Here is a 72,089-nt window from a genome sequence, read left to right on the forward strand (position 1 = left end):
AAATGAAGTACTACTAATCCAAGAAAAAAACAGTAACATATGAATTGCTACTAGTCCATGACATCTTTAAAATTTAGATATGGACAAGTCAATAGAGAATCCCATGATGCAGGAATGGGAGCCCTTTATAATGTTGTCACTATACATTCAGGGGGAAAAATAGATTCTTCTAGAAGTGTTGGCATAAGGGCTTATGAGGTCACTGAGGGACCGCCTCCAGGTGTAGAGGACAGCAGTAACAAGTCTCATTGACCAGGGATTATTAGATTCTATGTTTTTCAGGACTTAAATTTTCAGGTCTTAGCATTTGAATTTTTAGGGGTGGGAAATAAGATAGAGAATTTCAGTCTCTGAGATACCAGATGTTTACTAATTGTTCTGGAGCCGGCTGTTTCCTTAGAAGTTTGGTTGTTGGTGGTGGTCTTGAGGAAGGAAAATGTGGAGACATATGTAATATAAAAGAGATAAACACTTAAAAGTTGTATTTAAGGCCGAAACCGGTTTGGCTCAATGGTAAAGCGTCGGTCTGTGGACTGAAAGGTCCCAGGTTCGATTGCAGTCAAGGGCATGTACCTGGGTTGCTGGCACATCCCCAGTAGGGGGTGTGCAAGAGGCAGCTGATCCATGTTTCTCTCTCATCGATGTTTCTAACTCTCTATCCCTCTCCCTTCCTCTCTGTAAAAAATCAATAAAATATATATATTTTTAAAAAGTTGTATTTAAGGAATCCCAGCATGAAACACCTTTGTTTGAATTTAATCTTGAGAAAGAGAGATAAAGAGAGAGGAAGGAAGAAGCAGCAGCCATGTGAGCAGCCCGCCCTTGTCTGAGGAGCAGCAGTTCCACGAACAGCTGCCCCCATTCAAGAAGCAGCAGCTGTCCAAGCAACCCACCAGGTCTGAGGAGCAGTGGCACACGCAGCCCACACCCATTCGTCGAGCGGCAGCTGGGTGAGTGGCCCACCCCCGTCCGAGGACCAGCAGCCACAGATGCAGCTCACTCTCCCTCCAAGAAGCAGCAGCTCCAGGAGCAGCCTACCCCCATGTGAGGATCAGCAGCTGCCTGAACAGCCCACTCTGGTCCGAGGAGCAGCAGCCGCATGAGAATCCTGCCCCAATCTAAGGAGCAGCAGCTGTGTCAGCAGCCTTCCCCCACCAGTCAAAGGAGCCACCATTGCTGTGAACAGCATCAACCAGAGGAGCTGCTGCCAACTGAAGAGCAGCCACGACTGCCCAGGATAAGGTGACCAGATCGTCCTGCTTTTGGTGGAGTTTATCACTACCTTAGCCTTTTTTTATTTTTTATTTTTTTTCTGGTCTCTGGAGCTTGTGATTTCCCCTTCAATTTTGAATGATAGCCTTGCTGGATAGAGTATTCTTTGATTCTATCCCTTGCTTTGCATCACTTTGTAAATTTCCTTCCCTTCTTTTTCTGCCTGATGTGTTTCTGTTGAGAAATCACAAGGTGAACCCGAAAAGACCCACACCAAGACACATCATAATTATGATGGCAAATATTCAGGACAAAGAGAGAATCTTAAAGGCTCTCTTTAAGAGAGAGACAGAAAGTTATGTACAAGGGATCGCCCATTAAATTATCAAATGATTTCTCAACAGAAACACATCAGGCAGGAAAAGAATGGAAGGAAATTTACAAAGTGATGCAAAGCAAGGGACAGAATCCAAGAATACTCTGTCCAGCAAGGCTATCATTCAAAATTGAAGGAAAAATCACAAGCTCCAGAGACCAAAAAAAAAAAAAAAGGCTAAGGGAGTTTATCGCTACCAAGCCAACAATGCAAGAAATGCTAAAGGGAATGCTGTAAAAAGAAGAAATAAAAAAGGTCAGAAGGAACACAGGCACACAAAAATAAAAATGATTAAAACAAGTGCCTTTCAATAATAACTTTAAATGTAAATGAACTAAATGCTCTAATCAGAAGACATCGAGTGGCCAAATAGATAAAAAAGCATGACCCATATATATGCTGTCTACAAGAGACCCACCTCAGAACAAGGGACTCACACAGACTGAAAGTGAAGGGATGGATAAATATCTTTCAGGCAAATGGAAATGAAAAAAAAAAAAGCTGGGGTAGCAATACTTCTATTTGACAAAATAGACCTCAAAGTGAAGGCCATAACAAGAGATAAGGAAGGCCACTTCATAATAGTAAAGGGATCAATACAAGAGGATATAATCCTGGTAAACATATATCCACCCAAATACATTAAAACACACACACACACACACACACACACACACACACACAAAAAAAAAACCTCCTGGAAGATATGAAGGAGAGATCAACAACAATATAATCATAATCATAGTAGGAAACTTAAATACACCACTGATATCACTGGATAAATCTTCTAGACAAAAAAAAAAAAATAACAAAGAAACAGCAATCCTATCAGTTGGACTTAATTGATATCTTCAGAACATTTCACCCCAAAGCCTCAGAATATGTATTCTTCTCAAGTGCACATGGAACATTAAAAAAAAAAAAAAAAAAAAAAAAAAAAAAAAAAAAAAAAGGCCATATATTGGACCACTGGCAAAGTCTCCCCAAATTCAAGTAGATTGAAATCATATCAAGCACATTCTCAGACCACAATGACATAATATTAGAAACAAACTACAATAAAAACAATCCAAAATATTCAAACACTTGGAAGCTGAATAGCATGCTATTAAACAGTGATTGGGTTACCAAAGAGATCACAGAAGAAATTAAAAACATCCTGGAAACATGCTCAAAGTCACTAATCATCCCAGAGATGCAAATCAAAACGACAATGTAGTATCATCTCACACCTGTCAGAATGGCTATCATCAACAAATCAACAAATGAAAAGTGCTGGTGAGGATGTGGAGAAAAAGGAGCCCTTGTGCACTGCTGGTGGGAATGCAGACTGGTACAGCCACTGTGGAGAACAGTATGGAATTTCCTCAAAAAACTGAAAATGGAACTCCCATTTGACCCCAGTGATCCCATTTCTAGGAATATATCCCAAGAAACTAGAAACACCAATCAGAAAGGATATGTGCACCCCTATGTTCATAGCAGTACAATTTACAATAGTTAAGATTTGGAAACATCTTAATTGCTCTTCAGCATATGAGTATATTAAAAAACTGTGGTACATCTACATAATGGAATACTACACTGTGGTATAAAAAATAAAAAATAAAAAGAAGGAATTCTTACCATTTGCAACAGCATGGAACAGGTTGGAACTGGCAAGCATTGTGCTAAATGAAATAAGCCAGTAAGAGAAAGATAAATATCACATAACCTCACTCGTTTATGGACTATAGTGAACAACATAAACTGATGAACAAAAACATATTCAGAGACAGAGAAGCATCAATCAGATTGTCAAACCTCAGAAGGAAGGTAGGGGAGGGTAAGGGGGACAGATCAACCAAAGGACTTGTATACATGCCTATAAGCCTGACCAATGGACACAGACAAGAGGGAGGTGAGGGCATGAGTGGGGGCGGGGGGCAATGGGAGGATAAGGACACATATATAATACCTTCATAGATAAAGAAAATTGAAAACAATAATTCAATGCTATGTTTTCAGAACTTGGAAAGATAGTAAGCTATTATTAAATACTAATTGTATAATGAATAAAAGATCTCTTTATTATAGTATTTTCAGTTTCACTAATATTAATTAAATATGTCATTTAAAAGAACAGAGAAAAATACAAATAGGTTGGTTTTGTTTACATATGTGAGATAATTATATATTTTAAATTTATCTAGGTCTAACTAGGAAAATAAAACACAATTCAGTTAAATTTATTTAAGCATTTATTGTATGTCTATATTGTACCAGAAACTGTGCTAGAATTTAATTGAAAGAGCAAGGTTCTGTTCTTAAGCATCTAGTGAAGAGATGTTACAATGGACTTTAACAGTGGTATATGGGCAATATCTTCAAAGACTGAAGCAGTTAATCTAATGCAAACTAGAATGAGGAGCTTTAGACAGGCTCTATGAAAGTGGTGACTGAGCTGACCTAGCTAATGTGTTAGGAGGCCTAGAAGTAGTTTAATGTGGCAAAAGGAAACAGTTCTAGGAAGGGTGTATCATTCAGAAGCAGAACCACTAGGAGTTAGAGGATGATGATAATAGATAAAAGATAGATAGATAGATAGATAGATAGATAGATAGATAGATAGATAGAATACTTATTACAGTAGCTTGACCTTATGCCAGTGTGGGAAATAATTAAAAAGTTTCTGTAGTTCTATCATCATTTCCTCCCACTTACGCTGTGGAGTCCTACTGTTCCATCACACTTGCTGGCCTAGCTCCGCAACTGAGTTCTGCCTCCTTCAGCCACAGCCCCTCTTTCTTCTTCCTTTGTTGCTCATGTCATTTATCTCAGCTCTATTCTCCCAGCCCCTCCTCCTGCTTGTCTACTTTTCCAGCCTGGGATGCCTCTTCTTTGAGTTTGCTGCTATTAAGGAGGATTCTCATCAGTCACAGTTCTTTATTAACAGTCACAATGGCTCCTAAAGAATTGGGAATAGATTCTGCATAGGATAAAATTTGATGGAAGATGTTTGAGTGACTAAAAGCCTTTATTCCCACTACTGATATACTAGTAGTCGGAAGTGTTTCTGGTTTGTCATGCAGTAGGGAGAACTGCATTCTTTGCTAGGGCCCTTGTCTCCCCATCTAACACCCTGTCTCCGCCCCACTCCTGCCATCTCTGCTGACCCTGGAGTGGCCACCTGTCCCTTTGCTTGAGGGTCCTAGTTCCAGTACCAAAGGTCTGTGATTTCCCCCGAAATCCCTTACTTCCATTCAGGGGGTCCTTCTGTGAGTCCTTGGTTCCTAAGGCAAGTGGGTAGCAGATTAATTCAGGTCTCATACCACTCACCACTTAACATCACTAGACATTTAATGTACCTGTATTTCCATTATCCCCTAAACTTTGCTCCTCTAACCAGACCCCAATATTAAAATAAAAACTACTCTTTTGTATATAACCACTAAATGCCAAAACTTTTGTGCTTTTAGAATTCCCTTTCAGAATTTAGTAAAATAACTGTTTACTCTCCTTCTCTATCTAGTTTGTTTATCTTCAAATGCCAACCATTCCAGAATAGAAAAACAAGTTGATTTCCCTATTATCACATATTGAATTTTACTGCTGTGGATTTTCATTAGTATTATGTTATATTGTGTTATTGTAACAAATACTATTTTTCAGTATTTTGTGTGTGTGTGTGTGTGTGTGTGTGTGTGTGTGTGTGTGTGTAAAATGTAATTTAGCCAGAAAACATAATCAGGTAGAGGAAATCTTTTGGAAATGTTTCAATATCTAGAAAACTCTAACAAGCTGTATTGATAATTTTCTTGTAATGTGACTATTTACTAAAGCCTTTTCAAAAATTTTGTGAACTAACCATTGAAAATTTTTAAAAATATTAATACACACTGAAATTCTTATTATCAGATCTTTTAAATGATGGTATTTTGAGGGGAGAGGCAAGGTTTGGGGACAAATTAGAACAAACAGAGAGAGACAGTTTTACAAAAGAGACTAATATCATGGAACTTTGGAATTGAAGAAAATTCAGTCTAGTTTTTTCTCTATGTGAAAAATTCTGTCTTTAGCATATTAAATATTCAATTGATGTTTTGAATGAAAGAACTATGTTGAAGATGACCTCAATTAATTGATTTCTATTTATTAATCTCAGTTATTTTGCCCAAATTTTATTTTATAGCCTGAACAACTTTTCTAGTTATTATAATATGCCTAAGTACATGCATACACACACATACATGCTTATGCACACACACAACTAAACGTATGTGTAATAGGGGGGAAAATGCCTCTTTTTCAATCCAATGAGTAATCGGTTTAAAGATATAATTCTAAAATCTCCCTGACTAAAGTCAAATAAATCCTAGACAGATTTTTATAAAGGTAAATATAACCTCTGACTATAAAAATATTTTAGATTATAGGAATAATTTTTTTGAAGAACTAGAGCCTTTTAATTTCTTTGAACCCAGAATTCCAACTAGATCAAATGCAGGGTTTTAACCACCAAGAAAAGGTATCCAATGTATAACACAAATAATTTTTATATATTCATAGTCATTTTAACAATTTTCTTTTCAACTTTTCAATATACCATTTTTCTGGAATGTACAATCAGAAACTCATTTTGACATAGATCTAGGAGGTATTATATATTCTAGATTAAAATGGAGTTAAAAAGCCTTTGATACATCATCAAAGCATTTCAGAATCTTACACCTCTTCTGTGAACATTTATTTCAAACTTAAAGTAGTATGAAAATAGCTTTATGTGTCTCACTATAACCTCAAAGTCACTGCTAACAGAAAACATGTTAAAGAAAAATTGGGAAATCAGTTTAGTTTTTGTATTTGGACTTGTACCCTTTCTTTTTCACCTTTCTAGGGGTAGTTCTTATATCCCAGCCAGACATCAGTTTCAGCAGATTGCTATATAAGAACTGTGAGAAACTTGAGGAATTAACTACAACTACTTGTTCTCAATAATTAATGGGATCTTGGGTATGGTATGCCAGTTTCTCAGAAAGATCTGAAATTATAGGCTTAATTTACTTTTTGTTTTTTGACAGCTCAAGTCAAATATTGGGGGGTGATTTTCTTCAGTTGCTTTGCAAGGGGCACAAGTAGAAAAATAAAATACAAGGGAGGCTTAATCCCCTAAATAGTTACTGTTTCAACTTGCTCCTTAAAATTCATTTAGTGTATCTATGCATAGAGGTCACACCACTTGGTCTTCAAAATTGTGTAATTTATTTTATGAGTGCTGGCTTACTTTTGGACATTTTAACTTGTGATCCTGGTGGGACATTCCATGCCAACTGTGTTCAAAAGTACATTTGGATCCGAGTATGTTACCAGACAACATTTTAGAAAACTTTCGTTCATTTTTTTTTTTTTCCTTTGGAAAAGCTCTTTGGGACAAATATTGTCACAGGGAGAACTTAGGTGAATTTTGATTTTGGGATATAATATGGTGTAAATCTAATCTTTCCTTAATTTTGCTCACATATATGAAGGTAGGTAAAGGTAACAATATATTCTTTAGTGTTTCAATTTTATACAATAATTCCATTTCTGATAATTCAGCTTAAGGAAAAGAATATAAATAGGGATTTTTCAAGTTATGTTTATCATAACATTGTTAATTATAGAAAACATTTTTAGTAATCTAAATATCCAGTAAAAGAAACCTAGTTACATAGTTTAGATTCATTCTATAAAATAAATTAGAATGCAACCATTAGGAAATTATGTTTTGAAACATATTTTGTGACATTAAAATTATATAAAATTTAACTGAAATCACCAGGCTATGAATATGTGATATGCAGTTTGATCCCCGAAAGATACCTGGAATTTTATTAATAAAGATTTGAATAATTTAAATATTTTATATTAAAGAACTCCTCTCCTACACATCCTTTGGGGACACAAACTCAGAATCAGAGTTTAAGGATTTCTGAAGTGGGTGGTTTTTTTTATTTGAGAACAGGTGATTTTACCTAAGGTGCCTGCATTTCTCTTCTCCTGTCGATGTCCAATGAGAAGTCAAACTTTCAGTCACAAAAGGAGAAAAAGACTTTGAGCTCAACTTGTAGCAACCCTAACTTCCAGAATAAAAAATGATTTACTTGATGTGGTAGAATTGGCTAAAATATCAACTACTTAATAGAATTATGGAAGGAAGGAATTCTGCATTATTTTGTGTTTGTATTTAGGCATGAGCTGTTGTCATTAAAGATGATTTGAAGCATAGCCAGTGTAGCTCAGTGGTTGAGCATCAATCTATGAACCAAGTGGTCATGGTTTGATTCCTAGTCAGGGCACATGCCTGGGTTGTGGACTCAATCCCCAGTAAGAGGCATGCAGGAGGCAGCCGATCAATGATTCTCTCTCATCAGTGATGTTTCTGTCTCTTTCCTCCTCTGCCTTCCTCTATGAAATCAATAAAAAATGTATTTTTTAAAAAAAGATCAATTGAAGACACTTTAGATTTTAAAACATAGCTGATATTAGTACTATGTTCAGTAGTAGACATAGTACTACTGGACCATTTGTGAACGCTAAGCATCTGTTTTGACTGGTCGCTGTTTAAGCCATTGAATGTTATCATTGTATATAAATCAAATCCAAATCATGTTTGAGGATGCAGTTTAGCTAAGTTCTTTACAGGATTTCTCTGAAGCAATATTATGTGATTTTTTTTTTGGTCCCAAAATATTGCTACTTAAATTTATTACATAAATATTTGGCTAGCTATGTTGCAACTTGATAGTTTAAAGCTATGTGGCTTGGTGCAACACAGTTTAGAAACAGCCCTACTCAGAAACTGTTATTTAATTGAATATTATTTGACAGAGTGGAAAAAATGAGTTTAATTACCATTTCACCTTTACTCCATTTTGCTTTTCTAAAAGACATTTAAGTTTACTTGTCCCATTATGAAATCAATAGCAATCATTACTTATTTTGAGAAGCATCTCAATCGATTTGGCTTCTTACCTCACTGTACTTCAGTTGCTATGAAAATATAAATTTGATGCATAAACTAAACTTTAAATTGCTTTTATAAATTATAGTATAAACTGTTCATGTTGTAAAACAATCTTACACACAAATACACACACACAATAGTACTTCATTGTATAAAGAAAGCAAAATCCCCCATTTTTTAATTCATAATATATTCACCAGAGGAAGCCACTGAAGGAAAAATTCTATTATATTATGCTTATAAAAGAAAATGCTCAATTAAGATGTGGGTAGATACTGATTTTCCTGTATTTGCAAGGGCACATAGATGACTTTACACACATCCACAGGGACACACAAGCCTTGGCAGGATCCCCTGGGATTCCTCTAGAGCACAAGAAGATAGGAGGCTTGCAAGGAGCCACAAGGAGGCCATCTCCCACTCACTCCTCTCCCCTAGGAGATAGTTAGGAAAGTTTCTCATCACCTCCCACGTCCGGAAGTAGGAACTGTTTTCCCCACTCCCACCCCCTCAAAAGTATAGCTGCAGACTATCAAACTGGTTAGCAGCAGTCCAGAATTGAATCCTCCACAATTAGGTTCAGATGAGGTCATGAGAGAGGAGCCCATAATGGTATTAGTACCCTTATAAGTCCTGGAAAAGAGACCAGAGCTCTCGCTCTCCCTCTGTGCAAGCACACTAGTAAAAGAGATGTTACATAAGTGCTCAGTGAGATGGTGACTGTCTCCAAGCCAGGAAGAGGGCTCTGACCAAGAAACAACTCTGCTCGCACTTTGATCTTGGGCTTCCCAGCCTCCAGAACTGGGAGAAATAAATGTCTGTTGTTTAAGACACCCAGTCTATGGTATTTTGCTATAAAAGCCTGAGCAGCCAAAGGTAATGAAATGTAGAGGCAAGTAGTAGAATCCCAGTTTAAAACAAGATGGTCTTGCAGTAGGGACTGCATTCTTAACCACTGCACTAAGCTGACTTTTAATAGTTATCCAAAACTGTATATTTTTTAAAAAATTAATCAACTAGGATGGCTATAATCAAAGACACAGGTGATAATAAACATTGACAGTCTGGCCGAAACCGGTTTGGCTCAGTGGTAGAGCGTCGGTCTGCGGACTGAATGGTCCCGGGTTCAATTCCGGTCAGAGGCATGTACGTTGGTTGCGGGCACATCCCCAGCAGGGGGTGTGCAGGAGGCAGCTGGTTGATGTTTCTCTCTCATCGACGTTTCTAGCTCTCTATCTCTCTCCCTTCCTCTCTGTAAAAAAATCAATAAAATATATATTAAAAAAACACACACATTGACAGTCTGTAGAGAAACTGCAACCCTCACACACTGCTTGCTGATAGTTTAATATGGTGCAGCCACTTTGTAAAAACAGTCAGCTATCTCTCAAAAGGATCCAGAAATTCCACTCGCAGGTATATGCCCAAGAAAAATGAAAACATATGACCACACAAAAATTTATACATAAATATTCATGGCAGCCTTATTCATAATAGCCTAAAATGTGGAACATAATCCAAATACTCATCAAATGATGGATGGATAAAATGTGTCATATCCATACAATAGAATATTATCTTATATAATAAAGAGGTAATATGCAAATTGACCATCATGAGATGGCTGCCTATGACCAGGCTGGCAGGGGGGTTAGTGAGGGACGACCAAAGGACTGAACAGCAGGTTGTGTGGGGCAACCAGGCCAGCAGGGGGTGGAGGGGCCATGAGGGGTGACTAGACTGTCAGGAGGGGCAGTTGGGGGCAACCAGGCCAACAAGGGGGTCAGTTGTTCCTGTATTGGAGAGGGTGCAGAATGAGCTGAGGGGATTCCCCCATGCACAAATTTCGTGCACTAGGCCTCTAGTCCTATATAATAAAGAGGTAATATGCAAATTGATCCTCACACCCTTACAAGATGGCTGCCTATAACCAGGCCAGCAGGGAGGTGAGTGAGGGACAACCAAACAACTGAACAAGCAGGCTGAGTGGGTGACCAGGCCAGCAGGGAGGCCATGTAGGGCAACCAGGCCATCAGGGGGCAGTTGGGGGTGACCAGGCCAGCATGGGGGTATTTAGGGGCCACCAGGCTGGTGGGGGGCAAGTTAGGGGCAATCAGGCTGGCAGAGGGGGGAAGTTGGGGTGACCAGGCCAGCAGGGGGGCTAGTTAGGGGCAACCAGGCTGGCAGGCAGGTGACTGATTAGGAGCCAGCAGTCCAGGATTGTGAGAGGGATGTCCAACTGCCATTTTCAGCCCTATCACCTTATTTTTTTTTCTTCACCTCCCTCCGACCTGCTTTGCTCCCTGCCCCATTTTTTCCTTCTTCCCATTCTCCTTTTAAGCACTACTGGCTCCCCTTTAAAGCTTTTCTTTCCTCCCTCTTTCTCTCTTATCCTACCTTATTCATACATTCTTCTCTACTTACTTCCACTGTTTTAATATCTATCTGTCTACCAATTATTCACTATCATTTATCTTTTTTCTTTTCTGACTCCTACTTCTAAAATCTCTCCCCAGTACACAACTATACTTGATTTTCATATAGCTTCTACAGTTCACTCATACATTCTTTTTCCTCTGCTCTCTACTGTCTCCTTTATAAAGTTCTTCCCTCCCTCCTTCCCTTCTTAAAGCTTCTGTTGGGGGGTGGGGGGCATTAACCTCCAGCCCAGGACTCAGCCCCAGCTAGGTGTTTGCCATACCCCCTTACCCGGCCTCCTTTCTACTGTCCTTCTCCCATTCCCTGCCTTGGACCCCAGCCCGTGAGGGTGGCCAAGGCTCATGTGGCCCAGGTGCTGCTGCCGTGAAACAGGAGCACCTCCGCCCAGAAGGCCTCAGACATCTTCCACTACATCCTGTACCCATGGGCACCTCCCCACCAACAGCCACCACCACCCTCCTCCCACGTCTGGATGGGGCTCCCCACTCCGTGCAGCCTGCACCCTGCCCCTTGCTGGGTGTACCTGCTCTACCCCACCATGGTTGCCATCCCCTTCTGTGCGCAGCCCCACGTTTCCTTCCCTTTTCCATTCCTGGGTCTTTTTCTTGTTCCCTTTCTGTATTTCTGTTTTTCCTCTTGGCCTGTCTAAATGCAGGTCTGCCTTTCTCTCCCTCTCCTTTCTTATCCCCTCCTATTGTATTCTATCCTAATCCGGGCCTACTAGCTGCCTGAGCAGAGGGCGGGGAGGCAGTCTGCTGATGTGATGCTGTAATGGACAATATGCATATTCCTCTATTATATATGTATATATATAGATATAGAGAGATAGATAGATGATAGATAGTGTCATCAGCTATAGTCACATGACACATCAGTTCTTCAGACCTTATTCACCCTACAACTGAAAGTTTATACCCTTTTACCATCCTCTTCTTATTTCCCCTATCCCTCAGCCGCTGAAAACCACTCTAATACTCTCTGTTTCTCTGACTTTGACTTTTCTTTTGGCCTACCTTAGTGTACAATAATGTTTTCTGCTTTAAAATATTATAATTACCTGTGGATGGTTCTTCTATTCCAGACATACTGTGGTATGTGTGAGGGGTTAAGAGTTGAGTGCGGGGTTAGGCTACAACTTCTAACAACCAAGTACTCAAAAGGTGGTGGCTGCAGAGAGACAGGAAAGGCAGGGACCCTGGATTTCTAATACCTGCACACCTTCCTTCTAAGTGTTTATGAACAATAAAACAGCATGAGAGATTCTACTTTTATCTTGCTTTCAGTGTGTTGCTTCTTATTTTAAAAATTAAAACTCTTGCTTTGGCTGGTGTGGCTCAGTTGGTTGGAATGATATCTCATGTCCCATGCACTGAAAGGTCACTGGTTCGATTCCCGGTCAGGGCACATACCAGATTCTGGTCATGCTCCGTACAGGAAGTAACTGATTGATGTTTCTTTTTCCCATTGATGTCTCTTTCCCTCTCCCTTTCGTTCTTAAATAAATTTTTAAAAAATATTTGTTTTTAAAAAATAAAACTCTTTAACATTAACTAGGGGAGGATGAGTTAAGTACTCTAAGTCATTTTGGTTATGGTTATGTTCATACCACTATGTTTTCCAAATAATATGTTACAAGGAAGCAAATGACAGCAATTTATGCTATAGGAAATCTTCTACATACAACCCATTATTGACCCTTAGAGAAATGCTTTCCACTTTGTAATGATGTCAGTCAATATTAAGAATTTGAGGTCTTATTAAAAGATTTTCTAAAAATAAAAGCTTTTAGAGATAAATCTACATCCACATATTGAAGCAAATAATGTGATGTGACAACCACATAATGGGAAATTTACTATAAATTATCCACATGACACAGTAGAACTAGGAGAAGGCATTATCTTTTACCATAAAAAAAAATATGCTTGTTCAGAATTGCCACGTAGAGTATCTTATTAGCAGAAAAATAAAGACTCTTGGGTTCTTCCCAGCTGTGTACTTAACAAAGCCCCACAGCTGCCTGTTTAGATCCTTTGTGGTAAACCATTTAGGAAGAGAGTGTTTTATTATAAACATCCTGATCCAGGCTTTCTCCAGTTCTTTCTCCACCTCCGACTTCTTTCAAAGTTCGGAACTTGGCCCATTATCAGAAAGTAAAGAAACCAAAGTTTTGCAACTAGAATTTTAATAAGTAGTTTAGACCTTTAAGTCCATTGGTAGACCAGAGTCCAGTGACCAAGGGAACAGAGGGAACCATTAGGAAGTCCTCCTTAATCTGGAGGTACATTGTACCAAGGACCCAGAAACATAGGAATGGAGGTTGCAATAAATTTAATTGTTTTTCCCTAAGACATTGGTAGCTCCTTCTGGCCTACTCCGCTTCCTATGGCACCTCCAGGAGAAGATATTCAAGATCTTGGAGGGCCGTGCAACCAATCACATAAATTCTCCCTTTTTACTGTGCAGGAAATTGTTTGGTCAATGGTTTGGATGACATTGGCAGATCAGTGAGAGTGAGGAAAGAGAATTGAAAGTAATGACTAAAATATATTAAAAGGGTTATTGATGAATGTCTGTCCTTCACATCCTTTGCTAATCACAATTCAATCTCCATATTTCTCATTAATTCTACTAGTAACTATAGAATGGCAGCAGGCTGAAAACAGATTTAAAAACCCTTTTAGAGAGACAGAAATTGTCTCAAATAGCCTACACTCAGAGTATAATACCATCAACGTATAATACCATTCCTCTACTCAGCATGTCACCATGAAGTGACCCTATTGCTAATGACTCAGAAATGACTTAAAAATGTATAGCTGGACTTTCTGAAAATGAAGCTTGTAAAAATAGAATATTACTTTCTTATTTAGTTTGATTTTTTTTTCCCCTGTGTACCAGCTTGTATGGGAAAAGTTAAAGTGGGTTGCCTAATTATCTATAAAATTATGGCAGCCAAATAAAATTTTCTAAGCTATTTACCAATCTCTTATCCATTTTTATCTCCCTAAATATTGTTTTGCACTGTGTTTGACTCACTTTGTAAAAGTATATAACCTTTACATAGATTTTTCAATTATGGATTTAGTAACATGAGAGGTGACACCAAGGATTTATACATTGATTGAGTGATTAATCTATTCATGGTTTATGTAACATTGTATATTCAGAATTATAGGAAATTGTTGATAAATTAGACACACATTCTTACTTCAAAAAGCTGAAGGACTAGTAAAGAAGAAGACATTTGTGTGAATAACTATGGCCCATAGAAAGGGATAAATGTCTTGAAAAAAATAATATACATACTATTGTGTTTATGAAAGGTAGTTGGTTTTTTTTGAGACTTTATGCTTATAAATTATTGGGAAAAGGCTACTTTAACATAGAATTATATAATGGGGAGAAGGGAGTTTTCTCAGTAGAGTGGCAACTTGAAATGCTAAATTTTTAAAAGCATATAAAAAATCCCATTACGTGTATTCATCCAAAGTTTTTTAAACTCATATCTATATTTCATAAATCATTCTACAATGCATAAATAAATTTTCACAAAAATAGTTTTAATAAAATATATGTTTTAGATGTCTGTAAGAAAATTCTTATTTTGATAAGTAAGTATTACAAGAGGAATAATTCTTTACAAAACTCAGAATGTAAAGGAAGATTTCAGATGAGAGGCATAATTGGAGCAGGTGGTAAAAATGTGTAGACGCGAAGCATAGGAAGGCAGAGGAAAGGTGGTGTTGGGGAGGAGCACAGAGAACAAAGACAAGAAGTAGTGAAGTGGGGGGTGTATGTGTTGGGGAGAATTGTTCATACCAGAAGGGGAGCTGTGGTGGCTTCAGTAGGTAGGTTGGGATCACAGTGCAGAAGGAACAACTTCTGGGCTATGAGGTATGGCTAGTGTATTCCTGGGATGACAGTGGGAAGCCATCGAAATGTTTGAATAGATGAGCATTTGATATTCAAGTTGTTCTTCAGGATGATTAAACTGACTGCAGTGTTTTGAATGCAATGGCATTAGGAAACATATTAAAATCTTATATAATAAAAGCATAGTATGCAAATTGTCCCCTCAACCAGGAGTTCTTCCAGAAGTTCTACTAGGGGGTGGGGCCCGCTCGGGGAAGGGAGGGAGTTCTTGGCTCCCTCCAGCTGCTAGGGACCCTACCAGTGCATGAATTTCGTGCACTGGGCCTCTAGTATTACTATAATAGTCCAGGTGAAGACTAATGATTAAATATTGAGTGACTGAGTGAAAGTAATAACAGTAGGATGCTTGTGACAGAATTAATCATACATCGGACAGTGTGACAAACTGGATCCCCTTCACTCAGAGTCCCTTGAAATATAAAAAATGACCCTTACTTTGGAAGACTATTACACAATCCTATACAAACTCAAATAATGGACCACAAGAGCCATGAAAATAGCCATAGTTCTAACTATAGTTAGAGCACTACCGTAGTTTGAATTTCTTCTTGGTTTGTTTGTTTGTTTGTTTGTTTGTTTGTTTGCATAAAAAGTTCCATATCATGTACTCAGAGTACTTTAACAGTACCATACATGTGTCAAGTTCACTAAAAGCATGTAGTTCCATCTGATGACAAACACACGGCCCCAAGTTTTAACTTCATAATACAACTGCAGAATGCCAAATAGAAAATCAGGGCGCTGCATTTCCTCTGAATTGCGATGGACCCGTTGACCTGCGAATGCAGATTGTCCTAGTTTGGAAATTACAGGGGAGTCTCCCTGAGCTCACTTGGCTCATGAGGGTGAAGAAGCATGTGCATGTGATCTGATATTTTTATATCAGTGATTTACTTGACTGTCTCTTCAAATTAAGCTTTAACTCTCTTACCTTGTTATATGTCAGCTATTCTTGCTGGAGTCTAAATAAGGGAAATTTAATCCAATCAATTCTATAGACTGAAAATAAACACTAAAGAAGCAATCTAAGCAGCATTTGTTCTTAGGGTTTTCTTAGTTTGGCCAACACTCCTATTGGGGAGCCTCCGGTGGGACCCTGGGTAAGTGCATAAACAAAAAGCTGAGTATTATCAGGTAATTGTCTGGCAACATCAGAAAGTTTCCATCTTATTTTAGAAGAAAGCACCCATTGGTGTCATTGAGCATAACATGAGAGGGAGGAAATCCACATTGGCATGAACTGGCTTTTCCCCATTAAGCCAGGACGGGCAGGCGGAGTTCCGCTCAAGCCTTGCCAAATAAGTTTCAGCTAAAGTCAGGAAAATGGAAAATGCCTGGGTATTTCATTGTTTAATGGAGAACACCAGATATCTGGAGAGACAGGCAAGAGGCAGCAATTTATTGACTGACAAACATGCTCAAATGGAAATAGGGAACCGGAGGACTGGTCATAAAAGAGATTTTCCTATAATGGTTTGCAACTGGGTTCCTAGAAGGACCACCCTCCCAGAGAATGGAGAACTACTCATGTGTCCATGGCACAGGCAATCTGAATGGCCCACATTTTCAAACCAGACAACCGAGGAAATTATATGACTGGAATTTTACAACCTGCATTTCTACTTTATATATCACAAAGCACTGTGTTTCTTATCCTGTAATGTTTTAAGCATGAAATTTCACAAGCCAAATGTAGAATGGAAATTGTTCTTTCCCAACTTTTGAAATCCTTTCTTATGAATTTGAAGTAATTAGCAAAATTGGGATTTATTGAACAGTTTTGATCATAGATTGTTTCTAAAGCTATTATTATCTTGACACAGAGAGGAAAGAGATAGGGGAGAAGAGGGGGAGGGAGAGGGAGGGAGGGAGGGAAGGAAGAAGGGAGGGAGAGAGATTCTTCACTTGAGGGAAGGTAGAGAAGTAATTTGCCAGTTCTTTGCACATGTAATTAATTTACTTCTCAGAATATTCCATTGTGGGGAGGTATTTTGAACGCTAATTTTATAGATGAGGAATGAGACACTGAGAGAGTTAAATAACTTGTCCAAGGTCATACAGAAGGAGAAATTCCAAGGCAAGATTTTTATTTTCACTAGGAACCTAAGCCCTGAAGCCCTGATGTTCTACAGAGCATCCTCAGCATCCCAAGAGTTGATAAAGTTCCTTGAGAATTAAGTTAATGACCAGGTGGCATTTATTTCTCACTTTCATTAGAATGGTTTGTTTTCAAGTGAATGATGTTATAGTCTTAAAAAATAGTATGTTTCACAGTTCATATGTGGGTTGAAAACATCTTTCTCAGTTATGCTACAGCTTTGCTGTGTGACCTTAGGCAAGTTACTTAACTTCTCAGAGACTCACTTTCTTCACATGTAAAATAGGAATACTAAAACCCATTTCATAGGTTATTATATTAAACTACAGGCCCGCTGCACAAAATTTGTGCACTTGGAGTGGGGTCCCTCAGCCTGGATTGCAAGAGGGTGCAAACCAGGCCAACGGACCTCACCGGTGCACAATTGGGGCCGGAGGGATGCTCAGGGCCAAGGAGGCACCACAGGAAGGCTCCAGGGTATGTCCCAGCCCATCTCAATCAGTCTTGATCTGCCGGACATCAGCAGCAAGCTAACCTATCAGTCAGAGCGTCTGCCTCCTGATTGATGGTCAGTGAACATCGTAGAGAGCGTTTGAAAGGTTTTAGTATATTGTAAGCATATTACTCTTTGATTGTTTGAACAGATGACCGAATGACTGGACACTTAGCATATTAGGCTTTTATTATATTGTATAAGATGAGGTCATTCAGGTAGATAGCACAGTGTCTGACATGTAGTGATGATTCTGGGTAAGTTATGTTTCTCTAACCAACAACCACCAAAATATCAATGGTTTTAAGCAACAAAATTAACTTGCCATTCACTTAAATGTCAATCATTGGTTAACTAAGCTCTACACGGGGCTCGTTCAAGGTTGCAGAATGGGTAAAGCTTCATTTTAATGTGTCACGTTCTTATTCACTTGAGTGAAAGAAGCAAAGGTAGTGACTCATGCTATTGGTTCTTCAAGCTTTCAACTGAAAATGGAAAGTGGTACTTCTGCTTACATTCCATGAGTCAAAGAACATTTCATGATTATGCCAAATTCATGAATGTCAAATGTGCAAACCTACATGTGCCCAGAGCCTATCACAATAATTATTTAAAATAATTTCTACCATTGCCCGTCTAGTGTGGCTCAGCAGTTGAACATCCACCCTGGAACTGAGATCAATGGTTTGATTCCCATTCTCAAGGCATATGCTTGGGTTGCAGGCTTGATCCCCAAGGGGTTCATGCAGGAAGCAGCCAATTAATAGTTCTCGCTCATCAATATTTATCTCTCTATCCTTCTTCCTTCCTCTTTCTTTAAAAACCAACAAACATGTTTTTAAAATAATAATTCGCACCATTAATTTTCTAAAAGAAATATAAATGTAGACCCACTTTATTGAAGAGCAGTTAGTCAAATCATTATTGATATTTTATTAAATTAACAAATACATGTATCCTTCAGTATCCAAATTTACTCATTTTCAAGTTCAGCTACCAATGGGTTGGAACTGAAGAACATCGATAATTGGAACCAAGTGAGACATTGCATTAATTTGAAGTCCTTCTTTCTCTTACATGCTCTCCATGCAGATATTCCAGTATCCAAATTCTATGTGTCTATCTATATTTGTTTTATTATCTTCTTCCCCTTCATGTCTCTATCTATCTATCTTTCTTTTATCAATGCTTGAATTTCCCTAGACTTGACTGTTAGAAGCACCGGTAACCTGACTTCTATATTATCTTGACATTTACCCCATCAGTCTTTGAATGTGTTCTCTCTCTCTCTCTCTCTCTCTCTCTCTCTCTCTCTCTCTCTCTCTCTCTCTCTCCCTCACACACACACACACACACACACACACACACACACACAAATGTTCAAGACTCATATGTGCATTTCCTGCAGTAGGCTTGGAATCAGTTATTTCTGTATGGACCCCTGATTCCTTTAAGTGGATAATTATATCTAGAAAACAAGATCTGAATCTCAGCACGTCTATTGGTCTGAGGTGTTATTGTTTTCTGGGCCCTATCAGAGGCTATAGCAAGAAAATATACACACATACAAATTCACTTATATGTACATCATATATATATATATTTAAAGCATGTGTTCACATCAGTACCTCCAATTCCAATCAACTTCACAGGTTTATGCTGCATCCTTCACCACAATTAGTGTTGAATCCACCACTCTTGCATCAGGTTCTTTAGGTACCTCAAGACCCTATTTTTAGAAATCAGAGCACAATTTAGAAATTATAGTAAGAATTGAATGGAAAATATGCCCTTTTTCATGTGGTTTCATTTTGTTCTCGCAAAAATTTATGGACTACCCATAGTTGGGGTTGAAAAAGGCAAAAGACTTGGTTTCTTGGTGAAATATCTTATTATTTTGTTCCAGAATCACATATAAGAATGTCTACATATATAAATGTAGTATATATACATGAAGCTTTTTTATCAGCACTAAATTGATTTCATTGATTTTGGGGTGTATGTACATACAGGAGAGAGAAACAAATCTACAATGAGAATTCTGATTCCAGCCAAGACTGAGTAGCCTTATTCCTACCAGATTCTCTATCTAAAAATTATAAAAATTTTGGACATCACACACACACTCACACACACACACACACACACACACACACACACACACCTTAGGAAGACTCAGAAAAGTGGAAGAAAAATAGACTGCCTATGGACATCAGGGCTTGAGGAACAACACAGACATGAGTCATCTGGGCTTCCTTACTTGACTTCTATATATCCCAAACAGAGCATGTCAGAAGACTTCAACCCTCAATTGCCAAGAGTCACAGGGAAAAAAAATTATAAACTTCAAGAATATCCTATTCCCCTTACCAGAGGGTGGAGAAAGGGTAGCGTGTCAACAGAAAACATTTTTACTACTGAGCCAAATGTTAATGGAAAAACCACACCATCTCCCTGTGGTTTCAGTAGGGCCAAGCAAGGAAAGGTTCTTCCACTCCTCCACCCGGTGCTTCCTCACTGGGTGATGTCAGTGTTTCCCAGCAGGGATCTGAGTCTCCACCTCCACCCAGTGTCAGCAAGACTATAAAAGGGGGTGCAAAGTAAAGCTGGTCAATACTGCTGATATTAGGAGGTCCTGGAGGAGGGTGGGGGGCGGGTCTTATGTACCTATGCCCACCCAGCAGCAATGAGACTGACTGAGGAGGTATTATACAAAGATGGGCTAATCTAATCAGTGTTCCACTCCCCTATCCTGGTATCAGCTGGGCACAGGGGGGAACTGAGTCTCAATCCCATATAGTATCAGTGAGGCAGAAAGAGATGGTGAGAGGCAGGTCTGGTTGGCATCTTCACCCCTAGAGTCATCTGGGTTCAGTGGGGGAGCTGAACTTCTGGCAACCACATGATGAAACTGAACATAAATGCCTACTTGACTCTCACACTACACATTAATGGGGTGACTGCCTCAGGGAAAAATAAAAGACCAAATAGAGTCCAGAGACCCATAATCTCCAAAATTTCCAGCAGACAATTTTTAAAAGTCACAGGAAAATCTCAACTTGAATGAGAAAAGACAATCAACAAACACTTAACACCCAGATGAATCAGATGTTGGAATTAAATGACAATAATCTTAAAGCAGTCATCATAAAAATACTTCACTAAGCAATTATATAATCTCTTCACACAATTAAAAAATAAAGAAAATCTTAGCAGAGAAATACTATAGTTACATAAAAAAAGGACTACTATAGTTGATAGCACTGTATTGTATAGTTGAAAATATTCTAAGAGAGCAGAACTTAATGTTCTTACCAATAATAATAATAATAATAATAATAATAAAGTAAATAGTGAGGTAATAGGTGTGTGCCCTAGTTTGATAAGGGGAATCCTTTCACAATATACATACGTCAAATCATGTACGCTTTAAATATCTTACAACTTTATTTGTCAATTACACCTCAATAAAGCTTAAAAAAATAAAAGAACCCAATGGACTGAAAAATATAATAACTGATAATAAAAAGCTTGCTGGATGGGCTTATTTCTATAAAGAAGATGACAAAGGATAGAATCAATGAACTTGAAGACCGGTGTATAGAATTTACTCAATCTGAACAGAAAGAATATAAACTGAAAAGAAATGAACACAGTGTCAAGAACCTGTGAGATGATAACAAAAGACCTAACATTCATACCATCAGATTCCCAGAAGGAAAGGAAAGAATGAGATTGAAAAAGTGTCCAAGGAAATAATAACTAAAAACTCCCAAAATTTGATAGACTATATAATTCTACAACATTCAAGAAACTAAGCAGAATAAATTCAAACAAATACATGCCAAGAAATATTGAAATTAAATTTGTGAAAATTAAAGACAAGGGAAAAAAATCCTCAAATCAGGCAGAGAGAAACACACATATTCTTTAGGGGAAAAACAATTTGAATACGGCAGATTAGTTCTCTGAAACCATGAAGGCTGAAAGGAAGTGACACATTTTTCAAGTATCAAAGAAAAGCACTGTTAACTGAGAATATATATCAGGAGAAAATATCTTTTGGGAATAAGAAGTGAAGACATTCTCAGAGAAAGGAAAACTAAGAGAAGTAATTTCTAGCATGCATGACCTTAAAAAATGGCTAATGGAAGTTCTTTAAACTGACAGGTATCGATAGTAATAAGGACTGTTTTGGGCCGCCAATTAATTGAAGAAATGACATATATCCTTTTTGTATTGAACAATGGCATATCTACAAATCTTGCCAGAGATCTTCATTTAGGAACAATGTTGTTTAATACAACAAGCTGGAAAGTATGAGCTTAGGTGTGATCTTAATTTTCCGCTACTGGTTTGTGACAGAAATGTGGTCCTACTGTAAACCCTCACCACAGCTGCTTCTGGATGGAGAATCAAAGACAAATGAAAGAGCAGCGCAATACTTGAGTCTAGCCTTGAACTGATGTATGGTGCCAAGAACAGAAGTCCAACTCCCCCCAACAAGAGAAAGGAAAGTGCTTAGAAATATACCTGGGAGTATATAACCATTCTAGCAAGAATGACAGTGATCTGAGACCTTCTGAAACTAAGGTCTATTCTCCGGGGGGGGGGGGGGGGGGGGTGAGGAGAAAGAAATTTTAAAAAAAGAAGAGTTGGAGTCTTCCATTTTGTTTAAAAGGTCAGGGGTAGGGTTGGAGAAATAGTAATTTTGGGTGTGGAGGTGTGATTTAAGGAGGGGAGGGGGGGTAACTTTTCCATTATTCCTCTGTCAGAATAATCAAAGTCTGGAAGGCATCAAAAGCAGTTAAAAATAAAGAGGATTGTTTTACTTATCTGTCATCCCAAGGCAGTTTCCAAATTATTTAAAACACAAGCTCTCTTTGGGTGACATTAGCCTTAGTGATGTGAATTGCAGTTTTCTTCATGATGTCAGAGCTTAGTTATTAGTAAGTGGGAGGAAAACTTTCTAACAGAATGTACCTTAATAGGAAGAAAATCAGTTGAACTGAATAAAGTAGAATTTACATTCCCTTAGTCTCTATGTTTCATCTAATATTACCCTATGCCACTGGAGCCGCAGCCAAGAATCGCATTTTATTCTTTCTGGCCTTGTGATTTCCCTTCAGTAAGAAGTGTTCAGGCTAAGACATTTAATAAATGCAAATAAATTTAGCTAGTATTTTCTTGGCCAATTCTCAAAGAGGATCAAGAAAGGAAATGGAGAATACCAAAGATAAACTATTCAAAGGGAAAGTTTTGAAATTGGCAAAGTTGCAGGAATGATATTTTATGATTGTTCAGATATATAATGCTTTGTAAAATGTTCGGGGCAGGGAGGGGGGGGGAGATCAAACCATAGCCTTTTAGACATAGATGGCACAGCAAGGGGTTTATTCGTTATATAATAGATATTTTAAATGATTACAACTCACTTAAAGTACAGTACAGGATATGGTTTATTGAAGAAAAATATTATAAAGTACATGGAGGTATTTGGAGTTAGATTGGGTTTCATTTGTGATGTAAAAGGGAAAAAAAAACAATATTTCCTTTAGATATTAAAGAGTTATTTAATTACCATACATCAACTGCTGCTCTAGTGTCTCAATCACTGAGCTTGTATTAAGCATGGCAATTACATGTGTTTTATCAAATAACTTGCTAATATTACAATGACCCCCCCCCCCAAAAAAAAGGATTTGTGGTGAGAAATGAGTACCTCAAGAAGTGGATAGATGATACCAGTCCTGAAATTCTGCTGCTCACTAGTACTGCATGAAGTTGCTTTACCATAAGCACATTTTTAAAAAGGAACGCATTCAAATTCAATATTTATTAGTGTGGAAAAAATAAAATGCAAGCCTGAATATAAAATGCATTTAGCAGAGGGAGGTTTCAGATGACCAGTGTTTTTATGCTTTTGTGTGTTAATCTGATACAGCTTTTTCATTTTACTTGGCATTGTTTTAATTATTTAGTTCTGCCAGTCACAATACTAAAGTCCTAAAGAAACTTATTAGCATGATTTCCAGGTTGCCCAAAAAGGAAAATAGTGAAATGCTTCCTGATCCATATCAAGTAACTTAAGTCAACTGAGGGAAATTTCACAAACATGAACTACTAGAATTTTACAGGAAGTGGATGCAGTGAACTACCAAATCTCAAGGTTGTTTTTTGTTTTATTTTTTCTTAACCTCAGAAGTAATTCTACTTATATACAATAGTTAACCAGTGACATACTAGTAGTTAGGAATTCCGGAGAAAATGGCCAGTTATGCTAGGATTTTCTATAGCTGTTTGAATTCAAATGAACAAGAAAAACAAAAGACCCAGAGACACTGATCTTCGTGAGCTTCGTTGGAATTCCCAAAAGCCTTTCCTTCAAATAGTGCTATTTTGGGACTAGCTGTATCACCTTGGAAATTGAGTTAATGAGGAAATAGTTAATCGTAAGTGTTCTCATTTAGCTAAGTCCTTTGTAGTTTATGAACTAGAAGGACACCGCAGGAGGTGATAGTGGTGGAATTTTTCTCTTTTCTCTGATTGATGTGACACAGCAGCTTTGCAGGGACAGTGATCTTGGATTTAGACAGCCTAACTGCAGGTCAGGTGTTCCCGCCTACCTGCCTCATAACCTCACGAGTCCTTTCTCTTGTAAGATCATGAACAAAAGGAGGCCTATAACACTGTGTTTACTTCACATGATGAACTAATAGTATCAATCTGCTTCATATAAAGTAAATCATTATACAAGGAAAATATATTCTGTGTTTTTTTTATATATAACATAAAAGTGAACTAAATTAAAACCATCCTAGTTATCCAAATTGGTTAAACATGGCCAAGCAGTGATCGCTGGTCATTTTTAACACTTGCAAATGAAAAACGCATTGTTACTATATCAATATCATGACTGAATCAATGGCTTTGAGTTCTTAGAAGAAAGTTACAGAATACAGATTGGCTTGCCCTTGAGATTTAAATAATGTGCTCTGTGTAACTAATAATTATATTAAAAATATTTACTGAATGAAGTAATGAATGAACAAGTCTTGTCTACAGAAAAAAATCCAACCCAATGGATGCTAGAGTTGCAGGAAAGCTGCTCGCTGGAAAGTCATTTCCTTTTTTACACAAAATGTCATCAAAAGAAGAGCCTTGAATTTTCATAATTAGAGAACTTAATATGAGATAAAGTATTATCTATTTAAGATTCTATGAAAATAGATATTTGAGAGATGGTAGATTTTGGTTATTCCTGATGTATGCTTACTGTTTTTAATGTTGCAAACAGGAAAAACTAAATAAAATATTGCAAGGATCCAATCCACTCAGATGCCTGGATGTTGATAACCTAGACAGATTGCATGTCTGAGTGGATGTTTGAAGATCATGCAGGAATAACTACTTTAGACACTTGTTTCTCTTAAAACAACCTCTTTATTTTCATAGAAAAATGAGTAGTTTTAAATGCTTATTCATGTACCAGTAAAGACTTGTGTGTGAGGAATTAAAAATGCACGTAATTATACCCTGATCTTACCATTCTTCCAAATGGAATATTCAGGAGATCTGTTAAGTAGCAAGACTTAGCAAAAGATTTTGCCATACAATCGTTAAAGTTGGCTTTTCAAATGTGAATAAACTCTGCTAATAGATGATTAAAAATAAGCAGAAAGGTCTTAATATACTCCATTCTGCCAGCTCTGCAAAATAGTGCACCATTTTGTCTTTCAGACTTTAAAGAATAGGTCATTTTTAAATAATATAAACTTGGAAAGTTTCTAAAAGTAGAAATTTAGTAAAATTTAGCTCAAAATACTTAAATAAATACTACAGCTGTACTAGCCTCAACACTGAGACTTAAGGATTATTATCAATGTGACAGTAATCTGTTTGGAAAAGTCTTGAGAACATTTTTGCTGCTGATTTACGTTTTCCCCTCTATGTATATTACAAAATATCATTATGTCTCAAACTAGGTTAAGTTCAAAATACAAAGTGCATAAATCATGCATTTGATGCCTTTTAACCAGCAATATTTGGGGCAACCTATATTCCTTATAATACAGCCTCAGTATCAGTGGTTATGGTAAGCAGTATCCTGGCAACTGTCTTTATTACCCATGAATAAGAACACTTTTCTGAAAGGAACCCCTGCTTTTTATCTCTTTGTGACTCAATTTTTTAAAAAAATATATATTTTCATTGATTTCAGAAAGGAACAAAGAGGGAGAATGAGATAGAAACATCAGTGATGATAGAGAATCATTGATCGGCTGCCTCCTGCATGCCCCATACTGGGGACAGAGCTCACAACCTGGGCATGTGCCCTGACTGGGAATTGAACCATGACTTCCTGGTTCATAAGTCAACACAACCACTGATCCATGCCAGCCTGACAGTGATTCAAATTTTGACTTTTCTATCTCCCCTAATCTATGGGCTTTTTCTTTACTAATTCCATTGGGGATTATCTCTACCACTACAGGAGGCCTCTAATGGTATTATGATCTGAATAGCTAGCCACCTTTGTTAGAAATTGAACCAACTCTTCCCTGCTTGGTGGCAAGTATTGAGAAGTTCTTTACAAACAAATAAAGAAAAATGTGACACCTCTTTTTGTATTAGCCATTTTCTTTGCCCAAAATGTGTTCCTTCTTTTTCTCTTATTAGATTTTGCCCCCAATTTCAAAGATGGACATGCAACCCAGAAAGGATAAACCATCTTTAAGGCCTCAACTACTGTTTCAGGAAGAGACACAGAATCTAAGCTACATTACTCAAATGCTTCCAGGAATTTTATATCCTTTTAATTTGTTTGTTTGAGATGATTTCTATCACTTGCAACCAAGAATTTTGACAAATAAGCATGAAAACCACCAAATGGGAAAGGCTATAGAGCATAATTTATTTATGTGAGCATAACATAAGTATGCCTATATGTTAAATTTTTTTTAAATTTTTAATTCTCACCCAAGAATATATTTATTTACTTTAGAGAGAGAGAGAAAAACAACAAACATATATTTGTGTGAGAGAGAAACATCAATTGGTTGCCTCCCCTATGCACCACAACTAGGAATCATACCTGCAACCTATCAAACTCACAATCTTTTGGTGTGCAGAATGACACTCCAACCAGCAAAGCCACCCGACCAGGACATCTATATATTAATTTAAAGAGCATGGTTGCCAGGTTCACAAGTTGTTGGATTTTTAAAAAAACTCTAATTCACTCACACCTGACTATTCAACCAGATCTCTTACAATTTGGTCTAAAAGGAGGTTACTTTGCCACCTTCCATTAATTATACAAAGAGAGACCAACTGTTTTGTGGATTTTTAATTCATTTATCAGTTTACTTATTGTGTGAACATTGCTAGACAGTTTCACTGCATCGGGATCAATGTTCTAGACACTGTTGTTGCCAATAAGAAGCAGAGAGGAACAACCCACTCTAGGAGCTCAGAGTGTAGTAGAGTAATAACACCATGGAGGCTCATGGGAATTCAGAGCAGAGCCAGCTAGTACTCTGGAAAGGTGGGAAGTCTTTCACCCAGGAGATACCATTGGAGCAATGTCACAAAGAATGAGTGGAGCCAAAACCGGTTTGGCTCAGTGGATAGAGCATCGGCCTGTGGACTCAAGGGTCCCAGGTTCGATTCTGGTCAAGGGCATGTACCTGGTTTACAGGCACATCCCAGTAGGGGGTGTGCAAGAGGCAGCTGATCAATGTTTCTCTCTCATTGATGTTTCTAGCTTTCTATCACTCTCTCTTCCTCTCTGTAAAAAATCAATAAAATATATATTTTTTAAAAGAATGAGTGGAAAATGTCCTGCAGTTGCTTTCTTAGTTGTCAGTCTCTCACCTGTCTCGTCTCTGCATTTGAAAATGGAGACACTTAGAACATTGAAAGATGGCCTCAGTGCCAGCAATTAGACTTAAATTTTTTACTTGAAACATACAGAAACAGGTTAGAAAGACTGCAGTGCCCAAACAGACATTGTGGTGTAAAAATTGGAATCAGGTGAAACCATATGAAAAGCAAGATGAGTAGGGGGAAAAATCTGTTTTGTGTTTCTGTGTAGAATTTGAATTTCTTGTTCCAAGACCACTTTTTAAGCATTAATAATTCTAAAGGCCTTGCATATGACCAGGAATGTTGCCAGCATTTCAGAGCATGAAAACTATGAATCTCTTCACTGTTGATTTTTAATCATTTTGATCCTGAAATTAATTTTCCACACACTGTTCATATTAGTGACTAGTAATTCATATTAGTTGATCAGGAAAGGCATGATTCCTGATGATGGTATTGTTTTTCAAGTAATCATTCATATTATTCATACTAGTAATCAAAATAATACTCTAATTATTGGGAGTTTCAGAACTTGTATTTTGGTTGTTTCCTGTAAACCCAGAAAACTATCTATACATTTTAAGTGGATGGCCTTGCCTTTAATTTCTTTTATTGGATTCCACTCTATCTAGAACTAAGTTTAAATAATGTCATTTAAGACCATGTACTGTCTCTTAGGCCTGTATGTTTACAAAACAAAGCCTAGTGTTAAAAGTGACTTGGGTGTCTGCTAATTACTAAAATTGTCCACATACTGATACTTGAATATGTTTCTTCATTGTCAAAGATAAGATGATTAATGTGTCTTGTTGCATAAGATCCAGGAGAACCTCTTCACATACAAACTATTTTTATGGCACATTCATATTAAGAATGGAAGGAATGTCCTGGCTGGTTTGGCTCAGTGGATAGAGCGTCAGCCTGGGGACTGAAAGGTCCCAGGTTTGATTCCTGTCAAGGGCATGTACCTCGATTGCGGGCACATCCCCAATAGGAAGGGTGCAGGAGGCAGCTGATCAATGTTTCTCTCTCATTGATGTTTCTAATTCTCTATCTCTCTCCCTTCCTCTCTGTAAAAAAATCAATAAAAATATATTAAAAAAAAAAAAAAAAAAAAGAATGGAAGGAAGCCAGGCAGGCGTTACTCAGTGGCTGAGCATGGACCCATGGACCAGAATGTCATGGTTCAATTCCATGGGCCAGGTTGGTGGCTCTGTCCCCAGAAAAGGATGTGCAGGAGCTGGCTGATTGATGATTTTCTCTCATCATTGATATTTCTCTCTCTTCCTCTCCCTTCCTCTCACTGAGGATCAATAGAAATATACATATATATGATTGGGAAGGAAATGGTTAGAATGAAGCTGGATACTAGTAAAGAAGTGGACAGAATATGGTGGACGTGTGGCAAAAATAAATAACAGAACAATGGCAGCACATTTTTATTTATATACAAAAACATGAAGAAAGCCTGAGCCCTAGGAGTCCATATATTTTTATGGTGAAAGATAACAAGAGAAGTCTATGGATTATAATCTGCTACTTCTAAAATAGAAACACGTTCCAACATCAAACACTTTTCAGTATCAACACCAACTTATCAATTGATTTTGTGCAAGCCTATAGTTTGGAAAAGTGCTGTATTTTAGTACTGATCTTGTCTGAACTCACAAGTCATCTCTTTTATATGCACTGAATCCCATAGATCTAACCAATGAACCCATACTGGTGAGGTAGCTTCTTTTCATGGTCATTGCCACCCAGTCTCGTGTTATCTTTCTTCTCTACGCTAACCACTTATTTTCTGGAACACCAAGCTGATTGTTGTGTTACATAAGATCAACAGCTCTGCCAGTGAATGGTGAAGACCAGATTGACCTTGCCCTTTTCTTTAATCACAGGATTACATGGCATGTTTGGCATATTGCTAAACTAAATAATGTCACATATGCATATTTTTCTAATTGTTGGCTGTCTGGAGTCAAATTACTGAAAATGTGATTTATTGGGTAATCTTCCATCAAGATTAAGCTGAAACACTCTTCATCAAGTATTACAGCCAGCTGTGGTTCTAGAAAATCCACCAGTGTTTGCCTCGGCTTGATGATTAGTAAAACCATGATTTACTTTTTCTTTAAGATCAATTTTTTTTTTAGTATAATAGCTTCAGGGCCTAATCTCTTCATATTTTTCAGGGTAAAGACAGCTTCATGTATTTCAACATAAACTATCCCTAGATATCATTTCTAATATGCATAGAAACAATGATTTAATATGTATTTGAACCCCACTTTCTTTCCTTCATTTATTGTCAAGGTTTGGAATTTATGGGTAGCCATACAAAATTCAGGCTACATTAAAACTTTTCATAGTGTTAGTAAATGAGTATTGGGTAGTTTACTATCAGTTAACTTTTTCTACATTCTTGTGTGGAATAAAAAAAAAATCATTCTCCCTCAAGAAGACTCATTTTTTCCAAGAACATGAAAATACAATGATGCAAGTAGATTAGTCAGAAGAGGAAAGAACAAAAGCAAATAAATTTTTGAAAGTTCTGTTTGCTTTGGAGATTCTGAAGATAGCTGAGAAATTTAACTTGGGAAATTTTAACTTTCCACAAGGATGCCTTAAATTATCACAAGATTATCACTTCCACATGTATGGCTGAAATAATATTTTAAGAGGCTCATTTCAGAAAACAATAGTGATTGTGGATTAATGAAAGGCTTCAAGGTCCGAAGTTAGGAAATTATTACTCTTCTCTCCAGCTCTATTGTTAACCTGATACGCAGCCTTTAAGAAATTATTTCAGCCTTCTCTTTCTTTATTGCTAACAACTTTTAGTGCTTTCAAGGTATTGTAAAACTAAACATCGGGTTGATACTGCTAAATAAAAGCAAATTCACACTGGCAATTCAAAACATCATATTCTCATGGACAGGTCTTTATAACCTCCGTCGGTCGGTCGCATAAAAACAGTTTACGTATTGTTTTTGGCAGTACTCACTAGTAAAGTCATCTGCCCACTTTTCAAAATCTCATTTAGAAAAATTGGAATATCAGTACTTCAAAAAGTGGATAAATCTTGCCATCATGCCAACCAAAACTAATATGTGAGATAAGCATGGCGCTTTCCATACTTCTTTCTTTAAAGGGCACTTTAGCATATCTTGGTATCTTACATGTTCTGCACAATGAAAATGAATGTCTGATCTCTGGACTAGCACCTCTTCTCTCTTCAAAGCAGTAATGTTGTTGCTCTTGGCTGCCACAAAGTGGCAGTGTGCCCACTGACTTCCCCATTAATAAACCCAACGTTGGCCTTCAGAATGAGCTGGGCAGGAGAACTACACCTCAAGCCTAGGGTTGAAGATAAAGCACAAGAAGCCTGGTTCTATTTGAATTTTTTAAAAAAACAACAACATACTTATACTAAAAAATTATTCAGTATTCATCTTAAGTTCAAATTTAACTACTTGTCTTTTTATTTTGTAAATCTGGAAATTCTACGCGATAGATTTGACTCTTGCAATCATGTAATCTCTTTAGGTTGAAATATATTCATCCTTAATGTCTTATTTAGAAATCTGTGTTTGTGGAATCATAGAAAATCTTTAGTTAAGGAATCTGGATTCCTCCATTCCATTAGACTTCCGTTTATCATATTGGTCTAGATTCACATTTTTAGTTTCATAATAGAATGCTAACTACATCGCCAATATCAATACATACTTTGTTACAATGTCTTGTGTGCCAAGGAAGTTAGAAAAGGCTCTAAAGAGAGGGCAGGAATTGACCTAAATATTAGGGTATGGGGGTGTAGATGGAATGAAGATACAAGAACATCGTGGATTAATGAAAGGCTTAATCTCTGTCCAACCAACAGATATTATAAAGAATTGTACATGCAAACATGTTTTGAATTGCCGCTATAAATTTGTTTTTCTTTGGCAATATCAACCCGATGTCTAGTTTTACAATATTGGGGTATGGGTGGAATGAAGATACAAGAACATTTTAGATGGGTGGGAAAGTATTTTCTATAGCAAAATAAATGTTTTATAAAAATCTGAAAGATTTAGTCCAAAGAACTAGTTAGAATATAGGAACATTAACACGATTTATTATTTATTCTATAGCTCAATCTTGGCATATGTCATGCCCCTCAATAATGAATTAATAGAATTATTAAAAAGGGGACTGGGCTATAATAAGCTATTTTTTTTCATTTTTAATTCACTTAACATTTTCTTCCATACCTATAATGAAATTACCCCAAGCTTTATCAAATTTCAGCAAAACCCAAACTTGACTTTTATTACACCAATCTTAAGTAATTTTTTTCTATATAAAATTGTGTGTATTACCGTAGTTGTTTACACCAATATACTAACTTTAAAAAAGATGTTTTTCTGTGTCTGATGTATTCAAAGGCAGTTTATTTTTAAAACTTTCTAATTTAATACAAAGTGTCTGAGAAAACTTCTCACTCTACCAGAATTATTATTATTATTATTTTTTTTTTTACCAATTTTTTGTTTGTGAGATTTCCTTTCCATTTTTAAGGACATGAAAAATTACACGCTAGATTTGAACTCCTATAAGTCTACATTCATCTATGCTTCTAATTCTCATCAAGTATATTCTGTGTTGATGGGCTCTATATTTTTATATGTCCATAGGATAAAATAAGTCATCTACTAGTATTTCTTATTATAAGGAAAAGATGGTGAAAGACAATCTGTAACTGCTGTGTTTTACATAGTAAACCAGTAATTAAACCTCCTTTGAGCTACAGATACTGCATAGCACACTGAATTAGAAACAAATGCATTATCCATTTATGTTGTAGCTGGAAAGTATGTATGTACTATAGCTATTTAATGAGTTTATTATTTGGGGGAAGGAAAGTACACTATATTTTACCATTTTAAGAATCTTCTATATTTAGATTACATTTTCCTACCTTGAGAAAGTATTATAAAAAGTTCATTCTTTTATCATCAGCATCTCATTTTTTTTTTAATTGTATGTGCTAGATTATCTGCTGAGGATATGTATGCCACTTCTTTCTAAAAGATTTTAAAGTAGTTTATAATACAGAGTTAAAGGGGTTAGGGTTATTAATAAAGTTACAGTTATAGTATTAGGAGCTGAAGGGGATTAATGAGCTCATGAGGTTTAAAGTTCTCTCACTAAGAAAGCATAAAGGAAACATGAGTGGTTACAGGAATGGCAGAGCAGTGGTTATATTCTCTAGCCTGGAACGTGATATATAAATATTCCAATTACTAACTGGTGGCAAATCTGCATGTCTTGATAATACACAGAATAGAAAATGAAAATAACATTTTCTTATGAAAATCAAGTATCCTTACTAGTAAGAGAGTACATGACAAATCTACCTTGGCATGAAGGACAGGGGAAGAAGACATGAGGATGAGGATGCCTGCATCTCACTCATGAACACTGTAATAGAAGCACAAGGTATTTCAATAGAAGAGCAAATAGAGAGTGCTTGATAGGAAGCAAGGAATATTTAAATCTGAATGAGATTGGCTGAGTAATAAAAGAAACACTACCATATGATGGTAAAGAGCATGTCCGAGGAAGAATATCTAATTTCCTTTAATATATAAACATTCTTATAAACCAATGAGAATAAAACAAAAATCTAATTTAAAAGTAAGCAAAGAATATGGAAGATCATAAAAATATCAACAAACAACAAGTGCTGGAGAAGATGTGGAGAAAAGGGAACACTAGTTCACTGCTGGTGGGAGTGAAGATTGGTACAGCCACTAAGGAAAATAGTATGAACTTTCCTCAAAAAATTAAAAATGGAACTTCCATTTGACCCAGCAATTCCACTTCTGAGAATATATCCTAAAAAGGCCAAAACACCAATCAGAAAGAATATATGCAATCCCTGTGTTTATAGCAGCATTATTTATGATCACTAAGATTTGGGAACAGCCCAAGGGCCAATCAGTAGATGAATGGACAAAAAAGCTGTGGGATGTTTACACTGTGGAATACTATGCAGCTGTAAGAAAAGAGGGATCTCTTACCCTTGGGGACAGCATGGATGGGCCTGCAAAATATTAAGCTAAGTGAAATAAGCCAAATGGAGAAAGACAAATGTCACATAATCTCACTTATTTATGGAATCTAATGAACAAAATGAATTGACCAATAAAATAAGATTCCAGGCAGGAAGGCATGGAACAGCCTGACATACCTCGGTGTGGGCTTGGGGGGACAAGAAAAGATAAAACAAAGAAATTTACATAGTTAGATGTGTAGCTCATAGATAAGGTCAATAGGTTAGTGAAAACCTGGGGGGAGGGGAAGAGCTGGGAGAAGTGGAGAGTGGGGAGGAAAATGAGAAATACCTGTAATACTATCCTATATAATAAAAGGGTAATATGCAAATCGACCTAACAGGGGAATCACAGGTCGCTATGATGTGCACTGGCCACCAGGAGGCAGATACTCAATGCAGGAGCTGCCCCTGATGGTCAGTGCACTCCCACAAGGGGAGCACTGCTCAGCCAGAAGCTGGCTCAAGGCTGGCGAGCACAGAAGTGGTGGCAGGAGCCTCTCTCCCCTCTGTAGCAGTGCCAAGGATATCCAGCTGATGGCTTAGGCCTGCTCCCCAGAAGAAGTGGGCCTAAGCTGTCAATTGGGCATCCCCTGAGAGTTCCCAGACTATGAGACGGGGCAGGCCAGGTCAAGAAACCCTCCTCTCCCCTCCCTCTTCCCCCAGTGCACAAATCTCATTCACCAGTCCTCTAGTTCATAAATATTTGTATCATAATCTATTAGCATGAATCAAAATATATGTTCACAATTATTGTGTATTGAATTATGCTCCCCCCCCCACCCCCAAGAAACGTTGAAGTGCCAAACCCTGCTATGTGTGAGTATGACCTTATTTGTAAGTAAGGTCTTGGCAGCTGTAATCAAGTTAAGATGAGGTCATAGCGGATTAGGGTTGACTCAAATCTAATGACTAGTGTCCTTATGAGATGAGAGAACTTTGAAAAGATATCTGTTGACAGAGAGAATGTCTGTTAACAAAGGGAACCAAATTAGAGTGATGTATCTATAAGCCAAGAAATGCCAAGGTGTGCCAGCTACCACCAGACACTAGGAGAGGCCAGGAAGCTTTCAGAGGGAGCATGGCCCAGCCAACACCTTGATTTTGAACGTCTAGCATCCAGAACTGTGGGAGAATGAATTCCTCTTGTTTTAAACTACCCAATTGTGGTATTTTTCTGTAACTGCCCCAAACTAACACAACAATAAAGCAATAGTTCATGATGATGTGGGAACATGTTTCTTGGAAAAAGTAGGTGAGATTTCAAGAATATGAGATTATATGTATTCATAGAAAACTGAGATTAGAGCAGTGCATAATATCTTTTAAAGGAACAAGATAAACTAGAGCAAATTTGTTTGAATAGGAAAGAGTTAATTGATATAATGAGGTCTCTACATAAAAGTAAAATAGGTATAAATGTGAATAATTCATTTCTCACATGACAAAGATGCTAAATGGATAAAAAGAAAAGAGTGCTTCACAGTATACATTTGACTGTGATTAAGACTCTATTGTGCAAGGTTATCAAACATCGATGGCTTTATTCATGTAGAAAAAAAGGAGTGTATTCATGTTGGGAAAGGTGTTGCAAACACAGCACTGAATGCTTCCCAACTTAAAAAAAAAAACTGTGCAACTGTAATTGCTCCGTGCTGTACGCAGGGCATTGAGTAATGGCTGTTCGTTTGCTTACTTTTAGATAAAGGATCTGCCGCTATAGAACTCTTCTCCATGACATTGTCACAGCACACACTATTTAAAGATTTACATCATTTCATCACTCCAGGTAATTTATTTCTTAAGAATGCCATAAATTCTAGAGTCATTTCCTGTCTCCCAGTGAAATGAAAGACAGCGCTAAAGAGATTTCAGTGTATCTTTTTGAGTGTGTGTGTTTTATATTTTTGCATTTTCCCAGGAAGAAAGGGAGACAGTGACTCAATTAATACCTCATGCTTATTCTCTCCTTATTCCATTCTGAGTTTGGGGGAATCATTTGAAATAAATGGAGGGTGTTTGCTCAAATCCCTCAGGCTGGTGCTTGTTCAGTTACACCCCTGGTCTGCCTGCATTGTTTTTGTAGCCCATCATGGATGGGTAGGATGCTAGTAGTTCTCACTGGTCAAAGTAACCTTTAGAAATGATTTTTTTTCCCTCTTTCCTATTTATTTCTGCTAATATTTAAAGGCGGGAGGTAAATGTTTGAGACTGATAAAAAAAAAAAAAAAGGTGCAGTCTTAACATTTATTTAAAAAGGAAGATCTGTATGCTCATCAGACACTGGGCTGGAGCTGATGAGTAACATTACCCCCTGACTGAATTGTAAAGCATTCTTTCGTAAGGTGTTCATGAAATCTAGGTTTCTCACTCCTTCTTTGTTTGTTTGTTTTATTTTGTTTTGTTAAGGTAACTGTAGATTCACATGCAATTGTAGAAAAGTAATAGAGAGAGATGATCTCCCGCCTCCACTTAGTTTCCTGCAATAGTAACAATATGCAATGCAGTGTGTTGGCACTGGTACAATCCATTGCTCTTATTTGCATTTCTCCAGTTTTATTAAAACTTGTTTGCGTGTATGTATATGTGCATGTGTGAGTGCTCCTTGTGTAAGTAGCTATATGCAATCTATCACATGTGTCAGTGCATGCATCTGCCATCATGGATAAGATATTAAATGATTATATCACCAGAAGGATCCTTCAGGTTGCTCTTTTCTAACCAAACCTGCCTCTCTCCTGACCCACCTCCAGCTACTCCCTGACCCCGTTCCTAATCCCTGACAACCCCAAATCTGTTCTCCAGTTTGACAATTTATGTCATTTCAAAGTGTCACGTTAACGGAATCATACAGTATGTAAACTTGAGAGATTTTTTTTTTTTCATCCTAGAGATTTAACCAAGTTGTTGTGCCTATGTATCAAAAATATGTTCCTTTTTCTTGGAACTATGGGTGTGCCATAGTTTCTTTAACTGTTCACCCATTGAGGATCAACTGGGCTATTTCTAGTTTGAGGCTGTTATGAGTAAAGCTGCTATGAACAACCATGCACAGGTTTCTCTGGGAGCATGCTTTTATTTCTCTAGAATAAATGCCCAGGAATGCAGTCACTGAATAATACACAATGGCAGATATCCTATATAATAAAAACCTAATATGCAAATCGACCAAACGGCAGAACAACTTATCACTATGATGCACACTGACCACCAGAGAGCAGATGCTCAATGTAGGAGCTGCCCCCAGCCCACAGGCCCCATCCCTGCCAAGGTGGGTGCAAGCAGAGGCCCCCCGATCTCCCCATTGGTAGCCTCACAGATCAGCCCTGATCGCCAGCCAGGACTAGGGACCCTACCTGTGCATGGATTTCATGCACCGGGCCTCTAGTAATTTTATAAGAAACTTCCAAAATTTTGTGCATTAATTTACCATTTTATATTCCCACCAGCAATATATGACCTAAAATAGTAACCTAGTGCCTGCTCATGATTGCTGGTGTACGGTGTTGTCACAATTTTTTATGTGAGCCATTCTGTAAGGTTGGTAGTGGTACCCCTTTGGCAGGTAACATCTGATTCATCTCCGCAGTGGCTTTGCCTTTTATTGCTGGTTGTCTTTTCTCCATCAGGTTTATTATATTGGATCCTGGCAGATTATTTGATTGCATTTTGTCTGTTCCATTAGCAGACCCTAGATCTTACTTAAATCTTTTATTTTAGCAAGCAGTTGCCCTGTTTATGGTTAGCCCAAGGCCCTGGCCTCCTTTTGTGGTTTCAAGGGCAGTTCAGTTTCAAACCCTTTGCCTTGTTAATTTTTATCTGCTTGGTTTATCAGGTGCTACTGAGGCTCTTGTTGGTGCTGACACTGCCTGAGAGGGTAAAAGTAGTTTCAACAGGCCAGAACATGGAAACATGGGAAGAGAAAGCAAGTCATTCTCGGTCTTTATCTTACACAGCCTTTACAAAAACTCTTATAATAGTTGATTATGCCATTCCTTTTTAAAAACTGTGTACTAATTTGACTTCTGGAATAACTCTTTTTGTTTTATTCTCTACTTATTCTTTTCAGTCTTGTTTGCTATTGTTTCTCCTTAGTCTCTAAATATTAAACAGCATTGAGGGACAAGGATATAAAAAAATTGTCCCTTCGGCCCAGCCAGTGTGGCTCAGTGTTTGAGCATCAACCTAGGAACAATTTGATTCCTGGTCAGGGCACATGCCTAGGTTGCTGGATTGATCCCCAGTTGGGGGCAAGCAGGAGGCAGCCAATCAGTGATCCTCTTTTATCATTGATGTTTCTATTGCTCTCTTCTTCTCTGAAATCATTTTTTGTTTAAATCATCACATTACAGGTGATTTAACAATGGTTAATACCTGAAAATATTACCTGTATGCTCAAGTTTATATCTTCAGCCCAGGCTCACATTTGTAATGGCCTGTGCAACATCAAATTGGGATATCTAGTAGTATCTCATTGTACTAGTTGCTTAAGTAAAGTTTTAGAAATTTTACTAGTTTCTTTATATTGTACATCCAATCCGTCATCAAAGTTCTTGGTTCTACCTTCAAAATATATACAGACTTTGGCCATATCACCACCTCACTGCAAACATCTTGATCCAAATGACTAGAAGCTGTTGCCTTGACTGTTGCAACACCCTCCATACTGTTCTCTCTGTTTTCACTGTTGTTCTCCTACAATCATTGTCTACAGTAGATCATGTGTTTCCTCTGCTCACAACCCTCTAATGTCCAATGATTTCCCTTCTCACTCAGAGAAAAACTCAATGTCATTACTATGCTCTACAAATAACTTAATGATATGACCCTTGACTTATTTTTTTCTACCACTGACCACTCCAACTCACTTTGCTCCAGCCGTATTTCTGGAGCATGAGCCATTTTGCCCCGCCTCCACACCACTTCTACATTTGCTGCTACTTCTGCTCGATACCTTCTTCCCCTAGATCCATGGTTGGCAAACTGTGGCTTGCAAGCCACATGCAGCTCTTTGGCGCCTTGAGTATGGCTCTTCTACAAAATACTACGGCCTGAGCAAGACTATTTTGAAGAAATGGCATTAGAAGAAGTTTAAGTTTAAAAAATTTGGCTCTCAAAAGAAATTTCAATCGTTATACTATTGATATTTGGCTCTGTTGACTAATGAGTTTGCCAACTACTGCCTTAGATGTTAATACGGCTCACTCCCTCATCATCATCAATTGTAATGTCAGATATCACAAAGTGCTTCCTGGTTATCCTTTAGAAAATAGTTGCATTATCACATACAGCATGCTCTATCCCTGTACCTTGCTATAATTTTATCCACAGCACATAACACTGGGTGATAAAAAATCTTATATCATATAACTATATATTATATTTAAGGATAAAATATAATTATATATTAAATTTCACTAAATCCTCCCATTAGAACAAAAGCATTATGAAACCAGAGACTTTGCCTGTTTTGTTCATTTGCTATACCTGGCGCCTACAAAAGGTGTTTGTTTAATGAGCAGTTGATGAATGACTAAAAGAATAAAGAGTAAATGCACTCATGAATAATGTATTTGGAAGGAAAAAAATATGTAGAACATACACCCTCTCACTAAAGAACTAGTGACAAAACCTGACCTTTCTGCTGAGATTTTGGTTCCTCACACTGTTCTGGGTTTTTTACTTTGTTCCAATCATTATCGTTCTCCCCTTAGACTCAGCTGGAAATCCATGCTTCTTTTCAGAACCTTTATTCTAATCACAAAGAGTCTTGACAAATCAGTATGCTTTCTTCCCCAAATTTTCTTTCCTTTCAGTACATACCGTTCATTTTTGGCTGCCTGGTGGATTTCTTCACAGAGAATGCATTTATTCATTTATCAGACAAGTATTTATTGAGAATCTGTTATGTGCCAGGCAATGTTCTGTGTGTCTCCCTCCCTCTAAGCTCAGTGCTCTGCACTGTTCTTCCTGGCAACTGTGCACTCTCTATGGGATAAACATTCCCTGAAAGATCAGTATTTTTCATATGCTCTATTGATGAAAGGCACTTTCAGGAGGAGAAAAAAAAAATCATTTCCAGCCTAGAGTATATGATGAAAATAGATGCCCCATTTCCCAGAAACATTAACAGCCTACACTTCCTATGTACACCATTAAATAAACTGGAAACATCAAGTGATGTACATTATTGCTTCTTCATGTCCAAGCAGACATCAGTTAGTATATCATTAGGTTTATTAAAGAGCAAAAATAAAATTCATATATTAGCCAAATATTACAAATGATAGTATTGGAAAGAATGAGAATTAAACAGTGGAGAAAATAATGTGTATGTAGAAGTAAATTTGGAAACAAAACAAAAATAAAACAGGACCCTCCTCACAATGGCTGTGTTGACTCTGTCAGATGTCTTACATCATCAGAGTTCTGTTTTCCTAGTGAGGTAAGGCTTCAGGTTACCAAGCTACTGCTGGCTTCTTGGTGTTGTAAAATTTTAATCTGCCTACAAAGCAACTTCTGAAGACATATAGAAATTTTCCCTTGGAAGATAAACAGGAACTATATTAAATTGTAACTGGTATTCAAGTCTACCAACTAGTTAGTTGGCTATTAACTAATATATTGTAATCAATTTAAATCCTCTTCTGTCTCCTTCTTCCACTTTAAGAATTCTTCTGATTATATTGAGCCCATCATATCATCCAGGATAATCTCCATATTTTAAAATCAGCTAATTAGCAATCTTAATTCCATCTGCTACTTTAATTCCTCTTTGTCTGGTAACCTAACATATTCACAGGGGATTAAGAAATGGACATCTGGAAATATCATATGATTTTACTTATATGTGGACTCTAATGTACAAAATAAGCTAAAAAACAAAATAAAAACAGACTCAGATATAGAAAACAGTCTAACAGCTGTTAGAGAAGAAAGAAGATGGAAGCTGGGTGAAAAAAGTGAAGGGACTAAACAAAAACTCATAGGCACAGACAACAATATGGTGATTACCAGAGGGAAAGTGTTGGGGGTGGTAGAAGAAGACAAAGGGAGGATAAATGCTGACAGAAGGAGACTTGATTTTGAGTGTCAAACACACAATGTAATATACAGATGATGTATTATAAAATTGTACCCCTGAAACCTATATAATTTTATTAACCAATGTCACCCAAATAAACTCAATAAAACTGTTTTTTTAAAAAAAGACATGGACATATGGGAGGGAGGGAAAAACTTTATCCTGCCCACCAAAATATCAATTAAACTTTTGATGTTTTACAATCATTTTTCTGCTATCATTTTTATTGTTTCTGCTGCTTCCTTGATATAATTTTATTGCCATTTTTAAAGTTTTAGTTAATAAAATTGCTTTCCCCACACACACACTTTTTAACAAAAGATTTTATTTACAGCTTTGGTTGTATCCTGATGTTTTACTAATCCTGACTAGATAGTTTCTAAATATTAGATATCATAGATTTGAATTTACATATGTTTACATTATCTTTAAATAAAGTTTTATTGTTTATTTATTTTATTGGAAATTGTTTGGTTCAATTTTTCTTTAGAGATTTTCTTTGTTTCATAATATGGGAGCTATATTTAAAAATATTTCATCCAGATATGGAATGAATGAATAGTTTCTGTTTGTAGTAGACAAGGTTTTTCTTACTAATAACAGCACAATCATAGCATTTTTAAGTTTACCTGCACTGTGCTATGTAATAATAGATATTATCTCCTTTAATCTTCATAATAATACTGTGAGTAGATATTGTTATTTTCTGCAGTTTATACAGGGAAAAACAAAGTCACAAAGCTATTAGACAAGAATTTAAATTGTTATATCTATTATTCAACTTCAAAGAAATACATTATCGTAATGTTTTACTCTCTTATTTTTTTATTTGTTTTCATTCTTTAACTGTGAAGAGTGAGTAAGCTAGTAAAAGTTTGCATGATTCTGTTTCTATGATTTCTTTGGACATACATAATTTTTGTTTTGCATAGTTTTTATGTTAGCTTGGTCAACAAATGCTATCTCTGACAATTATATCTACAATTGTAAAATATACTTTTCCTATGCTGTTAAAAAATTTCATTTATTACCTTTTCTACTCTTCCTATAGCTAAAATTGCTCTTATACTTCCCTCACTATCCTTGTATTTTCCTTGATACATCTGACCATTTGTTTTTAATATTTATCATCACTTTCTGTTTTAAATATCTAACATTGCATTTATGATAAGTATGCATTATTTTTAGCTGGGTTTTATTTAGTAACTCAAACTGAAAGTCTTTTTTTCTAAGTTGCATTTTAAAGTAACTTATGCCTCCAAACTGATTGTTTCAGCCTCACTTTATTAACTTATTTTACACTTCTATTTACTTTCTATTCTGTGCTATGTGAAGTATTGTTAATCTGTTCTTAGCTTTTGTCTTCTCTGGTATTTTAAAAAAATAGTTAATCTATTTTTAATGTACTAGTGGTTATTATTACCTTTCAAAGATGTTCTGATGGTATAGTTGTTTATCAAAGTTTTATAGAGATATCTTTAGATATCTCTATAAAACTGCCCAAATATGACCTTTTACTTATTCCCATTTATCTCTGTTCCACTTGGCAGTCTTATTTTTAAAAATCTAGGTAGATTTCAACTCAGATTGTTACTAATAAATCTATAATTCTTGCATTTCTGGACATGCAGAAATGGTCTAATGGAACTTACATTCCCGTGGAGAGAGGCAGAAAATGAACACAGGTTAGTGATAAGGGCTATGAAGAAAATAAAATAGAATGATGCCAGTGGCTGGAGAGCCAGGGAAGCTATTTTTGCTGGAATATTCAAGAAACATTTTAGGATCTGACAGGAAAGATGAGACCAAACCAAAGAGAAGAAAATACCCACATGAAGATCAGGGGAAATGTTGCCCAGGCAACAGGAACAGCAAAAGACAATGTCCTACAATACAAATAAGCTTCTCTCAAGTAAAGACCAGGAGGGACAGGATGGTTGGGGCGTACCCAGGAAGGAGAAGAGTGGTAAATGACAACACTATCAGAGTTGGACGTGAGAACGAGCCTGGAAGTCCCAAGAGAGAAAGAAACAGAATGGAACTGACTGGAGCAGTGATAAGGGGGAAGTTTGGGGAGGATCAATCTCAGTTCCAAGTATTTCTTCTTCTTCTAAAAGCTAGACATTCTTTTGAGCATTTTTACCTGAATTCTCTCATTTCATTCTCAACCATGGTGATTATCATTTAACTTAATGGATGAGGAACTGGGAATTCCAAGAGTTCAACAATTTGCCAAAGATTCAGCAGATCCTGTGTGGCAAAGTTATCATTTGTGTGCCTGCCTGACCACCAAGTGTGTGTCCTTAGCCGCTATCCCATATCCAGTGTCACTCAGACAGGCAGACCTGTTCACACTGATTGGAGTAAAATGCATCATATGACCTGGACCATAAGATTTGAATCTTCTCTCATCCTCTCTACTGGTGCTCAGCATAAAAATGTATTTCCATAGTCCTTTCGCCTTCCATTCAAGCAAGAAGACCAACTTACATTTAGCTGGTGAGTAAATGTCTCCAGCAGGCACAACTCTGTAAGCCTCTCTGCTCAGGCTCCAGTGAGCTCGCTACAGTTGCCATAGGAAATCACTGTTGTCTCAGTCCACATCACTCATTCCAGACATGCACTGAATAGTGGGAATGCTGCCTGATAGCCTTGTTTATCTCTTTAGGTTTAACTAGTTCACAGGTGTTAGCAAAACCTTTTACACTAAACAACATATACAGTCAGAATGCATATGAGGGAGCGACCAATGAGCTGGATTTTCTTTTGCGTTTTTTCTTTTGTTTTACTTGTCACCAGAATGCCTCCTATTCTGTGGCTCAAACACTGAGATTTTCTTTGTGACTAGTTTGCCTTGTGGTGACTAAGGAAAAGTAGGTGATTATATTGAGAAGTGATGAGAGAGAAGGTTTATACTCCCTCCGGCTTCAATTATGAGGCCAGGTTACTTGTGTAGGAAAAATATCCTGAGTAAATAAAGTGAATCACTCTTGAGGAAAGATAACCTTAGGTGTTTGTTTATTTATTAACTCCTTAGCACTATCTTTTTCTTATTGTCCATTGGGACATTAGCACTATCTTTTTCTTATTGTCCATTGGGACATTGTATCTTTTGAGTATTGTTATTAAAGGAGAAAGACTAGATTTCTCAAGGACCATCATTTATTTTAAAATAAAACAGATTATACATTTTCTTTCAGGATACAAAACATCAAATCAGCTCATTGATCATGAAAAAAAAAAAACCAACTCCATCTCCAAAACAAAGGCATAAATAAGTCTAGTTGTGCTCCATTTATGAAGTATCATACAAACTAGGTTTGGGTTTTAACAGAGGCCCATGTATCCATCTGTAAGTTTCATGTGAGAAATAGCATCAATGTCAGTGAGTTTTTAGCAGTGATGTTGCTTCTGCTGAATCCCACAGACCCTGTACATAGCCCCAGAGTGATGGAGTGATGGGACAGAGTGGACAAGGAGTGAAACAGTTCTTACGAGGACCTTAAAACATCCATTTGTAACATCATTCATACTCACAACCACTCGTCTCACCATTTATTTTCCATGGCCGTATTCCAGTTGACCATGTGTTCCCACTTAAAGTGGCATGTTAGCATTTTAGTTTCCAGTTGCCTGCTTGCTCTTCATTTTTAATAGCTTATATATTTCACTCAGTATATCATTTTTGGAAGAATTTGAAAGAAACTATAGGCATGCTATAATCGGTACCATTAGTTTCAGCAGGCTGATTAGGTATAGGAACTCTGACTCACATTTTTTGTGGTCCATATTTTTGGTTGATACTTCACTGAAACATCTCTTTCTGTCCGTGATGACAGCATCATGGGAGACAGCGCTCTGCTCTTTGCACCATATTCCAATCAATGACTCTACTGTGACAGCTATTTTAGCTATGTTGAAAATTCTACTTAATAATGAAGTGGTTCCATCTATGTATAAGAATCTGGATGAAGAACTTAATGTGATGCTTGTTTCCCAAAGAAATCATAGGGATAAGTCCTGATCAAATCAGGATTTTTATAGTTTGAATGGTAATGGGACTCTGGAATCCAGCTTTTTCAGTCCATCTTTCACTGCCTCACCTCAACTCTGGAACTTTAGTGAAATACAAATATTGACTCTATGAGTAGGTCCATCTGAAAACATCAGGTAGAGCTAAAAGGGTCTGTATCACTCAGAAATGTCTCCTCTACTGCTCTTAAGCAAGCATCATGAGTCTGGGTTAATAATCCAAAAAAAAATTCTGGCTCATATCACTCTGAAACATTTATTTGATCATCAAAATGGGAATTTCCATTTCTCTACCTGGACTGGACTTGACATTAGTACTTGGAAGCAGTAGTTTCAAAGGCAAGAATCAAGGACAAAAAAAATAAAACTACGTGATGCTCTGATGCAGGAAAATCACATCTACCCTCTTCCTTAGGGCTTTCCTCTCCAATCTTTCACATTGCTTTCCACAGGCGCTGCCTGCAAAGACCCACAGAATCTAATGAGCTGTGTTAACATATTGTCAAATGATAAAGACTCTTAACAAGTAATGGCATTTTCTTACATAAATACTCAGGAGAAATGGACGTTTTTGAAGAGACAAAGGACAGAAGTCTGAAGCGTGTTATGTTTGAAAATAACTGTCAGAATCTCTTCACGAGGATTCCTAGGACCTAGACCATAAATGAGGATCTGAAAAAGTTCTGCGGGTTCAGGAGGAAAAGCCTTTGCTTGGGTCAGTCTTTTTAAATGTGCACAGATAATAAATCATCGGGAATGTCCTCCTCAATTACAACAGGCAGCAATACCCATGTAAGCAAGTGAAAACAGACACCAGCCCAGCCCTCGGGGGATTTTAGATTCCCCTTAGTACATTTATAAGATGGATTCAATGTAATTTTCCTATAAAATGAATACATGGGAAGTGATTTTTTCCAAGAACACACAGTGACAATGTAGACAAGGAGTCTGAGAACCAGACCTAATGTCATAAAACATGAAATCTGTTCTCAGCCCTTTCGCACACTAACTTGGCTTAGGTGAATGTAGTCAACTTCCAACCCTTTTGTAAAAACAGCATTTTCTATTTTTAGAATCATCCGCTTAAAAGTTTTATGTTTTTCCTGTCTCTTTTGAGTTATAACACAAGAAAAGTTAGAACTTTATTTCAGACTATAATGAAATCCACTGAGCACAATGAGAAGAATCATCATCATACTGAGATAGGCTACCATTGTGCCAGATCAAACGCCATCACAGAGCACGGGTGTTGAATAGACACTCTCCTGACTGGTTTCTCGAGGCACAGACTAGGACACAGTGAAAGTCTTCATCAACCAGGGGACAGCTGTCAATAGCAAATATCTAATGGACCTGGACACATTTCAGTTGTGCTTTGCAGATGTTTGCTAATGAGTCTGAGTCTACAGCAGTCTGAGTCTGGATACAGACCCCTGAAAGACATAGTCCTTGAAAAAAACAGAACTCTCTGGGTATAAATACCGATACAGCAGGTAGCTTTCATCCTCAGCCAATTTTTCCATCTAGAGATAAGGCATTGTCAGCTTTAGATCAATTGCTTTTCTAAAATGTGCTAAGTTGACAAAGGGAAGGAATACCCTATTTTCCTAAAAATAAGACAGTGTCTTATATTAATTTTTTATCCCAAAGTTGCGCTAGGTCTTATTTTCAGGGGATGTCTTATCTTTCCATGCGCTAAGTCTTATTTTCGGAGGATGTCTTATTTTCGGGGAAACACGGTATTAGCATCCCTGAGATGTCTTCATCATGATTTCCCCAGTCATGGATCCTGAGATTAGAGAGTCTTTTGATAATGTTGATTCTTAAACCAGACTGAGCTGTGCCCAGAGTGTGAAGTGCATCCCAGACTAAACTCATCAGAGATGTCTGACGGTAGAATAATGCCCCAGATTAAGCTGGGGTTAAATTTAAAGGCAGTGAGCTATAAGGCATGATGGCAAGCACGACAGGAAAGCTAAAAACACAGGACACCTAATGTTAAGGTCAAAGATGAAGATGAAGAAAGGCAGGCACCACACCCAACTACCGAATCTCCTTTCTGTGCCAACTTACAGCCTTGTGCTGGGACCAGAGACTAGCCCAGAGCAGGTGCATAATGAATCAGGTTGCCTTGATTGTATACTTTTTTGCTAACATTAATGGACACACTATCATAATGCCTTTCCCCTGTTTCTCAAGACCAATATGTTTTTTATGCATTTAAGATAACATCAATAATATTATTACAACCACATGTTTTTGATACTTGCTTTTCAGAATCATACTCAAAGATGCATGGGGCCATTGCAGCCTGTCTTGGGAATTCTCTGGTTTGGGGAAAGAAAATTTAAGACCAGAATCGAGTAAAAGGATGAAAATTGCAGTGGCAAACAAAAACAAGCTGTGCAGGTTTGGGAAAGCAAGGAATTTGTAACCACAGATCATTAGGAGAAGCATCTGTGTGATAAAACAAATGCAATCGCACAAGCCCTCTAAGTTTTAGTCAGAACAAAGTGTGATTTCCAAAAGTGAAATATTTGAAAATTTGTAACCAGATGACTATGCTTTAGAAACCACTCGGATTAATTATATATTATTTTTATTGTTTCTGCTTTCTGGGGCTTTTCCTCATATTCCAAAACAAAATTCTACCTGAATTGCTTAAAAGAAATTGTCTAGATGTGTCCATTAGAAACTAAACTCATCAGAGAATAAGAGTGATTTGTAATGTCCTTTAATTTTACATTATTCACAGGCAGAATTTAGCATTAATTTCTAGCTTCCAAGTACTTAGTTACATTGTGCATTCATTATTTGAAATATTTTCTTACTGGAATGGTACATTTTGATAGCTAAATACAATAAATGTGTCTACTGGATTGAGAGTAAAGAACACTAAACATGTGATTAATAATGGATACTTCTTAAAGTGCTGGGAGATTGACATTTTCTCATGGTAGTTCTAAGAAAGGTAAAGAAGCAAGATAAGATCTGAATTTCATTTATTATTATAATAGATATGATATGGAAATAGTTAGCATTGTGCAATGTTGAATATTATTCAGATTCAAATTACCATTTTATATACATTTAAAAATAATTTCATATACTTCAAACATAAGATACCTTTATTTATTTTAAATATATGTGGTTGTCCATAAAATTTTCATTAGTTATTCCTTTTCCTAAACATAGAGTCAAGGAAAGATTTCAAAAAGCTACTTGGTTAGTGTAACACAATACTCATTTTGATAAAAACATTATGGAGTAAGTGGTCAAAGGATGTATTTCCCAAATAGTTCTATATCCTCCTTTTTTTTTTATCTTCCATTTTCTGTTTTTATTTCCTGCACACTTAACAAAACAGAGGTACTTTCTTCTTTGTTGATTTATACCTAACATATCTCCCATTTGCAATACTTTTTTCATAGTGTATGATGAAGAATTCTACTGTTTCAAGAATTCATGCTAGTGTATCTGAAGGTATCACTCCTATATTTAATGAAAAAGCTTTTGAATTTTGTAACAATGAAATCAGATGAGATCTCATAGTTTCTTCTCAACAATTGACTTTGAATTGAATTCTAGCCTAAAGCAAGATTTAAACTGTATCTAAAAATTGTAAGCAAATTACTCTATTATATTGAAATTTTCTTATAGTTTACTCATTGATCAAGTATTCATAGAATCTCTTTGAAATTATATCATGTCTCAATTTGGGTTTCTTGAGAGTAGACTGAGGTAGGGATTTGCATGAAACAGTCTTATTGGAAGGGTGTTCTCAGAGGAAGTAGGGAATACAGGACTGGCAAAAGGGAAAAGCCGGCTCACAGTGTGGTTGCAAGTGAAGTCTCCATTTATCAATTCTGCAGGGGGGTTGGACTTAAGAAGGACCTTCTAAGTTGTCCTACATTATGGCTGTGGGCCTATCCATTGTGGATGAGAGGATGGGACAGTTCCTTGCAGCTCAGAGTGACTTACGATGAGGGCATAGCTGTGAGCTTTCAGGCCTGATACTTCTGGAAGCTGGAGGATGGGCACACAGGCCCTGAAAGGGAGATCAGGGCCAGGCACAAAATAGGTTTTGGTTAAAATCTGTTATATATACTGAATCATTGAGGTAGAGCTCGAAAACGGGGTAAACTAATAATAATTATAATAATAATAAGTCTTAATCTTCTTACATCAGGATGATGTCTACATTTGTCTATCTATAAAATAACCCCTTTGTCTTCTACTTAAGGGTGGTCATGCATCAGATAGCTTTCCAATAAAGATAAACGTGCTCAAATTACCTTGGAAAATAGGGTAACTTATCATTCTTCTTTTGCTTAAAACCTGTTTTCTTCTTCTTCCTAGTCACATGGCTGCCTAGCTAGAGATAAAAATTTCCCAGCCTCCCTTGTAAATACCTGTTGTCATGGGACAGTTCTCAACTTTGAGTTGTGAGCAGACTTGATTAGGAAACTTCCAGATCTCTTAAAAATGCTTTTATGTAACTGTTCTTCCTTTTCCTTCTTCCTGGTGGAAATTACTAGACTAACCCTGGAAATATCAAGTTAAAGTTAGCAAAGATGTCCCCACTCTGTGAAGTAAAGCCCACCTATCCGCCATAGACTGGTACATATGCAAGATATAAATGTCTATTTCTTGTAAGCTGCTCTGTTTTAAATCCATTTGTTAGAAGAATTCAGCTTTTTACCTAATTAAACGAAGAGATTACTTTAAGAAGATACAACAAATAAGGGATTTAGGAATATCCGTGTTTTATAAATGATCAAGAATGGCAAGGCCGTTCATGATGCAAACAACTCTAGAAACCAGATAGTTTTGTTTGGAGGTTTTGTTTTGTTTTTCCATGTAAGATTTCCAATACTCCCTCCTCTGGTTTTGAGCTCATAGTGATAAAGTTAAACCTTGTCTTCGTTGGCACTTATTAATTTCTCTTTACAGTCCTAGGTCACAATATCTGCTTAGGGATACCTCCTATTTTGTGTGTTTTTTTTTGTTTTTGTTTTTTTGTGGGGGGGGGTTGTTTGTTTTTTGTTTTGGGGTTCTTTTTTGTTTGTTTTTTTGCTGATTGCCTACTCTTTGCATGCTTTACAGCTAAAAGAACCCAGAATAAAATACTGACTCTTTCTGCCTGAGTCACATTTCAACCTTTTAAGAGAAAAGGTCTAACTGGTTTCCATGGTAATTATTATCCCTTTTTGGGCAGAGCACTCATTCCAGACCCACTTATGGGCAGCCCTTGGGACAAGTATTATAGGGGATTTTGCCAATTTTGGCTGCTCTGCATCCAACATTCTTCCTATTTGTTTAGAGTTTCCACTGTGTGTGTTTTTAGAAGCATTCACAGGAAGCTAAAAACAACTTCTCCTTGTTCCTTGCCTTAAAGAATGGACACATGAACTAGGCTCAGAAACTCAGGTGCTCCCACCAGGAGGAAATGACATAAAGTCCCGGGGCCAGGTAGAGACTATTTGCAGTGGTGGTAATATGGACAAGGGTTCAGTAGGCTGGGCAGTAATAACTTAAGTGAACTCTATCTGAGATGTTTCTTTGGCAATATCCCCTGCTGCTCCTATACTCCTGTTTCCAAGGAATTCTGTTTTTTAAACTTCCTGTAAATTTTATAAGCTTTCATATATCTGTTCCTCTCTCAAAAATATATTTTCTGGTAAGTTAGCAATTTATCTTACTTGTACCCAAGATCTCTATTATAGTGGGTATTGGTACTCACCTTTGGTCCAATTAACTGTGGCCTAGTTGGCAGGGCCATATGATTGGCTTTTTTCAGAAATGATGGCATGAGTGATGCAGGAAACCTGATGATGTTAGGGTACATTCATTCCCATGCCTCATCTCATTTGATCCTCACAAAAGTCCTGGACTGGAATCCTATTTTCTTTCCATTAGCCAGAAAACAGAAATTTAGAAAGTTTAGAAACTTGACCCGACTGAAAAGAAGTAAGAAATGGTGGACTTTGAAAATAACTTCATGTTTTCTCACTGTGCAGAATATAGTCAAACACTGCTGCAGTTAAATATTTTACCCTTTGTTCTCCCTATGTGATCTACAATAATAATCTGCTTCATGTTGATATTTGCTGCTGTGTGGCCGACAATTACCTGAAAGAGAAGTTGGGGTGCTTCACTGGACTTGAAAAAGCTTAAGAAAATCATGGGAAGGTAATGGGGTGGGGGAAGGCGGGGGGTGGTGGTGAGGACACATATGTAATACCTCAATCAATACAGAAATTTTTTAAAAAGTTTCGCTAAATCAGAAAGTAGGTCTAATTCAGCAAGTTTGTTCTATATATATATAAGAGGTTAAGTATGACCCGTGCATGCACGATACATATAAAGCTCTCACTGGCGCCAGTCACATGCGTGTGTTTTCATCTGTCATTGTTGATTTTGAATTTTGTTCACACTTCTATTATAGAGAAAGGCAAATAGCAATATTAAAATATTTCTCCTAATTAATTTCCTTTCAATGTGCACAAATTTGTGCACCTGGCCACTAGTTAAAATATAAAAGAATAAGAGTAAAAGAAACTTCTTCTTGCACGCACTAGCTTACTTCTGTAAACAAAGAGCAAAGGAGCAATAACTTTGAAAACACAATGAATTTATTCAGTTATCAAAAGTTTTCTCTGAGTGGGGTCTCAAGTCCAGGAGAGGAAAGGAAAGCCAGACCCTCTTCTGCTTACACTCAGCAACTCTTCCCTCTTCACTGGTGACTGGAGGTGAGACCTGTGACTCTAGCTAGTGCTTAAACCCTAAAACAGAGTCCAAAAATCCATTGTCTGGAAATGCCACATTAATACACTTCAGTTTATTCTTCACAAATATCATAACCACAACAAGTATTCTTATATTGCCTCACTTAGAAGCACAAAATCTATTCTCTGGAAAATAAATAAAATTGAATATGAAAAAATATTCTACATTTTAAAAAAGCATAATGGCCATTTCAAAATATGTTTCTTCCTGAGATTTCTGAAAATCATTGCTATCAGACTGTGTTGTCTAATGTGGGCAAGTGGTGGATATAGCCCTTCTTAAAAGCTTTAGATAAATGACATGGAGTCTGTAAAGATTTTTAATGACTGACTTTCTGAGTCTTAATGTTATACAAAATAATTGAACTAATATCACACTGATCAATCAAGATCCTCTTTTTATTTCCCCTTATCAGTCCTTTTATTTTTCTCCTTTAAGATTTACAACAGTACTTTACTAAGCAATGGAAAATATATACATAGTTATGATAATGCAAACACTATTGATTTTCCATTTTCGGAATCAACCCACATGTAAAACATATAGGATATTTGCTTATGGTTACAAAACTGAATATAACAGTCCTAACAGTTATGCAATAAAAGTACAATTGGCAGAATTTGAGAAATGAGAGTGGGTGTGAGAGAAAAAATAAAGGTAAAGGTCATGCAATAAAAAACTATTTTTACAAAATAGAAATTAAAGGATACTGAAGAAAATTGATGGAACTCAGAATAGAGGTTTAAATTTATCAAAGAGATTTAAAGTTACTGAAGAAGGACCAAGACAATAGTGAAAAAAGGGAGACTAAAGTATTATAAGCAAACAAAATGTTCATATTTAATTCAATGGACAAGTAATATGCAATATCTAGAGTTGACAAATCTAAATTTGATTTTACTTTGCATTTCAACATGGCTTGGTAATAGGTGTTGATATGTAAATATTCTGCTAAATACCCATATGCTTCCATAACACAGTATGGCCCATAATATATCGCTGGGCTCTGCTACACTACACCTAGGTTAAAATAGAACAAACTGGCAGTCTACCTTTTATAGTTCCTTTCACATTTTTTCATTTCCTCTTTGCTTTTGTTTTTTTTGTGTGTGTTTTTTTTTTCATTTTACTACAAACACATTGACAAGAAATGGATTATGGATTATGGGTTATGGGTTATGGGTTATATTTCCCCTGGGTCTAGTATGGCAAAGAACAAATCCCTGGAAACTACTGAGGTCCTTGTGGGTCGTTTTGTTTGTTTGTTTGTCTGTTTGTCTTTTTGTCTATCTTACTGTCCCCTCCTTCCCATTCCTATGATGGTGCCTTCACAGGCAATGAAAGTGCAGGCAGTTCTTTCAGAGCCATCTTCATTTCCAAATGCAGAGAGTATTTCTATCTCCTCCCATTGCCATTTGTAAAAGCTGTCACTGCTTCACTTCTATTTCTTATTCTTCCTTTTTCTCTTCCCTTCTCTCTCCTGACTCTCTTCTTGCTTTTCTCAGTATTTTTTGTAAGGAGGCTGATTATGTATATGAATGTATAATGTACTTATGGATATACATAGAGATTACACACATATGTATATAAATGTATTAGTATATGCACACATATACATATGTACATATTGCCTATATACTCTTGAAGACAGCAAATATAATATGCATATAATTTACATTCTTTTTATTTCACTTTTGTAATAATATTGCTGAATAATCAAGAGTAAGTTTCCTTATGGTCAGAGACATTGGACTGGAGTTTTAGAAACTATTAACAGTTTCTTTACTCCAGTAAATGAGAGTGAGAGCATGTTGGTTTAAGAAGTAGTAGAGTAGATCCTTAAAGTAATGGCTACATTTTTTTTTCCCTAGAGAAGGAGTATGTTTACCATCCAATGCACACATTGTTGGGCCTTTTTATAATTGTCAATAAAGAATGTTATATTTCAACAAGATAGAGACATCATAAAAATATACTTAAGAAAGATAGGATTACAGATGTATGATAAAGTGAGATCAGGACAAAAAAATGTAAGCTGATACATCTGGCAAAGAAAAGTTGTATATATAGATAATTTATGAAATGGAGAAACTTGGCAAAATATTAAAAATGAGCTTTAAATATAATCATCAGACAAAATGTATTAAATGGTTGTGATGTGAGCTTTCAATAAAATAAGTTGAAACCAAGGTACAGGGTATAGTTCTGGACACCACATTGCAAAATATTGTTTTTTTCTGATAACGTGTAATAGTTGAAATTATACAATGATATCAAGATGAGCTGGTGGTCATCTGAATGATTTCAATGATGGCTTTAAGTTATACGCTCCTGGAAGGCTGAGTTTGTTTAGCTCACTCTAGGATGCTTAGCATTTCAACGTGTATAGCTAGGTCCTTTACTGATGCTTTGAAATAATGACCATATCTAATATTAGAAACACTGCCTATCTTACCTAATGATAGACAAACATGTAAATTGACCGTACCTTCGCTACATGTATAGCCAATCAGAGTGACTATGCAAATTAACCCCCCAACCCTCCCCAAATGGCGGTTAATTTGCATACTTAGGCATCCAGGGTCTGACTCCCAGGTTACTGTGAGGTAAGGCCTGGGAGGGAGCAGACCCCCTGCGATTGAGTGCAGGGAGCTGGGGGTCCACTCCTGCTTAAGAGGCTTTTGGTCTGGGCAGGGGCTGAGCCAATGATCAGAGGGAGCTGGAGGGGTCCTGCCCAGGCCTAAAGCTTCAGCCAGAGGCTTTAGGCCTGGGCACAGCCCAGCCCTCGATTGATGTGAACTTAGAGGAAACACCTTTTCTGACTGCACATTGGCTAAGCTTCCTGTATGCCACTGGTATTATTCTTAGTAACTTTGGTAATAAGAATCCAAAAAGGTGATCTAGGGTTTTTCCACCAACTTCTGGAGGAAAAAATGAATATCTGCTGCTGGAGGGCTAAGAAATGTCATATCCTCCCCTAGCTGGTTCGACTCAGTGGATAATGCCTCTGCCTGCAGACAGCAGGGTCTGGGTTCGATTCTGATCAAGGTCTTGTACCTAGGTTGCAGGCTCCTCCCTGGCAGGGGCCCAGATCAGGGCTCATGCAGGAGGCAACTAATCAAAGTGTTCCTCTCACTTTGATGTTTCTCTCTGTCTTTCCCTTTCTCTTACACATTCTCTAAAAGTCAATGGAAATATATCCTCAGGTGAGGATTAAAAAAAAAAGAAAGAAAAAAATGCATATCCTATAAAAGACACATCTTTAAAATGCCTAAACAAGTTGTCATTTTTTCTTGGTGAAGGGACTGGAGTCTGTGTTGATGAAAACACCTTGGTGACTGTGGTGACTGGCAGCAAGGTGATGGGGCTGGTGCCTTCCCCTGATCAGCCCAGTTGCCTCCCACAAAGGGAGCCAGACTTCAGCTTAGGCCAGCTCCCCATGGGGCACGGACCTAAGCCATCAGTAGGATATTCCCTAAGGGCTCCCAGTATGTGAGAGGGGGCAGGTTGGGCTGAGGGACACCTCCCCACCCCCAGTGCATGAATTTCGTGCACCAGGACCCTAGCATTATAAAAGCAGGAATATCCACCTGAAAGTTTCCTTCAGGAAAGATAAAACCATCATTTTCCATTGTGGATCTAAGGGTCTTTAAAATCAGATAGTGTTGCTACAATACATTTAAAGATAGCTAACAAGTAGGGACAAGGAAATTGAAAATGTAAATATAGCAATTATTTACTTGAAAGCAAATGCTGAATTGCCTTTAAGCTATTTTTTAGTCTCTCTTTAAGAAGAATCTGCCACATAAGAAGCGAGTCCTTGGACTACCATTGTGGGGGACAGTGGCCTTACAGTTGCCAAGGACTCCAAAAGGCAACCACCTTTGCAGATTTAGTGAATGTGTTTGAAGTTTTCACATCACTACTTCCTCATGAAAACACAGAGAGACCGTTCCTTTTCTTCCTCTGCAAAAGTTTTTGATTGTTAGTGAATTTCCATAGAATGGCTGATTTCTAGGAATGCACCCTCCTGTCTAACCACTCCCTGAATAGCAGGCCTTCCATGCCATCTCTTTGCCACCTACAAGAAAGCAAATCCACGAATACTCTTCCTTGGTTTACCTATTACCTACATCTTCTACTTCTTTTGAGCAATAACTCACCATTTATTTACTTCCCAGGGCTTTTCTTAGCAAGCACCATCAAAAAATGAGTCCTGGAGGCTATCAAAATATGAGAACTATGACTTGGATCAGATGATCATGTGTGCTTGTATGTTGCTTTAGATTAATCTATCATTCTTTTTCATATAAGTATATCCTGCTTCCTCAGCTAGACTAGAGGCCCCTCAAATGGGAGTACACTACATCTTATATATTCTTGAGCTACTGCAGTTTTATTAAAAACAATCTGGGTATTCTATAGGCAGTATTAGAGACACTTAATAAATTAATATAATCTCGTAGATTTATTTGGTCCATTTATATTTTCTGCTCATCATATCTAACACCTACACCTGAGCTAAAGCTTTGAACAGTTTCTGGACCAGAAGTGCTTGATACATATTTGATGGAAAGAAGAAATAATATATACTTTAAAAAATATTTTTAATTTTTAAAAGATGCATTTTTAACATGGAAATTTTCCTTTCTCTTTTCCTGGTCACCTTAACCTTTTCAGACAAATCATAAGGATCTCTCTCAAAGGGAGTTCATTCTACACTTTAACTCTTATAGCCAGATTTTTAGGGGTAGGAGGCTCTCAATTCTAATTGAATTTTGTACTGAGATGTGGGCATGATTCCTTTGGCACTCACCCCTAAATGGTGCTCTGGACAGACTAAAGCATATAAGGTGGGGTTTCATTTTACATATTCTATTCTTTTTCTGCTGAAAGTATCCAAAACCATTTCTTTGCAGGAGGCAGCTTGCAAGCCTTTGCTATGAAATGCATAACATTCCATGTTTACACATCACATTTTTTGCAATCATTCCCAAGAACCCAGAAAAGGTAGAATAATCAGAGTTGACACAGCCTTGGGGTGGTTTTTCTATCCTAGATTCTAAAACTTTAACAAGCTGGAAAAAAAATATATGATTTCTTATAAATCTTCCTCTGACTGGAAGACACTATCAGAGAGAGAAATAAATGTATACAAAAAAAAACCAAAAAAAAACAACAAACCACTAGTAAGTTCATTGTCCTTTGACTTCTAATTGTAACAGCTACCTAGCTGGCGTGATTTATAAAGCCGTGGTTTGATTGGGTGACCCCTTTTCATCTCGTTGGTAATTAGACTCTGGGATATCCACTTACCCTTCTGGATCCTAAGTAAATATTTTGATTGCATACCAGACTGTTTACAGTGCTTTCCGCCTGGTACCCACTGTGAGGACATAAAGTTAAGCCCACTTTACAGCAATTATGAAATTAGAGATTAATTACTCCCATTGGATTGGAAAGATTTTGTTCCAATACGATGTAAATTGTCCAGAACTAATAGTCTCAGACAAACACGGTTTATGTGGCAACCCAGTAATCCAAAGGAAAAAGTGATTAAATAAATTAGACATTGTAGTACTCACTAAGGCTTTGTTCGACTCACACACCCAACTGATGCCTGGAAAATGCATCCAGTGATTTTAAGGAGACAGAAAACTAGTCAATCCCAATAGCACCCAAGACCCAGAAAAGCAAGTGCTTTGCCCTAGAGACACTGTAGAGATTGGCCACGCCAGTGAAGACCAACATGCTGGTCTCCGGGGCGACTTTCCTTCTTGGGGCACCAGGCTGCCTCCTGCTGAGGGAAAGCAAAGGTGCTTGTTTCCACACCACACCAGCCATCCCCAGCATCAGCTCCACCCTGATCCGCTCTCATGCCCTTTGTAACCAGACATGCTCCGATGAAAACCCAGCACATCCAGCCAGGAGAACTCAGTCACTGCCTGTCAGCTTCCTCAGTCCCCCGGGACCATTGGCAGGGTTTCTGCATGAGGCTCAGGAAGTCACTGCTGAAATATTCCCAGCAAGAATGAAAGAGAAGGAGGATAATGTTGACCTGAGAATTTGCTAGGTCTTCTTGGTTCTGAACATTGTGTGTGTGTGTGTGTGTGTGTGTGTGTGTGTGTGTGTGTAAATTTATCTTTATTGTTGAGAGTATTACAGATGTCCCCTCTTTTCCCCCATTGACCCCATCTACTCTATTCCTGCCCTGTCCTCTCCCCATTGGTAATATCTACATTTATGCTTATAAGTTCTTTGGTTCATCTCTTTTCACCCCATCCCCTTTCCCACTAGGATTCATCAGTCTGTGCACGCTTCCACATCTCTTGATCTATTTTGTTCATCAGTTGATTTTATTCATTAGCTTTTCACAAATAAGTGTGATCATGTGATACTTGTCTTTCTCTGATTGGGCTTATTTCACTTAGCATAATACTCTCCAGTCCCTCCATGCTGTCTCAAAGAGTAACAGATCCTTCTTCTGTATTTTTAATTCAATAAACAGCCATTGAATATATTATATATGCTAGATCCTACCCTTGTGAAACTTAAATATTTTAGGACCCCCGTAGCCTGTGCCCACAACTGAGGACATGTTACTGTGGTAGCTCAAACAGTGTCCTTCTGGGTGTCTATAAGATGTCAGTCCCCTCTTACTGGTTCCCCAGCCCTTTAGTCTGCAAGGGACTCTCGAGGAGAAACAGGCTGTACCTCATCCCTGTCCGCTCTGTCCTGGCACTGCTCATTCTACTGTTTTGTCATGTCCCTTCTCTGTAAGTACCACCAGTGACTTCCCATCACCTTTAAAAAAGGATTCTCAACATTTTGCTCCAACCCACACACCCCTACGTAATCATCCCCAGCCTTCCCATCTGAAGTCCCCTGTCACCACCCTTTGCCTGCTCCACTCCAAGGCTGGCCTGCTAGCTTTCACTCACAGGTGGTTCTGATTACTGCCTCAGGCTCCTGCATTAATGGTTCCCTCTGCCGAGGACATGCTTCCCCAGGGATTCCTTCATCTGAATAAATTCCTTTAATCTCAGTCCAATATCACAATCTAAATTAGCGACCTGGTGGTCTAGTGGTTAGGTTTCAGCATTCTCATTGCTGTGGCTTGGGTTCAGCTCCTGGTCAGGGAACGCCTTTCTTTGCTAATCAATGAGTATAAAGTTTCAGTTATGCTAGATGAATAAAGTCCCAGACATCTGCTATATAACATAGATGATGAGATAGTATGTTGAACTGAAAAACCTGCTAAGAGAGCAGATCTCATGTGAAGTATTCTTGCCATCATAAAATAAAACACGTTTAAAAGTAAATTTGCTACCCAACACCTTTCAATATATCACCCATCATTCTATTCTTTTCTTTTCTTTTCTATTCTATTCTATTCTATTCTATTCTATTCTATTCTATTCTATTCCCTATAACATAAACAACAAGGTAATGTTAAAGTTTTTAGTAGTAGCTTTAAAAAAAGAAAGAGGTGAAATTTTTATTTTATTTTATTTTATTTTATTTTATTTTATTTTATTTTATTTTATTGAATTTATTAGGGTGACATTGGTTAACAAAATTATATAGGTTTCAGATGTACAATTTTATAATTCATCATTTGTGTATTGTATTGTGTGTTCATCACCAAATGTCAGGTCTACTTCCATCACCATTTACTCCCCATTTATCCTCTTCTACCTCCAACCACCCCTCTTTCTCTGTGGTAAATTAGCATACTGTTGTCTATGTCTACGAGGTTTTTGTTTAATTTTTTTTTGCTTAATACCTTCATTTTTTTTTTACCAAGCCACCCAACTTCTCTCCCCTCTCACAGCTGTCAGTCTGTTTTCTGGGTCTATGAGCCTATTTCTATTTTGTTTGTTTATTTTGTTCATTAGATTCCACATATAAGTGAGATCATATGGTATTTGTTTTTCTCTGACTGGCTTATTTCACTTAGCATAATACTCTCCAGGTCAATCCATACTGTCACAAAAGGTAAGATTTCATTCTTTATTACAGCAAAATAGTATTCCATTGTGTAAATGTACCACTGCTTTCTTATCCACTCATCTACCCATGGGTACTTGGGCTGCATGCAAATCTTGGCTATTGTAAATAATTCTGGAATGAACATATGGATGCATATATTCTTTTGAATCAGTGTTTGGGGTGTATTTAAATATATTCCCAGAAGTGAATTCACTGGGTAATGAGGCAGTTCTGTTTTTAATTTTGAGGAAACATTGTTTTCCACAGTGGCTGTACCAATCTGCATTCCCAGCAGCAGTTCACAGGAGTTTCCTTTTCTTTGCATCCTTGCCAACACTTGTTGTTTGCTGATTTATTGATGATAGCTCTTTGACAGGTGTGAGCTGATATCTCATTGTGGTTTTAATTTGCCTTTCTCTGATGATTAGTGACACTGGGCATCTTTTCATATGTCTAATAGCAATCTGTATATCTTCTTTAAAGAAATATCTATTTAGGTCCTTTGCCCATTTTTTAATTGGATTATTTGGGGGGTTATTTTAGTTCAGGTGTATCACTCCCTTATAATTGTTGGATATTAAACCCCTTCCAGGTGTATCATTTGCGAATATGTACTCCCATTCTGTGGGCTGTCTTTCATTTTGTTGATGGTTTTGGTTTCCTTTACAGTGCAAAACTTTTTAGCTTGATGTAGTCCCATTTGTGTATTTTTCCTTTTGTTTCCCTTGCCCAATAAGACATATAAGAAAAAATATTGTTACAAGAAATGAAATTTTACTGCCTATGCTTGCACATGTGTATAGGGCAGCTAGGTCATGACAGGTGTGTATGACAGCCACAGGAGCCATTTCTCTCAGCTACTGCTTAGGGATTTTGCTAAGACTCACTCTCTCTCTCTCTCTCTCTCTCTCTCTCTCTCTCTCTCTCTCCCTCTCTCTCTCTCTCTCTCTCTCTCTCTCTCTCTCTCTCTCTCTCTCTCTCTCTCTCTCTCTCTCTCCTTAGAGTTCCAGAAACTTCCTTTATTTTTTTTTTATCTCTACTCTCCTTTGTTATTTAGGGTTCTCTAGAATAAAACAGAACCAATAGGATAGATGATAGATAGATAGATAGATAGATAGATAGATAGATAGATAGATAGATATAGATGATAGATAGATAGATAGATAGATAGATAGATAGATAGATAGATAGATAGATAGATATAGATAGATAGATATAGAGATATATATAGAGATATACAGTATGTATAGAGATATTGAAATTATAAGGAATTGATTCACACAATTGTGGAGGCTAAGAGGTCTCATGAGCTGCCGAGCTGCCGTGTGAAAGCTGAGGACCCGGGAAAGGCAGTGGTATAAGTTCCAGTCTGAGACAGAACACTGATATTCCACCTCTAGAGTCAGGCAGTGAAAGAAAATGTTCCCTTTATTTTTTGATTATTCTTTTCAAGCTCCCAACAGATTAGGTGAGAGCCATCCACATGAGGAGGAGGGATAGGGGGGAGGAACTGCTTTACTCAATCCATTGATTCACATGCTGATCTCTTCCAGAAATACCCTCACAAACATACCCAGGAAATAATGTTTGACCAGATATCTCTGCATCCTGTGGCCCAAGTGACACATAAAATTAACCATCACACCTCCCATGTTTGTGTATATCTGAATTCCAATTATTGACATTGCCTAATATTTTTTTAATGGAAGGAAGGGTCTTGGCAGCTGTGGCAAGATTAAGAGATCATTGAGAAACATGCAGCACATATAGTATATGACATATGACACATAGCAGGCGCTCAATAAATATTTGTGAATTGAAAGAATAGATGAATAGATGATGTTCCTTAGGCCAGGTATAAATCAACTGGGAGAGGGGAAGGGAAATGGCTATATTCTGTCACCTCTTAGGCTCAGCCTCACACTGATGTACGGTATCATGAGCATTTCAAAAGTAAGACCTTTAGCCCTAACTGGTTTGGCTCAGTGGATAGAACATTGGCCTGCAGACTGAAGGGTCCCAGGTTGGATTCTAGTTAAGGGCACATGCCCAGATTGCAGGCTGGATCCCCAGTAAGGAGTGTGCAGGTGGTAGCCAATCAATGATTCCCTCTCATTATTGATGTTTCTCTCTCTCCCTCTCCTTTCCACTCTGAAATTAATATATATATATATATATATATATATATATATATATATATATATATAATCTTAAAGCCCTTATCCTCAATGATATTATAGTTGGTAGAGGTGATAGATATATACATAGATTATTATACTGCATTAAATCCCACAGAGAAGTCATGTGGCCCAGAAAAACATGGATCCTGGCAGTGGGTGAAGCAGGAAGGACACAGGTTGGGACTATACAGAAATAGGTTCAAATCCTACCTCCAAGACTGGGTAACTCCGTAACGAAGGGCAAGTTATTCTCAACCTTTCTTCATCTATAAAGATAAAATTTACTACAGGATGTGTTTCCTTCTCCCTCTCAACTCTCTGGTCATTCTCAGTTCTCCTAAATTAGGAATGAGCAGGCTGGTTCTCAAGAAACAAGTACAGAACTATTCTCCCCCTTTACCCTTCAGAACAGCTCTGAGAAGGATGTTTTTACAGGTGCTGCCTCACCATAAAGGAAAGCTATTTTGGTGAGGTTTCTATGGGGATTTCTTTGTTTATAATCTGGAATAGTTCTGAAAAAGAAACCATCTATATGATTTAAAAATGGTTTACTCTACAGCAGACTTAATAGCAGAAAATTACACTTGCATTACACAATACAAACTTCTCTTCATGTTTTAAGACTATAAAATTTTAAAATAAATAGCTTCTTTATGTTTTATTCTTTTGCACTATTAGCAAAAGCATGTAGAAAGAAATATATGCTATTCAGGTAGGCCATGAGGAGTGAAATTTTTTTGTCTATGGCAGGGAAGCAAAGTTACCAAAATTATTTTAAAATAAAAACTAAAGCACCCTAAAAAAAACAAATCAACACAAAAGAAAAAAAACAAAAAGAAAAAAAGAAAAAAAAAAACACAACACTTGTATCTGTCACAATGTGTTTTGAGGTGACCAAGCTGACAGCGATCTCATAAACACTGTGGTTGCAAAGCTCAAGTAGACCCGTGGAGCTGCCAGAAAAGCTTACCTTATAACTCAATCTCCTCTCCAAGCCAACTATTTCATATTTTCCTGTTATGAGTTCAATTGCACCCCCTAAAAACGATATGCTGAAGTCTTAACCCCAATACCTCAGAATGTGACCTTGTTTGGAAATAGGATTAGTTGCAAATGTAATTAGTTAAGGTGAGCTCATACTAGAGCAGTGTGGGCCCCTAACAGGATATGACTGCTGTTCGTGTATTAAAGGGGAGAGAGGCACCCAGAGGAAAGATGCCATGTGACTACAGAAAAAGGAGAGAAAGTGTGTGAGCCAAGGAGTCGCCTAGCAAACTACCAGAAGCTGGGAAGAGGCAAGGGAGGGTTCTCCTACAGTTTTCAGAGGGAGCACAGCCCCGCTGACAATTTGATTTCAGAATTCTGGGCTCTAGAATGTGAGAAAATACATTTCTGTACCACCCAGTTTGTGGTACTTGGTTACAGCACCCCTTAGGAAACTAACACATTTCCCCTCACCCTTCCAACATTCATCATTCTTTCAACTTCTCACCAGCCGTTACAATCAGCTGATGTACTTCAGTGAGAAAAAGAAAGTAAAAGTAATCATAAAGTAATCCACATTATCCTTCCTCACCTCAACCAACTGGGGTACATTGACGCCTTCTCTCCTTAGGAATGCACTGTCCCTGCTCCATTTATGTCTAGCCTACTTACCCCACCCTTGCTATGCACTGGGCCTCCCTCTCTCTCTCTCTCTCTCTCTCTCTCTCTCTCTCTCTCTCTCTCATCTACTCTAGCACTTCACTCTTACAGTTATATCCATCTGCTCCTACATCATCTAAATTTTCCTTCCAACTGCATAATTCTATCAGCAAAGAGACATGCTTTAAAATGTGGAAGGCAGAGAGGAAGGAGAAAAGGAAAGAGGGAAGGAAAGGGAAAGAGGAAGGGAGGGAGGAAAGAAGGAAAGGGGCCCTTTTCTTTTTTAAAAATATATTTTTATTAATTTCAGAGAGGAAGGGAGAGATAAAAACATCAGTGATGAGAGAAAATCATTGATTGGCTGCCTCCTGCATGCCCCACACTGGGGATTGAGGTCACAACCCAGGCATGTGCCTGACCAAGAATCAACCCATGACCTCCTGGTTCATAGGTCAACACTCAACCACTGAACCATGCCAGTGGGGTGGCATCCTTTTCTTGATCCCACATTCCCTTCCAACAATAGCTCCATGTCTTATGCCCATCTCTAGAGAAACTTGTCAGAATGGTTGTATATCCTTACAGACTCCACTTCCTCAACACTCATTATCCACTAAAATAATTCTTTACAAGGTTTAAAAGGACCTTCACCTTGGGCCCTTACTCCTTATCCTACTTGACTTCTCAGCTACTTTTTTCCATGGTTGATCACTCTTTTTTAGACAATCTTGCCATTTGGCTTCTAGAGACACCATATTCCCTAATGTCCATTGTTGGCTACTCTTTCTGCACATCTCAAAGTTTTTGAGTCCTCAGGCCCCATACCTTATGAGAATTCATCTAAAAAGCTAATAACTAACATTTGTAACTCCAGCCAAACCTCTGCTTTTACCTACAGATTTATAGATTGAGCCACCTACTTCGCATTTCCATGTGGATCACTAACAGGGATCTCAAGTACGGCATGCCCAAACCTGAATTCTGTTGACTACCAAACTCTTCCACCAGCAGCATTTCCCATCTTGTAAATGACACATTATTAATCCAGTTGCTCAAACTCAGAAATAACCCTTCTTTCCTTCTCTTATATCTCACATTCAGTCTGAAAAAAAAAAAATGTTATGTTGACTACCATCAAAATGTAGACTAAGTATACTACTTACCATCTTCACTGCTTACACCACAGACCAAGCCACCATATTTTGCCTGGATTATTGCCATAGCCTTTTAAACGGCTTCCCCGCTTCTTCTCCTGTAGCATCTTTTCTATGAAAAAGTACCCTTTTACCCCTAATCTCTCTCCTGCCTCTCATGGCTTCCTATTACACTGCAAAGAAAATCCAGTTCTTTTATGGCCAAGAAGAACACCCGATATGACTAACCAGTGCTCACATCTCTGATAAAATTGCCTAACATTCTCCTCTACTTACTCAACTCCAGCTGCCTTTGAAGACACCTAATTCATTCCTGCCCTAGTACTTTGGAACGTCTCAGTCCATGACCTTGGAAAATGCTTTGTCCAGAGATTCCCGATGCTCTAGGTCCCATGGTTTGTATTGAATAAGAATTGGAGTCATTACATCATTTAATTCAGGTTTCTAGTCTTATGCCATCTCCTCAAAATAAAATTTTCCTGGTTATCTGATCTGAAATCTCCTATTCCATTGTCACTATCTCTGACACTGCTTTGTTTCCCTTTCTGGCACTCACCACCAACTGGCATTATACATTTGTTGACTCATTTGTTGGTGATTAATCTCTCCACTAGAACATAAGCTCTACCAGAGCAGGGACTTGATCTTCATGCTGCTTGTCCCTGAAGCAATTCTTGGCATAGCGTAGACAATCAATATATGAGTTTTGATAAATGAAGGTTTGAGTGACTTTTCTTCCTTTTGATGCTTATTACAATTCAAAGGGATATTCCTTCAGGTAGAAAAAATATATCTCACTAGTTGTGATTAAAACAATTAATGGAGCCTTATGAAGCTTTATAATAACCAGAGGCCCTCTTTTCTTGTGTGTAATTATTAGGGAGGTAGTTTCCATGTTTTTCAGTATTAGAGTAAAGAAGAAATGTATAGTTTTGCTTGAGGCCAAATCAGCAAAGGCCATATGTGGAAAAGTTGTTATTTAGTATAAGATGTTAAAATGCCAAATTAGAAATATATTATAAAAGCAAGAAGTGATAGAAGAAAATAGATGTTCTTTGCTTTGCATTTACTGTAGGTTAACTGAGATACCATTTGTAGGACAAGGCTTCAATGAGCAGTTTGTTTTCAATGACCTTAGCACTGAAACTATAACCACTTCACAAAGGACTCAGGAAAGAGTATGTAAACACCATCTACTAGTTTGTACACTTCAGATTTTTTTCATCTGTTATGGGAAAAGTATGAATATATAATCATAAAACACTACAGCCCTAATATGTTAAAAAATTAAAGAAAATTTTAATTTATGTATAAAATTTGTAACCATAATCTTTTTAAAAAATATATTTTATTGATTTTTTACAGAGAGGAAGGACAGAGATAGAGAGTTAGAAACTCGATGAGAGAGAAACATCCATCAGCTACCTCTTGCACACCCCCTACTGGGGATGTGCCCGCAACCAAGGTACATGCCCTTGATCAGAATCAAACCCGGGGCCCTTCAGTCCACAGGCTGACACTCTATCCACTGAGCCTAACCGGTTTCGGCTGTAACCATAGTCTAATGCTAAATAGTGTTAAAAGGTTTGCACAAACTTATCCATTTATGGGCAAGCACATAAAATTGAGATTTTAAATCTTAATATCTCCAGGTGTGGTAGGAGACAACCAACTCAACTGCTTGGCAGGGAATTTGCAGATACCAACTTCTTTTTGTCCTAGGTCCCATGGTTTGTATTGAATAAGAATTGGAGTCAGTGAAAATTTTTGCCTTTATGAATTGCATACTATTCAGCTTTCAAATGACCAGTGGATTCTTTTAACACTTCCTAGATATCACTGCTGTTGAAGTCACCATTATCCTTTATTAGGCCTGTGTGACTGCATCACTTTATTGGAAGGCATTCATCGCAAGCCCGTTTCACTATAATTGAACCTGGCCCATCAGTTGGAATTTGGTCTTCAGTCCTATTTGAAAAACAGCATCATTTAGGAGAAATTACTTTGACTTTAGAGCCAGACAGAAGTCTCTGCTCAGCCATTTACTACTAAAGCTCGGTTATTTCATTTGGAAAACAGAGATAATAATCCTGACATAAAGACATATCAGAAATATCTCAGAGGCCATATATAAAGTCTCCAGAATTACACGTACTCGATAAAGAAAAGTTGTGACTTATTTTTGTAAATCATTTTCCACTGCACAAGTGGAAGCAAGTGCACTTCGGTCCTATCTGTAATAGTTCTGGACTGTTTCTGAGATAATTGGAGCAAACAGATGAATTGGGCACTTAAAGCTTGTGAGGTATTCACAGAGCACCTGAGCCATTATTTTCAAAGGAACCATTTCATTGCTGCTGATGATACAGAACGTAATAGAGAGCCTGATTAAATGTCAAACCACTTCATCGGGTTACTGTGGCATTTCTGAAGCCAGATTTCTCAGTCATATTTTTCAGAAGCACTGTGAGGATGAAGTCCACCCAGCCCCCATGAAAAGAATGCTTCCTTCCTCAAGGACCTTCGTGTAACTTCAAATTCTCTGTCTCGTCCAAGAAGGCAAATCAAAGTCCTATTGAAACAGTAGATGATAATAAGGGCAGTGTTTACTTTTTTAAAAAATACACCATTGTTTCAACTATGTTATTCATAAAATAATTATGTTTGGCAAAACCGGTTTGACTCAGTGGATAGAGTGTTGGCCTGTGGACTGAAAAGTTCGAGTTCGCTTCCGGTTAAGGGCACGTACCTTGGTTGTGGGCACATCCCCAGAAAGGGGTGTGCAGGAGGCAGCTGATAGATGTTTCTCTTTCATTAATGTTCCTGACTCTCTATCCCTCTCTCTTTCTCTCTAAAAAATCAATAAAAATATTTTAAGAAAATAATTATGTTTGTCATGTCGCTGCTGATCATGACACGTTGGATTGTGGCCACATATCCAGGAGAATGCTGCTATATACCACCAGAGAACCTAACAGCAGAGGAACAGATACCCTGGAGGTGAACAGATAAGTAATAATGTATGAAATATATCAAGATAAAAGAAACAGATAAGAGCATTTAGGCATCAGTGATCTGATTCAGGGACTATGTGCTTCATAATGCAAATTAATGGCTCCAGAAAGTGGCATCCAAGGAAGGAACTCATGAAAATAATAGATGCCACGAGGAAAAAATCACTATCTGTAAATTTATCAAAATGTTCATCTTGATATACAGCCATAGCTAACACACACACACACACACACACACACACACACACACATTGCTTAGCAGCTGCTAAAGCCAGATAACTGGACTGAAATGTTTTTTCCTATTTCCTTCAGACACTCTTCAGTTCATTGGCTGACTCTAGCAGTGCAAGAAATAATTAGCACCTTTATTATGCAATCTTAATGTTGGTTGGCAAAAGAAAAAGATGAATAGTATTTATACAAATCGTCAAAGATATGTGCTCTGTTGTTAGAAAAAGAGAATTCACAACAATTATTTTTTGCCTCTATGGTCATTTTCTACCTTCAAGTGTCATGTAAAACTGAAAATCTGAGATTTGAAGACATTGACAATCTTAGCTATCTGTGTATTGGTTTATATCTTTGCTCACTTTTAATTTTAACCTCATTAAGACTCTAAGGATTCAGTTCTCATCTCATAAGGAAGACTGTTTAACATATCATTCATCACCACCCTCTTCACACATACATTCCCTATGTTATTTAAAGATGTCAGGTGCAGTAGTACTATGGATCCAAATGAGAAGTCACTCCCAAATGAGATATATTTTCCTTCATGCTTCAGCAAGATTCCCACTTCAGGTGCATGTTAAGAAAGAATAAAGCCTCAAGTGTTCATTTATGAAAACCTTTTCTGGAAGGCAGAAGTTTTTAAATGATTTTTAATACAGAGAAAGCACCACAGTTGATCATCATCAATAATTGGACCATCATTTTCTCCAAACAGTTAAGTTGCATTTGCTTCTGCAGGTCTGGAGTAAATAAAACTGTCATTATTCCAATGGTACTTTACTGTTGGCTACATTCTTCCTATGTGCATTCCTCAGGTATTTGTAAAGAATTTCTGATATATTTGAACATTTGAAACATTTGGGATGCATAGTACTTTCTTTAAAAAAAAATGTGTTTGAACTTCATGTCTTGCCCTTTTCTCTTGTCTCAACTCATGTCTTCTTAAAATCAGAAATGTATTTATTTGATTAAATGAGCCATAAGCATATTTTAATAATTTTCAGTAACTCCATAAGGGTAACATCTGGCTGTTTACATCAAAAGGCAAAAATCTGGTATTCATAAGAATTTATAAATAATATATATATTAGATCAGATGAATTCCCTGTCTGTGAAGTTTTTACTCTGCCACCTACTGTGAATATATAAACTTGAAAGGTTAATCGAATAGTCTCTAACCATAAATAAGTAAATTCTTATTGCTTAATGCTGTAAATAGGTTTCCAAATTAATTCCCACTTTGCATTGCAATTCTGCGGAATTCCATCTCCATCATACTAACAAGTACACTTTGTACTGAATGGGGTCTCTTCATGACCAAAACTACTTCTCAAGGTAAAGTACGAACGTAACACAGAAAATAGTCTTGAGTAATTGGTCTGTGGTCTAAAGCAATTACTTCATTTTTTTCAACATAATTACCATATTTGTGGGAGTTTTACTCCCCTGGGACAAGAAGTCTAACAACTTTTAATTAAAGTCATTTGGGTCAATGTTAGTGTTTGGTTTTTTTTTGCATCTTCCCTTTTATTTTATTTGTGCTGAAGCTCTTTCATGGACATACCATTTTGCAGGTGTATTAATTTAAACTAGATGGGAAAATGGCATATATTCATACCTTACATCAGTAATTGCAATAGTCAAAAATCTGACGCAGATATTTCTAACTGAAGCTACTGAACACCTCCTACAATTATTGATTCCACATGTGTTGCATGAAACCCCTACCAGGAGACTAGCCACATTAGAACACTTGAGAGAGATTAGTAGGGAAGCCTAGAATTTTTTCAAGGCAGAATTGAGGCACCAATAGAGGCAGGAGACCATTAAAGTGGTAAAAACATAAATGATGGTGGTATCTTTGCTTATAAATTATGATTGACAGGGTTTTTCCAAGGTGAGGGGGTTTGCCAGCGAAATGCTACAGTAAACTATGAAGTAAGGGATGTGAGGATACTGGCTAAAAAATGGTTAAAATTATAGATGATGAAATGTAACCTGGATAGAAAATGACAGCATGAGTGATAGACTTGGAAACAATGAGGTGAAGGAGATCTTTTAGCACAAGAATAGAGCCCTAGCCTACTTGGCTCAAGGGAGAGAGCACCTTCCTGATTCCTAGTCAGGGTACAGGCCCATGTTGCAGGCTCAATCCCCAGTAAGGGGTGTGCAGGAGGCAGATGATCAATGATCAATGATTCTCTCATTAGTGATGTTTCTATCCCTCCGTCTTCCTTCCTCTCTGAAATCAATAAAAATATATATTTTTTAAAAAAGAAAGACATAGGTACAGTGAGTGAGTAGGTGTAGCTGAGCAGAATGGCTAGAGTGCTTTTAAATGCATTTATGCTATTTTGAAAAATATGTTTGACTTTGATTTTCATGGTGTACAGTTCCAGGAAGTGGCATACTTTGGAGTATGGAAATGGAGTTGAAGTAAAGGTTGGTCAAGTTGAGCAGGGCCTGGATATGGGAAGCTAGGGAATAGAAGGTGGCAGTGACCCAACATGATAGGAAGACCAGCACAGGGAGGAAGATGGTGAGCCAGGGGCAGAAGAGGGCAGTACATAGAGGAAGTGACCAAACCATCCATACTCGGGGAGATGAGGAAGAAAGGTTCTTTCTGTGCATGAGTGGAAAAAACCCAGCGAGAGCAGTAGTTTCACAAAAATGCTGAGGAGGGATGAACTGCCAGGCCATAGTGTGGCGAGGAGGGCCTGGCACCCCCTACACCCTGCTACTCATAGGAGGAGCAGCCCTCCTCGGAGAGGCCAGAAGCTCTCCCTTCAGGAATGTGGAAAGGCTGAGCACCAGGGAAGGAGTTTGGGGGTGGGGAAGATTGTGTACCTATTACATGTAAATGAGCTTTGGCTACTAATGTCTTCTGCAAAACAACTCTTTTTTAAATACTTCTTATCTATTTGCCTCAAGGCAGTTCTACGTGCCAATAATCAAGCTAAAGTTCTTTCCCAGAAATAATTCTCAAGCTTTATTTATTGTTTCTGTGTAGCTGCATTTTTCTCTTTCGATGTAAAGCCTGCTGCTTTGAGGTCTCTGGCTTCTAAACACAGGTGGAAATGTTGCAGACGGTGGGAACAATGCCAGGGGTCTGGCCTGTGGGTCAGATCGAACCTTAGGACAGCAACCTCGGTACTTGGGTTCTGGCTAGGAAAGAATTCAGAGCAAGACCCAAACTGTAAGAGCACACTTATTTGGTAAATTACAGAGGTCGAAGCAGTAATTCCTAGAAGAAATGGGCTCAGCAGACAAGTCAACAGAGGTAAAGAAAGGGCCCCTGAAGCTCAGGACTGAGGAAGTTAATGGAAATGTGCCTGGGGGGGAGAAGAGGAGGGGAAGGCGTGGAAGTGCTCCCTGGAGGGAGAGTGCCCTGGGTCCTCCCCGCTGAGGCTTTAAGGGCGGAGATTTTAAGGGAGGCCCTGGGGAAAGATCTTTATAGGATATTCAGCCGTTTTCCAGGCGTGTCCTTTCAGGGTCTAGGTCTCCACCGACGGATTGGCCGGCACCAGGGTCATTATTCCGTGCAGCTGGTCCTGAGGTCAGCTGTGGCTGGTTTGGCTGCTTCTCTGGGCCCAGAGCTGGAATACAACTAAGGCCCAGAGGTTATCTCTGGGGAAGAAAGGTCCAAACCACGTGACCAGCAATATGCAAAGGGAAGAAAATTCTCCCTGGGGGCCAAAGTCCCGCCCCACAGTTGATTGCTCATTACTAGACACCTGGGGCTGTCCAGCCTCGTGATCTTCTGAACCTCGCCCTCCCCACCGTCCTTGCTCTGCTCCTGTCTGTCCACCCACCGCAGAAAAGCTGTGGAGGGAGACACACGGTGTCCAGGAGAGGCCATCACTGCACGTTGGGAGCCATTATGCCCCTGACCAACTAGAGGTGGGTGCTTATCCGTTTGCCTTCGTGCTTTAGGTAGAACTGGTTCTCAAACTAAGAAACTCTCTCCATTTCTTAGTGATTCCCAGCAGAAGGGAACCCGTTTCCTTTATTTTATTTGAACTTCCAAGTAAGAGATGGGCATAAGACACAGCTAGAAAATTGTCTGCGGTATGATAAACGCCCTTCTGCACGTGTGCACCTTGGAAAACAGAAAGGGTTTCCACGAGGTGGTTGTGATGTGGACATGGGCAGAGGACAGCAGCTCCGGACTCACTGCACTTTGGCAGACCTGTTGTACTCCTCAGGGTTGCGTTTAAGCCACGCGTGCATTCTGTTTTCAGAAATACGTTTTAAAGAAACGACATTAATTGGTGCATCTACTTAAAAGTCGTTTCGTCGGTAGTAATCCTAACGGTTGAGTTTCATTTGTATGCGGAAGGAGTGCCAAGTGTCTAAGAGGTCTCTCTGTTCTTTCTCACCATATTCTTACAAAATAAGCGAGGGCTTTTTAAAGTCCTTTACATATCAAGGGTTAGATTTTCCCTGAGAAAATTGCATGGGAT

Source organism: Pipistrellus kuhlii, unplaced genomic scaffold (assembly GCF_014108245.1).
Source record: "Pipistrellus kuhlii isolate mPipKuh1 unplaced genomic scaffold, mPipKuh1.p scaffold_m20_p_14, whole genome shotgun sequence".
NCBI classification, from domain to species: domain Eukaryota; kingdom Metazoa; phylum Chordata; class Mammalia; order Chiroptera; family Vespertilionidae; genus Pipistrellus; species Pipistrellus kuhlii.